Genomic DNA, 72089 nt, shown 5'->3' on the forward strand with positions numbered 1-72089 from the left:
ACACACACACACACACACACACACACACACACACACAATGTGTAAGCCTCTATTGGCAATACCATGCTCAGACAAGTTCAATGTGCTATTATCATGAGTTACGATTGCACATGATAATTTTGAAACCTCACAGAAAACTTTTGTCTGTCGATATCGTCAGTATGTCGGTATGTGTCTGGGCTGCTATTCTTACTACACTCGTAATACATCAGGCATAAGGATATTGGGGGGGTATAAGGCAATTCTGATATGTGCATCCAATCCCAACCTAGTTGACAGCTGGAGAGGTCACCCAGGGTCTCTAAGACCAGACCTGCGCCCTAAAGATGTCACCCAGACCACCCCTGCACTCTACTGCTGGGCTGAGGAAGGCCTGAACAGTCACCCGCTGCATGCCTGCATGGATAGCTGGGCTATGTCACTAATCATATCATTATGGCATAATGTCACAATCCAGGCCTCGGCTCCACTGACTTATTGTTCTGAGCTAGAAGAAAGCCTTGGAGAGGTGGCTAGGTGGAGCGACGCGTAAAGGTGTCACGTTTACTCCGCAATCAATCGTAGAGGATAAATAAAGTCGATGATGTTACCAGGCCCATCACACCGACCGCCGTATGCCCTGGTAGCCACAGACCCTCCGTCAGTTCTGGGTTACATCTGGTTAACCTGACTCGTTTTTTACCATATAGGGTGACATTTATTCCCGTTCCGATCCTTATTTAAAAACGAGGCCAAAGCATGACATTCTGCGGGTCATACTCACAATAGTCGGGCTCTTCTGGAGTTGTATGTGGCGTTAGGGTCTGGCGTGGATGAGCCGAGGGTTGTTTCAGCCCATTTCCACCGCGACTACAGTACAGACCGACCCAGAGGAGATGAGGGCGGGGAGAGGCTTTCACTTCCTTTCTCCGCAAAGGAACATGGGAAATGTAGTTGACTAGGCCCTGCTCATCTATTACTTAAACAAGCGACCTGCATGATCTGCCTGCACTACTTTTGTTTTTATTTAAGTCTTAGGTGACTTATCTTGTCTTTTTCTTGTAAATTGTATTAATTTATATTATTGCATTGTTGAAGGGAGCCTGAGACTCAAGCATTTCATTACTGTTGCTGTTATTGTTGTGAATATGACACAACCATCTTGAAATACAACCACATCCTTCTTAAAGAATTATGCATCTTAAAATTCTGCATTTAATGTACTACCGGTCCTCCAAATTGTTTTATGAATATGCCAGTTCTTGGAACATAAACGGTTTGGAACCCCTGACCTAAATCCAAAAAAATCCTTATTGATCATTGCTTGATGAAAATGCATATACAATATATATATATATATATATATATATATATATATATATATATATATATATATATATATATATAACTACCTTATAAAGGAAAAACAGGGGATGTTATATCTTATATCTATGTTATAATGCACTTATAGTTTCCTTCTACTTTGTGTGTGTGTGTGTGTGTGTGTGTCTATCAAGCCACCAGTACAATGGCTTTGTTGCTGTGTGAGAATGGATCTGAGAGTTTCCTTGGTGGCTCCCTGCCCATTACATTGAGCGCTGAGTAACTAGCCCACTTCCTGCTTCTGTTGGGGCCTATGGGGTCAGTTCCTTCTTGAACCTGAGAGCTCTGCCAAGCTGCTTTTGAAGGGTGGGAGGCGGTTACCTCTTATTGGCTCTGTCTGATTCTGTTTGTGCATACGGAAGAGGGATGGATGTTGGTTGCAAAAGTAAAGTCATCTTTTCATATGCTATTATAAACAATCATTATGAATGTTACTGTTACTAAAGGCTTCATTTAAACCCTATGACAAAAAAGTCTAGGATTAGGATTAGGTTAATTTAAACTCGTTATTTAAAACAAAATGTAAATATTGGAGCAGATGAAGCTTAAAGAACAGGATTTTAACCTTTTGGTGCAGTCTAATACCTAAAAGGGGTTGGATGATGGATGGTTGATGGAGGAATTGAAATGGCAAATGTTTCATTTTCAGGGCTCAACCATATTAAACTGCATTTAGCTTGACAGCCACTGCCATCTGGTGGTGTACCAGGAGAACTGCACCCCTCCACGCCCCCCTCGCCCTCCACCCCTCAAACCCTCCACCCCTCTCTTTCTCCCTCCACCCCCTCCTCAACCCCAACATCCCTCCACCCCCCCCTCCATCTGCCCTCTCCTGAGGTGCGTAGTGAATTGTCTCAGTGTGAGATATCTCTGTCTCTACAGGTGGCTGCAGCCTCAATGCATCCACATTGTCCTCCGCACAAAAGAAAACCCCCACGTTAAAGATCCCCTCCCTCCTATGACAGTCGAATATGGCAGCCGGCTCTGTGAGCCACTGTTCACATTGTTCAAACACACGCACATCCCTACGTGCACATTGGTCACACATGTGTGGACACAATAGCACCAACAGGCACCAAAGGAACACTATAATTTAAAAAGAGGGAAATAGCAAGCGCATGAATTCAGGCTCACACATAACCAAAGACAGGCACACACACACACACACGCACACGCACACTCGTCCGAATACATACAAAGAAATAAACAGAGACATACATAGACACATACACACACACACATACAAAACATATACATACACAGACACAGACACACGCACATCCACACACATTACACATGTGCAGACGTATTTGACTGCCACACACTACATGAGGTGGCGCAGGTCCCAGTGCATGCTGCTTGCATGCAGAGTCCATGTGGTTGGCTGCAGGCCTAGAGGGTGGGGGGAGGACTGTCCCCAACTGTCTTCCTGTCTATTGTTCACTATAGCCCTCTAACTTTAAAATCTTTTCTTGAATCCTGGCAACCTGTTAGCCTTCATTATCATCATCTCCAGCACCACCAGTATCATCTTCATCGTCACCATCGTGATGTCATCATTGCAATCTTCTTCATCTTCATTATGCTGATCCTCTTCTTCATCTTCACCACCACCATCAACATTCATTACACCACTCGTCTACGTTATCCTCAGACCCCTCATCATCATCAGCTGCAGAAACATTACAATGTTATTATTTAGTAACGTCTTATACACGTTCATACGTTTTAATCCATCTTGCCTTTATGTCTGGATTGCTGTGAGCTCAGCTACCATGCTTGTATCTCTGTGAAACTCAGTGGTCTATGTGGGGAGACTGTTAATATGTGTGATGGTTGAGGTCGGATAAGAATGATTCTTATGAACAGAGGGGAGAGCTGAATCTTTAGACAAGCAGTGTGTGCTAGACTGCTAGCAAATTATAGGAAAGATGTTTCAGGATCATTCTCATTGTGAACCCTGATATCATCTTTATTTACAAAACAAAACAATGAGCAAAAAAGTAAAAATGTACGTACCGTTTTTTTTTGGAAAATGGAAAAACATGATGGAGAAGTCATTTTTTTGTCTCTCTTGTTTGTCTGTGTAATATCGTCTGTTGCTGCAGGCGACCAGGCTGGAGGACATACTAAAGGGGTTCACCCCCTAGCTCCTCACGTCCAAGGACGCAGGGGGGGGGGGGGTGAGGTTGAACCCGACGGTTTAGCAAAATGATACAGATGGTGCAACATGCTGCCATGCAGGATATCTCTCCCTGAGTGTGTGTGGCGATGGCTGGTTTAACGGCTGTGCTAATAGGTGTGCAGCCTCAACCGGCCCCAGAGTCCAAGCAGTCTGACTCAGGCCAGGTGAGGCTGCTTGAACCAGCCATCAACCATACAGACTTACTATGGAAGATAAGCTCGGTTAAAGATGTAGGCCTACTTTTTTCATCACTGACACAAAACAATACAATTAGTAGACACTTTGATTCAAGGCGATGCCCAGTGAATTCCAATACAGGTAATTAAGGAGCAGGTAGGGCTAATCCTCTTGCTTCACGATCATATAGGATAAATATTAATCTCAGATGAATAGAGCAGAACTGCATCCTGAATCTTTCAAAATACAAAAAGATTCTTTCATGAATTCTATTTGTAACTCAAATAGTCATTAAATGTACAGTGCCAGAATAAACGTATCATTTTTCGTAACGTATAACATACAAAAGTATAATTATAATAATTGAAACTGCAGCATTAAAAATACCGAAAATATGGCATATATTTATATATTTTGACATGAAAAAACATAGTAATACTCCTCTTAAACTGATACTATCGACTATCTCTCTCTCTCTCTCTCTCTCTCTCTCTCTCTGTATCTGTCTTTATTCATATCTCTGAACATCTTCCAGAATCTTTTCCTGAATACTCCTGTGCCAGGGTTGATATATATGCTCACGTTCAAATACCTAATTGTTTTTTTGGGGGGGATCCAGCCATTGCCAAACAATCCCGTGCCAACCAACCTTCTGGAAGATTCCTGGCTTCGCCTCGTACCCTCCAGGTGCAACCAAGAGACCCCTTGCTGCCAGTGTCTCAATACCACATCGTGCGAGGGTTCTGGCACTCTGAAACCACCAGACCTCGAGAAAAACATTTTGTTTTGTACCCTGTCTGATGGATCCCCCCCACCCCCAATTCCAGGGGGCTTCCAAAGAGGAGATGAATCTCTTGGCGGAGGCTTTCTGCTTGATGTGCTTGTTGTTGTTGATGAACTTGGCATGGCCGAAAGCGGGCAGCTTAGCGCTCTGCGGTGTAGCTCTCTGGTGAACGCCTCCAGGTCAGGGTTTTGAGGAGGTCAGGCTCGGTGCCAGTCTGGCCCAAGCCGCCAACCGACCCACCAACCAACCGACGGCACAGACGCCCATCAACGCAGGGCCGCTTGTCAACAAGCTCTGGGATCAAGTCCTTCTGGCAGAGGAGGAGCGGCAGGGGGACGCTTCTCCTGTGGGTGCTACATGGTCCCATCTGGCTCAGGTTCACCTGAAGTATAATCTGTGTTGGAAAATCTTGTACCCGATAAAGAAAGAAATACGATTGACTTTGATTTGATGATGCTGTTCTCGAAAATGAATACCACAAACAGACAGCAAAGATAAAGACACATACATGCATACACACACACATGTATGCACACACACACACACACACACAAACGCACACACACACACACACACACACACACACACACACACACACTTTTTACTATGACTACTTCTAGCTACTTCTACTTCTTCATGGGTCCGTTCAGCACTGAATAGCACGAGAAGGAATTTTGAATGTTTTCTCACACAAACACTACGCAGTGGTCAGTGCACACACACATACTGTGACACACACGCACACACACACACACACACACACACACACACACACACACACACACACACACACACACACACACAATAAAATATGCTCACTGATAACAACTTAATACTGAGACAGCTCTGTTTGATGGTAAAACGGTAGGCTGCTACTAACTTTAACTTATCTTAAATGTCTGATAACATGATGTTTTTCCAATAACTATAGTCTGAAACGAAGTTTGACTTTCGGCAAACATAAATCTACATACAGGGCGCAGAGTCCTAAACTTTGCGTCCTCCATTATTTCATATAATTCTTCGTTGACAGTTGACAATGCATTATAATAATGCCCCTATCGTGCCTCACGATTAAAGTTTGTATTTATGATGGTTGGATCATACATGCATCGGTTGGATTATACTTTATGGGTTGGATCATACATGCATGGGATTGATCATACATGATGGGCTGGATGGATGCGGTCTTTAGCGGAGAGATGACAAGTGCCGTTATGCCGCATTCAGGTCAGCCCAAAAAATGGACAATGCCATTTCTATCGAAACTGAAACTGGCTCCTAACCACTGGCTTTTTTTATAAACAACCTACAAAGTAAGAATACATACATACTTTTCATACTAATCTTTATTGACAATTATTAACAATTAATTGAACAATGTGGGGCTTATTATGACAGATAAATTACTATCTTCGGTAGAGCTACAATCCTAAACAATAAGTATCAAAAACAGAGATAAGTTAATTAAAATCCTACTGATAATTTGTATTTCTAACAAGGGAAAAAACGGTAGGCTTTGGTTAAGTTAATAAAATAACCGTACCTAAACGAACAGAGCCCGTCAGTATGCGATTGTAGATTATCAAATTACCTAACGTGGTGGACTCGAACGCACTAGGGACCACTACAAGGAGGTGAGACCAATGAATGCTCTCGTCTGAACACAGGAGACAGTCTAAAAAGACAAGCGAGTCTAATCTTGATAAAAACACACATCACTGTCTGGGGGCACCGGGACAGAGTGTCACATTGATCCCAGTAAACAGAGACTACGTCAGTCGCGGTGCTGTTTTGGGACAGTCCGCCTTGTTGATATCCAGAGGAGCTGAAGGCCCGGGCTGTGGACAGCCTGCTCTTAGCCCCCACGGTCTTTAGGAGCCCATGTAAGTCCTTCTCTCTACTACCAGTAAACGTACTGGATCAGCCGTATGAACCGTACTGTGTCTACCATATATACTATGTATAGCTCTGTTCAGACCGTGACGGTCGGGGCTGTTGTTGTGGTGAGATGCTAACGCTTAGCTCCTGGCTAACTGTTCCCCGGTCACCATTCAGTGCGTTTACCGCTAAACGTTGACAAAATGAAAGACATCGCATTGGCTGAGGTTTAATTGCAATTCTTTGAGCTGAATGCCTTGCTTGGAAGGAGGTGCGAGCGAATTTCTTGGAGTTATGCTCTGCTTTGTTGTGCCCTAGCGGGCTAATTTAACGGGGTCGGTGTGGCCTTGTTATGCTAGGCTAACGAGACGCTTTGCTATGCTAACGTTATGCTATGCTAACCGGGCCAGTGGACGAGGCGCTATGCTAGGCCAACATGGTTCATAGACGAGACGTTGGGCCAGCCTAAAATTGTAAATGGACGAGACGAAGTGGATGAGATGTTATGCTAGGCTAAGAGGGAAAGAAGATGAGATGTTATGCTAGGCTAACGGGGAGAGAGGACGAGATGTTATGCTAGTCTAAGAGGGCAAGAGGATGAGATGTTATGCTAGGCTAAGAGGGCAAGTGGATGATACTTTATGCTAGGCTACGAGGGCAAGTGGATGAGACGTTATGCTATGCTAAGAGGGCAAGGGGATAAGACGGTTGGGTCGATCTCCACTCTATCCAGCAATATGCAGGCGGGGGATTTGCTTAACCTAGTAGAATACGGTGATTTCAGACAGATTTTGGTTTTTATTCTTCACTAGTGTGTTGGGGGGAAATAATCAATACGGACAAGAGAGTGAGTGAATCCATTACCTTGAATTTCTACTTAATTCTTGTTGTATTTATTTGTATTTCAGAAAATATGATTCATAGGCAACAACAATGACGTCCAGATTTGGTAAAACCTACAGTCGGAAGGGAGGGGAGGGAACGTCCAAGTTTGATGAGGTACTGTCCAACAAGAGAGCCACCCTCAGCACCAAATGGGGCGAGACCACCTACAAAGCCAAAGTGAGCTCCAAGCGAGTCGCCCCTGCCAGCAGTACTGCGAAAAGTGATGCTGTGCGGGATGGCCACAAGCGGCCCCGCATGACAGATGACAAATCAGAGGATCCGTATGGCTTCGACAGCGACGACGAGTCCAAACCGGTGTCATCCCGGTCAGGGAGCAAGCCGTCCCCGGCCAAGACCGCCTCCGCTGAGCCTCCCCAGGCCGAGAGGCCCGGCTTCTCGCTGGATACCTCCAGCAGGTCCTCCTCCGCCCTCCATGGCTGGTCCCTGTCCTCTACGCTCAGTAGGGGGGCCTCAGCCGCATTGAGCAGTGACCGGAGCCAGCCCAGGGTCTTGGAGAACACCGCAGTCTTCTTTAATACCACCACCACTGCCTCCACTACAGGTAAGATGATGGAGATTGGGAGAGCATAGTGGCTAAGGGGGTCATCTCTTAGGTACTGGGTTTAATCCCAGTGTTTCCCCTTGGATGGAGCAACAGGCCCGTTGGTGGCGTTCACATTTGGTAAATCTCTCTCTGACGTCACAGGTAGAAATCTTGTTCAGGGACGAGGTAATGCTTTTGTCAAGTTATGTTTAGTCGAGTTATGTCATAACATTGTAATCAACTTCCAGGGTAGGGATATGATGAGTGTTCTATGAGTGTTTTGAGGCCAATCTAATCCCAATTAGCAAAACCAGCTACCTTTTACAACATATTCACACAACATATTGCAATTTAGCTCAAAATAAGGTGATAATAAAATAAGCGGAATGTGAAAATAGGGCAGGGTTTGTATTGATTATTTAATTGTTTTTAGGCAAATCCATTACACTCAATAGCTGCTTTCACACATACGCGTAATTCCTGCCATTCTCCTGCTATTTTCCTGATAGGCCGTATGTGTGAACAACATATCCGGTTTTCTCTCTGTAGATAATGTAAATGATAGAGTAGAAAGTTGGTATTTCTCACACCACTTGTGTGCGTGTTGGTGACGGTTCTGCATGTCATTGAGTGGCCCCCTAAATGACAACAGCCTTTTGTTCGCTGAATGGTTAAAAAATATTTAAACGTTGGCACTGCTTTTAAGGAGTCATTCGTGGTGAACGCTAAAAGATAAGTCTTTTCAAAACCCTAAAAGTACACATCATACAATAAATTACAATCAATGAGTTCACAGCTGCACGTTTGTATAGAAAATTATTTTATAATTATTATTATCATTATTAATGACAACAGTTGGCTAAACATTAACAAGTCCCGTCCTTCTACTCCCTGTTTACTCAATAAACACAGAAATCAGCTACTAATTTGTCCCAGTGTTTGTTATATGTGAAGTGAAGCAATAAAATACACTCTCTTTCTCCGGTAACGCAGTCGTTCGCGATGACTTTCTTCTTTGTCATTTCTTCTATTTATCTCTTACTAATGCTCCAATCTGTCATCGATCGATGCTTCGGGTTGTGGATGCAACAGAATATATGATGCATCGTTGCAGCAACATTTAAAGGAGACATATTATGGCATTTTCACAACAAATAAACATAGTATTTGAGTTCCAGAAAACATGTTTTTGAAGCTGTTTGCTGGAAATAGCTTTTAGGGAAAAAAAATCTCACCTACCTCTATTCCCCTCTGTTTCAGTCCCTTCAGAATGCCCTGTTTCTAGTGTCTGTAGCTTTAATGCAAATGAGCTGCTGCCCATTGACCAATGAGCTGTCAGACTGAACCATAGTATGGAGGAGAAGGGATTGTTGCCGTTTGCGGACTCCTGGAGCTCTTTATCTATATAATAATAATATTATGTATGGGTATTTATATAATATATCTAATATCACAATCCCAATATGCGTCTGACGTCTCTGGCACTTTCACAACAAGTAAAGACTCGTAGTGGGGGATATCTCGGCCATGGTTGAGAAGATTTGGGGGAAAGGAACTTTGGCCTTGACTCTCTGAAGTCCATGAACCGCGACATGGAGGAGAAAGGGATTGTACTCCGGGAGCTGAGATGCTGAACGGCCGCCGAGCTCCCCGCGCCGGAGCTGCCGGACTGCCTCCGAAGCTTTCCAGCTGCTCCGGCGGGTGTCCTCCTGGAGCTGAAAAGTCCGGCGGTGGTAGCTCGGCGGCAGGCCGTCAGCTGAGCTCCGGGAGTACAATCCCTTTCTTCTCCGTGTCTCCTCCTCCGGACTGCGGCCGAAGCTTCGGTGACAGTCGGGCAGCTCCGGCGGTGCCGCCGGCAGAGAAAGGGATTGTACTCCCGGAGCTGAGCTGCCGCTGAGTTCCCCCCGCCAGAGCTGCTTGTCCGCTGGTCCACAAAATCTTTTTTGTGGACCCACTCCCCTCCAATCAGAGCTATGCTCTGCTTGGAGGGGAGTGTGGAAGTGGGAGGTAATATTCAACTGTGCCCCCCTCCTACGTAGGAGGGGGCACCAAAACTGACTTGCTCGTTAACTGTAGGCGGGATACTTTCAGAAATGCATATCTCCCGAATCCCAGGAAAAGTCTTGTTTTCATAATATGTCCCCTTTAAGATGATTGCGATGAGTTCTTCCTCTGTGCTGTTTGTGTTCAAACTGAAAGAAACTAGAGTGACAGCGGCTGCAGCTCGTCAATCAAGGCCGTTCATTTGTAATATCATCTCAACTACTAGTGAAAAATATCACCAATTGTCCAATCTTCACAACACTAATCTGTATGAATTCGGTCCTCCTTTAAAATGCTTTTGTTTATTGCAAAGGGTATAAAAGATGAATGAAGCAGTAAGGAAGAAAGTAATTAATTAGTATGTTAATTAGCTAACATACATTTAGGTGACTCGACTACCAAACAGCTGTAGAAAATGTTAGTTGGGGTAGCCAAGCGCTGATCAGTGGTCAAAACAAGCAAACTAAAAATCACTTTACGAGCATGTTGAATGTTGTAACTTTATAACGTTACCTCAAACATACATTTTTCCTACATGAATGGATTCTACTTGTGGTAGCTGACGATGATGACTGAGAGCTGATGCAAGTGTTTATAGTTTGAAAGATATTCGAGATATTTATGCTATGAATTACAGCCAGTGTAATGCGATGAACTGAAGACTACCTGAATAAGTCCTGTGTCTAGCAGTGTAGACCTGCCCAGGAGACGATCGGGACTAGCACCCCTCTCTATAGAGCCATAGATTGGTCGACTTTTACACAATAGGTAAATTACAATATACCCTCGACCAAACGATAGCCGAACCAAAATACAATTAAACCGTAGACTTCCTGCATTTCAGAATGTCCCCAGTGGATTGAAACCGCTGTTTAGAAGTGTTTCCCATTAGCTCTACAACAGTAAAAGGCATGTAAAGAACAGCTTAGCCAATGGAGGTCCGGTCTCAAAGACGGTATATATGTGTACACTTTTAACAGACTTGACATGGACAGTATAAACCACCATGACAGCTAGTTCATGTAGAGTGGTGTGACAAGAGCCCAAAGTTCAAAAGCAAAGCATACAATGCATTGTAAGAGGAACTGGAAGACGGGTATTCCACGTTTCACCTGGGACACCTGTACTCTCTGCAGTTCGCCGCCGTTTCAATGATTCTCTATGCCAGGCCAGTATTTAGCCACACTTCTTTTGTCGGTGTAAATAACATGTGGAGCACATTCTAAATCGAGGACTGTATACAGTCAAAAAAATAGACAAAAAATGTATTGTCATTTTGCTGAGCGTTTCCTTGCGGCTTGATGCCTCGCTTGCCTGCCCAGTCTAGCAGTGGGTGGCGGCACCAACAATCTTTGAATACATTTGATCGGAGAAGCCAAAGAGTGAAAGAAAGCGATGGAACCAGCATTTTAATATTTTGATATTTCAGAAAAGGAAACTCAGCCATGGAAATGAGTTGACTGAAGAGTGGTGGTGAAAGGTGCTCTTCCTTTTCAAGACGGGCCTCATAGTTTGAAAATCCAACGATGTTGCTAAAATAGACCCATCTAAAGTTGGCACCTCACTCCTGCACTCGCAAAGGTTACATATCACATGCTTCCACGCTAAGAATCAGATCAATGATTCTGCTATCATTTGACAATTGCTGTCCAGTGTGAGGAGGCCTTTAATCCCCCCCGACCGAGTCCAGAAGACACCACAAAGCTCTACCTGCTAAAGAGAATGGGTTGGTTATTGAGTGCACATTAATGGAAGAGGCAGCAATGTTTTTCCATTTATGGCGATCCGTACCTTATGATGCCTTTCATGATTCATCACCGGATAAATGGCACTAATTGGAAGTAGGTCTACTCTCATACTTTTGAAAGCAATTATTCAGAACTGGGACTGATGAGTGGATCCCAAAACCACAGACGTGATATTGTTGTTTGGCTTTTTGAAGTTAATCAAATGACACATTTGTTTAAACCAATTAAACCACGTCAGAAATAAAAAGGAAGATAGCGTCAATCAGTTGATAAACTTGACTATGCATCAGTGGTCCGCCTGCCACTTTACGCACTATGAATGGACTTTCTTCTTTCTTTGACTCGGTAACTCAAAACCCAGCGAATATTCAAAGCTTCAAATGATTTATTTGGGCCAACCCGAATATAAGCTTAACATCAATTGATTGAATATAATCAATATAATTAGTGCCCCTGATTGTTTTCAGTTGGCAGGTGTGACTAGCTACCATTACCAATCCCACTTCTGATTCTGAATAGTTGTGTATGATCCACACATATGAACTGCATAAAGAAGGTCTAGGACCATAAATACACAGCATCCAGATGGTCATTATGAATCACAGTAGGTGAGATAATGCTGCCAATTTTAACCTCTAGCGTTTAGTGGGATATCACTAATTCCTATTTAAAGTTGCAATGCCAAAACCTGTTAAACACCTAAGTCAACTGAAATGCACCAAGAATGAAGACGGATCTAGTGGGGATCTTCTGTCTCTAAGAGACGTGGTGTGCGTGTCCGCCTTCCCCAGTGCTAAAGGGGCTCTCTCACTTGTTATGTAAGGAGGTAAAGGTAACGTAACTTATCGATAAAGCCCAAAATACGCACCCCACGAACCGTGCTTGTCAAAACAGCTGTCTCTATTATTTTCTATCTACAACCCCCAAACCGGGGGCAGCTGGGCGTGTGTTTTTGTGTTTTTGTGACAAGTTTGCATGCCCAGGTTTTGGTTTTGACGCTGCAGCGCGGCACATCCTTTTGGGGCTAGGGGAGGGACTTGACGGGCATTACAGACGCGCCGTGGTGCTGCGTTGGCAGTATGTTTAACACTTAACGCACTTTAAAAAAAATAACATTTAGAGTCCCGTTGTTGGTGAAGTAAGCCTTTACCGCGATGCCTTCCTCCTAAACGTTTTAAATATCTAATCTAAATATCTTTCTATTGGGCGGAAAAAATATATAATTATATTCTCCTGTCGTGAATCATGAATACAATTATTTTATGATCCAAATGTTTTATAGGGGCTCTGAATGTTGGTTTAGATATATTGCAATTATATGTACGTTCCTTGACCACAGATAATTTCCTCTTCATTATTAATAACCAAACCAAAAGGTAATTTTGTGATGAATAAGTATCACAGAATTAACTTTTTAAAAGGTTGCATCAATTGTTTCTGTTGGGCTATTTTGGTTTCATTACCCCCACATATTTCAGAGGAGACATGATTTCTCTCAAAGCCCTTTCTAAAGCTGTCTTTCTCTGAAAATCCTTTTTCCTTGTTTTGGGGTTGACCAAAAGCTAAGATGGTGCAGAATAAAGAGAACTTGCTTGTGTGCTTCAGGAGAAAGCATCTTATTTATAGAGGGTTTTATGTTAAAAAGAAAAACATGCATTCAGTGTGTGATGGGCACTCATTATCCAATCTTTTCCGAAAATGGCTCTTTTATTTTCATTTTGTACATTTTATTTTGTAATGATAGAGGTACCACACGACACACACACGGCCTTGACCATAATATGTTGTCCTCTGTCTCTTTGTTGTTGGCCTGCAGGCGACAAGTCCAAGCTCAGCTCCTCTCCTGCCTCGTCTGAGAAGCAGCACAGCTACTCTTGGTACCGGAACGCCTCAGAGAGCGACAAAAAGCCCATGGCGTTGACCACCACGCTGAAGACAGAGTCCAAGGGGGACTCCTCCTCTTCCTACGACGCCTGGGACGCCATCATGGGCCTCCCCTCTCCTTTGCAAAGCCAAGCCCCCCGCAACCCCCCTTCAACGCAGTGGGCCTCCAGTGTTAGCCCCGCTGGCGGATACGCGTTCGGGCACAGCGGGGCGTCGGGCCTGGGCCTGGTGGCAGGCCGGACCAGGGAGCAGGAGAAGGTCCCTTCTCCCCCGCGACCACAGAGCCCCGGTGAGAGCGAGGATTTCGGGAGCGATTGGGACATCCCGGTCGAGCCGTCGTTGGACCAATCCCAGACCTCCTCTTCCTCGCTTCTCCGAAGCACCAATTGTCGGACGTACAGGAGACCCAACAAGCAGGGTGCCGGGAAGTCATCAGACCCTGGCGGTGTGCCCGCTGCTGGCCCCCCCAAGAACCCGTCCGACACCTGTAATAAGCCCAGCGGCAGTGGGAGGGGCCGGGCCAGGGACTTCACCGTGCTCCACCCTTCCTGCCTGTCGGTGTGCAACGTCACCATTCAGGAGCGAGGGGTGGAGGACTTTACCAGTGGCGGGCCGCCCTCTGGTGGTGGTGTCGCTGGTGGTGGTGTCGCTGGTGGTGGTGTCGCTGGTGGTGGTGGTGGTGGTGGTAGTAGCGGTGTAAGCGGTCTTAGCCTCGCTACCTCAGGAAGTGCTGTCGAACTCGCTGAGGCAGGATGGCAGCGTAAGAAGAGTGAAGCGGAGGTGACCAAACCCAGGTACAGCAAACACAAGCATGTTACACAAGCACATAGCAGGATCGTTGTTTTTGGTTTGACCAGTTGGTTTATTCCAAGTTTAATCTCAAGTGGCCATAGCTAAGCTCTGTTGTAAAAGGTCAAAAACATGACCAAGGGAAGAACTTATGGGCCAATGTCTCATCTGGGATCCAGCGGTCCTGCTGATGTTAAAGCAGAACGTTCCGGAGCAGTAGTTAAGTTTAAATGATGAAATAAACTCAATCGTGAGAAGCAAGAAGGAGCTTGTGTATTTTTACACAAGCTCTGTGGATATGATGTCGAACAGGATGTTTGAGTTTGTCTTCCCAACGGCTCCTTGATAAGTTAACTAGTGTCCTTGACTGTTAACAACATAATGGCTGGAAGGGATACCCCCCTTCGCCCAGATTTGATTTAGTCTGGTATCAGACTTTAAGGCCCGTCCACACGGAGCCGATTTTTAGGTGAAACCGCATAAGTCTGGTGCGTTTCGGCCGACCGCCCAGACGGAGCCGGCGAATCCGGTGCACGTAATCACACATTTCTGAAACCACCCTCGGAGGTGGTTTCAAATCTATCGGGACCTATGCTGTTTCATTAGGATTCGTGTGGACGCCTGAAACGCAAGCGATGACGTCATTAGCCCCCCACCAGCTGGGGGACGTTGAATTTTTTATTTATTATTCTTTTTGTAGCTTTAAATAAAGCCCCTTGACAAATTAAATTACTAACTGTACATTAAAAAGTATTTCTGCTCAATTTAAAACATTGAATCTCCTCTCGACTGAATGCTTGTTACAGCGCGCAGGCTTGATGCGCTCCACTTTTTTCTGTGGAGAACCAGCGCCTTGAATACTTACTACAGCGTTTCTACAGCTCGATGCGGTTTCGCAATGACTCCGTCTTTACGGAGATATTCCTGAACCGCATAAAACGAAACCGGATCTTTTCGGCTCCGTGTGGACGGGGCCTAAATCACCATATCACATGTCTCCAAACCTCTCCATCTGCCAACTGTTTGGTCACATATTATCTCCTCGAGGAGGGTCTTCTTTGGTGATCTCCTTGAGGAGGGTCTTCTTCTTGGACTATTTCTTGATTTGGTTTGTGCTCGACAACGCTCCACTGCCATTGTTTCTTTCAAGGCAGTCGTCGCCTTTGCCTTTGCCTTATCTTATTTTGAAGTGTCCCATCAGGTTCCTGGCAGCCGAAATGGTGCAACGTAATGGGTCCTGTTTCAGAGCAGTATTAATTCCCGGCTGTAGCATGTGTCCTCCCTACTAGCCTCCTTGAACGTTGCCCTTTTTCTCCGGGCCTTTCGCAGCGTCTCGGTGCACAGCTTCATGTTGTGTGTTCTTCACGGTCGTGAACAAGGGCTACTCACCTGTCAGTAGAATGGCGGAGGCGTGTGCTGTTCTCCAGGCTGTGGTTCGATGTGGACACCTGAACGGCTCGGCTCCATTCATCTGGTTTATAATACCAAGGCACAGAGGTCCCACTCCTGAGATATATTTTGATTAGTGACGGGTGACCACCATGTTCACCGAGGTCCAAAGCTCCGCTGTGAAACACAGAGTAGGGCTGCTCGATTATGGAAAAAAATCATAATCCTGATTATCTTAGTCAACATTGAAATCACGATTATTCATATGATTATTTTTGAGTTTGAAAACATGATGTATTTACTCATCATGTCTCTCCCAAAAAACACTTTGTAACTTCGAAACTTTGAAATTTCGCCTTAATAAAAATACACAAATGGTCAAAAAGAAAATGTTCAAATCAAAAATAATGTACAGATATGTATCCAGCTGTACTGCACTTTCTATAAAACATTTAATGAGAAAAATAAATAAAAATAGGGTGCCAAGCACAAAGTGCGAAGGCAACCTATTGTAATTGTTAGTTTTATTAGGGTGCCAAGCACAAAGTGCGATGGCAACCTATTGTAATTGTTATTGTTTTTATTATTAGGGTGCCAAGCACAAAGTGCAATGGCAACCTATTGTAATTGTTAATTTTATTAGGGGTCCTACGAAATCCGCAGGAACCCTATCGTATTCGTTAGTATTATTACTATTATTTTTTCTTTTCCTGACAAAATCAGCCATATCTCAAAAACGACATGGTCAAAAGTTCTGGCAGGCCTGTAGAACTCGTGAAATGAGTGAGGGATAACAAGGATGGGCCAGAATGAACTATAGGTGGCGCTATAACAAGCCTTTGAAGTGCAACATACTCAACAGGCTGCCATTTCCACTAGGCAAGTGCAATATGTATGAAACTTGTTATACATGCAACATTAGTCATGATGAACAACTTTCACACTGCAAGCCATACGGTCTGACCATTTGGATATAGTGCAGTGACCACAACTTGACCAAACACCCACACCTTAACTCCATTGGCGGCGAAAGTGGAAAAAGCTGCAAACTTGGCACACATGTACCCGGTGACTGTGGGACTATATGGTGTTAAATTCATAGCAATAAGGCCAAAGACGGCAGAGATATACATTTTAAAGTGAAATACATGCATATCTCCGATATTTAAACAGCTCTAACATTGCGTCGAAAACACGTAGGCTCGGCAGTCGAATATGGCTAAAAAGGGCAGATTCCATGCCAAATTTCAAGTCGATATCTGAAAATGGAACTTGGATGCATTTGTTTGAAGTTGTCTTCCTGAACCGCGGCCATTCTACAATGCAGGCTGGGCCTTAAAGCAGTACACACGTAATAAAAAAAACGTCCGTTTGACAGTGGATTTTGACACAGTATGCTTTAGAAACATGGTTGGTGATTGTTTTGATATCTTAACTTCCTTAACTTCCTGTCTTAACTTCTAAAGGGTTAGATCTTAGGTTTAGGGTTAGGATTAGGGTTAGGCCTTAGGGTTAGGGTTAGGCTTTAGGGTTAGGCCTTAGGGTTAGGGTTAGGCCTTAGGGTTATGTTGATATTATTGTTTGTTCAAAAAACTTTGAACAAACATATCTCATAACCGCTTTGACGTAGTCATCAAACTTTGTTCACACATGCATATCCTCAAGTTGACCAAATATGCCTCAAGAACCTATGACTTTATTTGGATAGATTTACGACTATCTTGAACTTGGTTAAAAACACTAAATTCCCTGAGGATCCTAGGTATTTTCACTTAGGCAATGATCCATTAGCACATAACAGCTTAGGACCAATGTCTTCAATCTGACATAATGGGAAGTCTGTACAATAAAGATTAAAGCAAACAGGAGCCATTGACTTCTAAAAAGGGTGTTGTTTAAAATGCGTAAAGACTTAAATGCTTATCAACATTAAAATGGACTCCTATGATCTTGAGTCCAATTGAAAACTTGTTCAGAATCAAATTCTGAACAAGGGAGGCTCAGCATATTTCCAATTAGGGCGTGGCATCTTAATGGGCGTGGCCTGTGACTAAAATCACCAAAGTGATTGTTTGACGCTAAAATCGCAATCAAAATTTGATGAATTGCCCAGCCCTACCTCAGAGGTGAGTTTCTAGCAAGTTATAATTAGTTCTCTATCGCTGTACTTCAGAGAGGGGGTGTGAAGTGCTGGAGCTTTTTGAGGCCGTCCATCTTTTTCAGAAATGGACTACTTTACTTTTTGAGTCTTATATCCATAGAGATGAACTCTACTATGGAGTGTGTTACAGGGTTTCCAACGGAACTTTACAGTTTAGGCAGCTGCCTGAGCAACACACGCCTGCCGCCATAACTACATATTTTTTTTGTTGTAAATATTATATAAACGTGTAAAGTTTTCTAAACTTCATGCACTCTCTGTGTATAGATCAAGAAAGACTTGCGGCCTGGCAGCCTGAATGAACGGAGGATGGCCTGTAGCAGTGCTAGACGCCAGCTCTGCCATAAGCACTGTGATCAATTCTTAAGGCGCGGTGTGGCAAGAATCCGATTCAAAATGGAAAACTGAATACGTGGGAATCTAGGGAATATCTGAATATTCTGGTACTCCCTACGGTCTGCTGACCATAGTTGCGAGCAAACTCTTTATCAAAACGTATGGAAGGTGTTAACCGAATGTTCTTAATCCCTAGTTGGAGGGAAGCAGAAGCCATCTTGTTTTGACGCCGTTTATCCCTCCCCAGGGTGAGGCCTGCCCAGAGCAAAGTGAAGAAGGACGCCAAGAAGGACCTGTTTGGGTTCGACGATCCGGACGCCGTGCAGGGAGCAGACCACAGCGACCAACCGGTGGGCAGCTCCAATTACAAGATTAAATACTTTGGCTTCGACGACATGAGCAACAGCGACAGCGAGCACGACGAGGCCCCTGGCGAGCCCGCCATGCTCTCCAAGAAGAGGAAGAAGGCCAAGAGCGTCATGGAGTTGGACATGGTGGAGTCCCCGGTCTCCATGGAAACACCCGTGGACAGCCCGCCCGACCCCTTCGACAGATGGAGGGCCCTGGAGGAACTGGAGGCTAAGGAGAAGAAAACCACAGAGGCCCGGCGGCCAGACAGAAGCATGGGAACAGGTTAGTACCAACACACTCGTACAGTGCTGAGGGGCCGGGAGGCTGAGCTGGGGTTAACTCTGTGGATGCAGAGTAGGCTTCAGAGGTATGTGATGGCGTTTCACGGTGGAGGTTGGCCGGTCCATTCAGTGTGTGTACCATACAAACACCCTTTGTGCTTCACACACTTCCATGAGCACCAAGTTGAGGAACCGACATTCCACTACAAACTAGTGTAATGCCATGTACTCACAATTACAGTATACACAAATGTCTATTTACACCACCTTTTCACTGTTGTCTACAATCACACACGAGTACACACAGACACGCACATTGACACAAGTTCCCGCACAGGCAAGCTAATCCAGTGTGTAGCGGGTAAACATTGTCCATGTTGAGGAAGGGAGCTGCTTTCTTCACTCCTTTTTAATTAACGTACTGTTAAGTCCCATTTAAGATGCCCAGTAGGGTTGTGCCGATGGACGACCGACATCACGAGTATTTTGTTTCCAAATATTTATTTAAAAAACGAAAATATCTGTTTGGGTCTATGTTAAATTAAACGGTTTTATATCTTAAACAAATTCCGTTGCAAAGAGCGCAGCATCAATATCCTAATTTAAAAAGGTTAGCCGGCCGACGCCAACACATTTTGCCTATTGTAAGTTGACATTGTAAACGTTCACAATCCTGCTCTATGCCCTGTGATAGTTTGTTTATCATCATTTCTATTAACTTCTGCGTAGCGCACACGCAAGTGGTCATGAAGAATGGTCGTCTGCCCATCTTTTGCGCGGATCACAGATGAGCAGATCTTGCCACTTTAGTCGTGTCCCTTGGCTGTCCACTCATCAGGTCTTAATCCCAAAAATGTCCATGTAGGCGAAGTAGTACCCTTTTTAGCAATCAACGCCATGTTTCAACTCTCAAGTGGAAGCTACTTTTTTTTTTTTTTCCTAACGTGCAAAAGCCTGGATGAATAATTAGTTAGCTTATTCAAATAACACAATTATAGTTTTGAAGTAGAAAAAATATTTATGTAAAGAGATAGTAAAAGGTGCTAACACCAACACACCACCAACGTATCGTATAAGTCAATGAAATGTCCTTCGATATCACCCCTGCTATACTGCCAATCCCCTTCAATACGACTCAAAATGTTCCACGTGTTCCCAGAACTGAATGAGGGATCCCATTACGTGAATGTTGAGCTGACTCAACACTCAGTTTACCTCATACTGTGAGGAGTGCTCATCTCTACCCTCTGAACAAATGCCATGCCTGCCTCACCATGCAGCCGCCTTGCAACACGTGGACAACCAGTGTCTCTCATGTATTGCTGTTAATATATATATATATATATATATATATATATGACTCATACTTGTATAGAAAATAAAACATGTGTAACCCATTATACATCAGCTGTTACATCACCAGTGTCCTTCTTCCTGTTCTTTAGCTGATGCACAAAATCCATATCATATTGTAAACCAGGTAGAAAAAAGTTCTGTGCTGGGTTGTATTTGCATGGCAGAATGTCAGATATTTTAAACATAACTGCTCAAGGGAGTATTTTATGATCATCAGAAGTTACCATTTCCTTGATGTCTGATTTCCTCAACGTACCACACCTGTGGGACTGGTCTTTTGTGTATTGCTGAGTGCATTCTGACCTCATGTTCCGTGTGTTGTCAGACTCCCTGGCAGAGAGCCTCAGGGTGGCCCAGGCCCTGCTATCCCCAAGGAGGCCAGCCAGCAGCAAGCAGGCTGACAAGAACCAGGAGAGCCACCGACGCATCTTCAAGAAGGTCAGTAGCCTCTTCCTCTCTGTCCATCCCAGTGCCATGATCCCCCTATTCAAGAACACGGCTCACCAACTCAAATATACTTTATTCCCCCTCCATCGTCTGGATCAGATGTTAAAGTCCGAATCTAATGTCTGGACTAAAATATGTAGTTGGGACTGATGTTATACTCAAAATCAAAATCACATCTTTATTTTCATCTTTAACCTCGACTCCTATCAGGTCACATTAAATAACGACACCTTCACTGTCGTTTTTGAAATAAGTTTGAAATCCAAGTTGGATGGCTGGTTCACTTGCTGTTTACAGCAGAACTAATCTGCAGAGTCTAGTACGGCATCGTGGCTCTTTGTTTTAGCCCTTTCCCAAACTGTAGGAAAGTGTCACAGCCACGCACAGACATGCACGCACACTGACTCGCCAAACCCCTACCTCTCTTCTGCTTTACTCAAAACGTACTGTACCGAACCGTGACACTTATATGAACCAACCTGTGAATTTTGCGAACTGTTCCTGTACCCTATAGTGCACGGATACTGCATTTTTTTAAAGAGTTTTTCGAGCTTGGGTGTTTCGTCTCTCAGTTGGAAATGACAGTGTTGACCAACACTGTCATTTTTTTTCAGCACTTGTCATTCATTAATGTGCACTGGGGAGCAGTGGTGCTCCCCAGTGCCCATGAATGAATGACATGACCTGCATCTGAATGAACTCTTATGTCACCTTTTGGTTTTAAGAGACGGTGAATCCCCAATGCTGTAATTTTCCTTGTTGCTCTAAACATGGTGATATGTCTTTTTGGATCCTCAACAATAACCTATCTAGTAAACGATGCCATTATCTCACTGGAAAGGCTGTGATTGGGCGAAGACGGGATGAAGATCCTTTGTTTTTGCCAGTCTCCCCAAAACAGTATGTGACTGTTCCCCTCTGCTTCGATGCAGGACACCCCCTTTTCGTCAAGCTGAAGTGCCTGCTCTTTGGAGCGTCTGATAAAATGACTAATTGCTCGACGCTTCTCTGTGTCTTTCCCTACCTTACTCAGTGAGGTGGTAAGGGACAGCTCCCAGATGAGATAACCTCTGTATTGAGGCTTAGGTACTGGTGGCTGGGGTCTCTTTGCTCAGCATTGCATGTTCCTAAAAGGAGACAGATTATAGTGTTTTATCAACTAGTAAACATAGTATATGAGTAACAGGAAACATGTTTTTGAAGCTGTTTGCTGGAAATGGCTTTTAGGAAAGAAAATTTCGCCTACCGCTATTACCCTTTGTTTCAGTCCCTTCAGAATGGGCCGTTTCTGGTGTCTGAAGCTTTAATGTAAATGAGCTGCCGTCCATTGACCAATGAGCTGTCGGAGTGAACCACAGCATGGAGGAAAAGTGGTTGTTGCCATTTGCTGACTCCCGGATCTCTATATCTATATAATATTATACAATAATAATAAATATAACCGCAAGCGATGATTAACGGGGTCCGAGCAAAATGAAAAGTCAAGAACACACTAATGGAAGATATATATGGATATTTTTCTGGCATTTAGAGAGGTGGAAATGTTCCCCAGATCATGTAAATTAAACTCCCTGATGGGATGAGTGCACTGTGGAGCTGTTTTTGGGAAACAAACATAGTACCCGCAAGGTATTTCTGGTCAACGGCGAAAGCTTGGTTATGTTGCGCAAAAGTTTGCCGTCCTTCTTGGACGTCCTACATTGTTTCTCTTTGTTCATTGTGACGCTGTCGTCTTTTTCCTGGGATTTATTAGCAGGCTACACTGTGTCGGGCTGCTATGAGGTCATGATGCTAACGTAGCTACCGCTACGTTAGCATCTGTCGCCATCCGGCTTTAACTCGGCCCTACCCAAAGGGGGATGTCGGCGGTGGAAACGTGAGCCGTAGCTGAGCTGGGCCGAACCGCACCTTCACTACTTCACCGGGCCGCACCCGCCGGTAGAAATGCGGCATAAGCTGATGTTTTGCTACTTATTTTTTATTTGTTATTTTCTTCAGATCACCTTCTACAGAAATTACTTCAACTTAGAAACAATATCCTTAACAAGGGGTCATAAGATTCATACGCTCCTATGTATCTAATCAAGTCAACAGGAGAATACGTCCAGAAAAAAAAGAACATTGAAAATAAACATGTAAACAGAACAAACATCTACTTAAAACCAAACATGGGATGTAGACAAGTTCACCTGGCAGATATAATCAAGGTTAATTCCATAAATCACATGGTTGCTTGAATGTAATTTGAATTTGACCAATGGGATTTTAAATTTCAACTTATCGAGATGCCTCTTACTTGGAAACAATAACCGTTAATTTTTAGGGTTAGCATGTAAATGCTGTAATAGGCCATATAGTCTGCAGGGCTATAGCCTGTAATGTTCCCGTTGATTGTATTCCTCTGGTTACCTATTCTCCATTTTATAAAGACTCATCCCAACACTATCAAAACCTTTTCAACAGAGACCGAGGACTGCTCTCTTTCTCTCTCCCTCACTCTTAGTCTCTTCCTTTCTCCCTGTTCCTCTATCCTCTCCCTGCCTTTGGGATTAAGACTATTAAGTTAATGTCCTTGTGGTGTGGAGGCGTCGCAGACTCCGGCAGAGAGTTTTAGTGGGCTCCGGTCTGGGCGTGTTGCCCGTACGGCCGAAAGCATCCCACCATGCTCCTCCTCCTCCTCCTCCTCCTCACCCTCTGTCTACCCTATGCCTCCTCCTCCCTAGTGTCCTCATTTCCTCTCACCCTCTTAGTCCATCCTTCCTCTCTCTCATCTTCTCTTGCCCTTTCCTCCGCCTCCCCCTCTTCCTTTCCTCTTCCTCCCATTCTCACTTTTCTGCTCACCCTCTCCACCTTCCTTGTTCTCTTTTGATTTTCTCTGACATTCCCTTTGTCTCTCCTACTTGAATTATAGAAAAAAATTATCTCATACCATTCATCACAGCTTTCTCTGTTTATAAAATCTCATATCCTCTCTGCTCTCACCCCGCTCTCCCTGAAATAGCCATTGTCTCTGGGCCGGACTCGGTCCGTCTTTGGGCTGAATGGGGCAGGCGGTTGAGCTCATTATAGAAACCATAGCTGTGGGAAGGGACCACTCTGCTTGAAGAGTCCTGAGGTAGCTACACTGCATGTATAGCTACCTCAGTTTTAAACAGGAAAAGTGTTGGGAGAGACAGGATAGTGCTGGGAGAACAGAAGTGTTTTCAGATGTTTTTTAAAAGAGTCCAGACTGGTGGCTGAGCGAATGGTATTTGGCATCTTGTTCCAACATTGAGGCTGTAGAAACGAGAGCAGTCTGGATTGAGATCTGGTGGTGATGTTGGCTCAGCACAAAAATCGCTAATTTGATGAACGCAGAGGTCTAGAGGGGATATATGGCTGGATTAACTCAGAGGTAAGAGGGTGCTGAACCAGTGAGAACCCTATGGGCCAAAGTCAGGATTTTACATTTGATTCTTGCTTCAATGGGGAGCCAGTGTTGTGATACCAACAGACGTGTTACATGTGCCCTATTAGGCTCTAGAAAATAAGGTGGGCTGCTGTGTTCTGGATCATCTGCAATGGCTTTATAGATCATGCAGGGTGACCAATTAGAGCGGAGATACAATAGTCTAGTTTAAACAAGACCATAGTTTGGACAAGGAGTTGAGTTGAGTACTGTGTAAGGTAAGGTCTGATCCTCCTAATATTGTAAAGTGTGAATCTGCAGTTCACAAGTACAATAGTAGCATTGAATAGTAGTTCAAAAAGTTACCCCTAAGGGTAATGCTTGGCTTGGAATATCAGCAGCTAATTTTTTCTAGGTTTAGCTGCAGGTGTCGTTTTTTCATCCATACCGAAATGTCATGCAGACAAGCAGAAATCCTGGGGATTGTGAAATCTTCTGGGGGGAAAGACAGATACAATTGGGTGTCGTCTGCATAGCAGTAATAACTGAACCCATTGGAAGTAATTGTCTTGCCTAGTGAGGTGATATAAATGGAGAAAAAAGGTGGCTGAGAACTGACCCCTGGGGTACACCAGTCATCAGCTTGTGAGTCTTTGACCGCCAACTTTGTAAATTAATGTACCACGTTGGACTGAGCTAGATTCTCTTCTGTTGGTTTACAGAATTTAGTACACATTTTCTCAGAATAGAAAGTTGCAAAGTCATCAGCGCCCAATGAAGTAGCAGGAGGTCGTGGCGGCGGGTGAAGAAGAGAGTTAAAGGTAGAGAACAGCTGACGGCTGTCTGTAGCACTATCAATTTTCATCAGATAATTATCATGTTTTGCTATAGTGATGCCGGAGTTCTCTAGCAGTACCCAAACGATACCATGTTCTAGTTTTTATACAGGGGCCCACACTTTCTCTCCAGCTCTCTTTCCGTCTCTTTCTTACTCTCTCGATTTGGCTCTCACTCTATTGCTCCCTTTCTCTCGCTCTCTTATTGATGCACTTTCGTTCTCCCTATTTCCCCTTCCATAACCATTATCAATGCCATCGCTCCATGCTACTGCAAAACAAGGTGACAGGTCCCACTGAGCTGCTAATATACGCCTGAAGTCCTCTTGGTCAATGTTTTGGTTTATTCTTGAGAAGTAATTGTAAGCGGACGCTGAAGTTCTACCTATGGTTGAGCTACCTGCCCTTCCACACGCAGGCTAGCAGGCAGAGAGACAGACAGACAGACAAGACTGTGTTCCAGTGCTTCCAGCTCACTCCCTCTGGTTAAAGTAGTAAAGGTTAGGGTTAACCCTAACCACAACCTGCTGTTAGCTGCTGACACAGGCAATGTCAGCATTCTTATCCTCCTCAACCTCACAGCTGCCTTTGAAACACAGCTGCCTTTGATACAGCCATCTACTAACCAGACTAGAAATTCTGCTTGGTATCACTGGTGCTCCACTGTCCTGGTTCCAATCATACCTGAATGAGAGAAGACTTCAAATCTCCTGAGTCCCCCCCCCCTCCACATGGTGTCCCCCAGTGCTCGGTCCTTGGCCTTCTGCTGTTCATAATCGACATCCTTCCTCCCGGCTGTATAAAAGGAAACAAAGGGCTGAATTTCCACTGCTATCCGGATGACGCTCAGATTTACATTCACACCAAGCCTGCTCGCACGTTATCATTATCCAAGCTGGTCTGCTGCTTAAATGCCATTAACAACTGGATGACTCAAAACTTCCTCAAACTCAATCAAGATAAGACAAAAGCTTTTCTAATTTCTACCTCTAACATTCTGAAAAAAAATGGAACATCTTCAGATATCTATCCCCAGCTATTTCGCTACCACCTCTGCTGAAGTAAGACATCTGGGCATAATACTGAATTATACTCTCTCATTTGATACACACATCAAAAATATCAACAAAACATATTTTTTCCATCTAAAAAAACATCTCCAAACTCCGGCCTTCCCTTAATTCATCTGCAGCAGAAACATTTATTCATGCATTCATAACGTCAAGGCTCGACTACTGCAATGCTCTACTGTATGGCATCTTAACTAAGACCTTAAATAGGCTGCAGTATGTCCAAAACTCTGCAAGGCTACTCACCCGCACCAGGCCCTGGGATCACAACGCTCCTATCCTCCAACAGTTGCATTGGCTCCCTGTTCATTTCCGCATTCAATACGAAATCCTTCTGCTTGTCTATGCATCTCTAAAAGAGCAGTCTCTATCCTATCTATCGCTTTACCCCTTACCAGCAAACCAGCACCCTTCGTTCCTCAGATGCTTGTCTTTTAGCAGTCCCCTCATCCCAGCTTCGCTCTATGGGTGACAGGGCTTTCAGTGTGGCAGGCCCCAAACTCTCTGCTTCAGATGCACCAAAGCACAACAATATCCACTTTTGAGACATGATTAAAAAGTCATATTTTTATTTCAGCTTTCCTTTCCACCTCCTGATTCCACTTGCACTCCCTCTTTTTATTTTTTCTCCATTGTACTTGTTCTAATCTCTACATCTTTAATTTTACCCAGCCTGTGTCCATTGCTGTGTTCTGATATCCATACTTCCATGAGTAAACTTAAACGTAGTACACTATTCGCACTCACTAAGTGCGCTGATTTTCAGATGTCAGTGTCGTTCTAAATCGAACACTCCGTGGTGCACTAACCGGAAATTACGATCGCGTCTGCTGCCGATGCTCATCCCACGCAATAAACTTTCAGATTTGAACTGTGAACTCTTTACGCAAAGTAGCTATAAAAAGCTATAAAAACGACAAAATGACTCCATTAATGCACGCTATGTGGAAAATGCGCCGACGTCGGCTCAGAAAACAGCTATTTGTTGATCTTTTTTCGAAGGCTTACATTTATTGTCACGTTGTCTTTGGGATTGCTGTGCTGTGGGATCGGGCAGCCCGTCAACGAGATCTCTTTAACGCTTGCATTTTATTGGTAACCCTTGTTGATATTGTTGTGTTGACCAATGAAGTACATGTACTAACATTATGTTGCTGGGGCAGACTTGACAGGAGAGGGCAGGAAAGAAATCGCAAAACGGGCCGAGCGTGGGGCAACCAGGCGACAGCGGCCGATGGGCGTACGATTTTCAGAAGGGCATAACGACCAGATAGCGGGGAAACGACGGCCATGGCCATCGTGGCTGTAGTGAAATTCCCACCCTGGTCCTTTGGGACCTTGAAAGGCGCTTTTAAAATACAATTTATATTTAAATACTCCCTCTTTAGGCTTATTAGGCCCTCTCTGCTCTCCTGGCAGCTCCTCTGGCCACCGGGTCCCCTCCTCAGCCAGCTCTCCCCTCCGCCTATCCCCAGCCATCAGTCTGTCTGTGGGTTGGTCTATCTCAGCGCTCCGCGTTTTAGTCTTTCATTGTGAGACCACTGACCTCAGGTTTGGAAACAGCCAAATAGACAGGGAGCCATTAGGGCAGGGGTCACAACACAGTGCCCGTGGGCACCATTTCGCCCTCAAGGACCATATGAGCTAAAAATAGCACAACTCACCAGTGAGCTGCGTCTAAAAAGGTTTTTTAATCACACTTATCACATTTATATAGATAAAAATAAAATAATTAAAAATATTTGTATAATACATGAAGTTTCGATATGTTTAGTCGAACTCTGACCTATTCCAGTTCAAAGGTGAGCGGGAAGCAGCGAAGATGGAGAGCTGAATGCGCCTTCTTACCCCAAAAACATGGCAGATAAAAGAAAGATCTTATAATTTTCCCAGTGAATGGGAGGAAGAGTTCTTTTTTACTACTGTGAAAGAAACCTGCGTTTGTCTCATTTGCGGGGCGACTTTCCACCGGGAAGCACGTTTTGGGCAGAAAAAGCCTGTGAGCTAAAGGCAGCTTTGGGAAAGCAGCAGTCTTTTTCAGGAGGCCGGCGAAAAACTCCCAAAAAGCAACCGAAGCCTCGTTTAGAGCTACACATTTTCTGACAAAGAAGAAGAAGGCCTTTTCAGACGGAGAAGTTTTCAAAGAAGCAATGATGATAATAAAACACTGTACTTAAGACGGGAAAAATGGAACCGATCTAATCGCCACTCTCTCCGATGTCTAACTGGGGGACTAGACGGGCGTCGGCTATGTCCGTTAACCTGGCTGAGCAGCTGGACCGGGATCTGACGAGGTGGAGGTGGTTTAGCATCCAGTGCGACGAGTCCGTGGACAACAGCGGTACAGCGCAGCTCTCGGTCTTTATCCGGATGGTGTTTGAAGATTTCTCCACAAAAGAAGACCTCTTGACACTACTGCCCTTAAAGACGTTGACAACGAGGTGAAGGAGTTTTTCGCACAGAAAAAGGTAGCAATGGAAAAGCTGGTAGCGGTGACTACAGACGGGGCTTCTGCTATGATTGGCCAACATGCAGGTTCCATCGCTCACTGTAAAGGTGACCCAGACTTCCCAAAACTTCTGCATTCCCACTGCGTCATTCACCAGCAGGCGTTATGTTCAAAAGTGATCGGCTTTGAGTATGTGATGACTCCCGTTGTGAAAATCATCAACAGCATCCGCTCCAAAGCGAAACAGCTCAGGATATTCAAGGTGCTATTGGAGGAGATGTCAGCAGAATACGGCTGACATCTCCTCCAACGGTTTATTAGGTAGGCCTACCTAATAAATCGCTGTCTAATCAATACTTCATCCACTGCCTCTTCCGTGGTCATTACAATATTATGAATAGACTGCGTCGGGTTCTCTGACGTCTCTCCCTCTTCCACAACAGGTAAAGACATGCAATGTTGGTTATCTAGGCCATGGTTGAGACTTAATTGGCATGAAGCACCGTTGGCGGGCAAAAGATGTGGCGTGACAAATTCGCCTGACAAAACTTGCACAGCAACAGGTTATGATTTGTCACGCGACAAAACTTGGGCTGCGTTCACACCAAAATACACATTTGTCACCCCGTCCTTTGAGCGGTCTGTTTTTCCCTCCTTAAATCATTCTTTCATCCTTTCCCTTTGTCTCCCTCTCTTGTCCATTCCCTCTGTCTCCCTCTCTCCCATTCTGTCTCCCTCTCGCTCTCCCCCTTTCTCTTTTCCTCTCCCTGTCTGTCTCCCTCTCTCCCTTTTATCTTGTCCACTCCCTTTCTGTCTCCCTCTCTCTTGTCCATTCCCTCTGTCTTTCTTTCTCTCCCGTTCTCTTCTCCTTTCCATTAAGATTTGGGGCATTTAACAGATGCTTTAATCCAAAGCGACTTACATTTGTCATAAGAAGAAAAAATACATATCGCTGTCGGTACAGTAAGGATGTTCATAGAACAAAGTGCAAAGTGCTAACAATCGCCAGGTTAACCCTGTATGCAACAAAGATAGCTAGGATAAGATGCTACACACACACAATTTAGTACTATAGCTTAAGACGACGTACAATAAGTGCCAGGACGTACAACATACAGCAAGTAGGAGGGGTGGGACAGGGTGGCTATGCAGAGTCTAGGTGAAATATGAGCTGGTGAGGCTTGAGTCTTGCAGAAGCTGTTGAGCGACTCTGCGGTCTTAACATGAGCAGGGAGCTCGTTCCCGCACTGCGCTGCCAAAACAGATAAGTTGTGACTTTGATCGACTTTGACTTGCTCTTAGCGATGGCCTCTCTGTCTCCCTCTCTCCCCTGCTCTTGTCAAGCCCCCCTCTTTCCCTCTCTCTCACTCCCGTTCTTTTCCATTCCCTCTGTTTCCCTCTCTCTCCCCGTCTCTTGTCAAGTCCCTCTCTCACTTTCTCTTGTTCATTCTGTCTCTTTCTCTTGTCAAGTCCCTCTCTCTCCAGTTCTCTTATCCATGCCCTCTGTCTCCCTCTCTCCCGTTCTCTTCTCCATCCCCTCTCTGTCAAGGAGCTTTATTGGCATGGAAATAAAACTGATAACTTAACTTGTAAATATATGTACATTGCCAAAGCATATATAATGACTATGTATTATTAAATGTTAATGGGGAAATATAAATTCCAAGAACAATAGAAAAAAACGAAGGTAATGATCAGGGTAAGAGTCAGTTACTCAAACTTTTCAAGAATGCAAAACTTCTCCAACATGCCAGTTGATGCTCAAATTTATATTGCGTGGTTCAAATTTCAAGTTGAAACCCGTTTTTTTTGTATGTGGAAACAAGGATACCAAATGCGTTACTTGGCGGACTCTCTAGGGGGCGCGTGACTAAGGCTGAGTGAACGCAGTGCAGAGTGCATGGTGAGGCATGAGGAACCCTGGGCATCAAGAGAGGGAACACCCAGCAGCACAACTGAAGCCATTGTCCTTCAGAAGGAAGTGATTGTTTAATTGTTGTTCTGCCAGTATTGACATGAAGTACTTCTCATGTCCAACACAACCTTGGCAAAGTCCTCCAGGTCAAATTAGGATTTATACGTAACAAAACAAAGTTGGTATTTTCCTAACCTCTTACTCAGGATATGCTTAAAAAAGTACTGGTATATACTGTCATTGCCTTGGTCGATTTTGAGTTATTAGTCTGTATGTTGGTTATCACAATATTATTCCCTCTGCTCTTATCTCTAAACATTTACAAGTTGCTCTCTGTCAACGATGCCCAATGTATTTTTATTTTGCTTGTATAGATGTGATATATATTCATATAAACAAGGTACACTTAAAGCGAGGGTAGGCAATTTAATGAAACCAGCCTAAGTAAGCTAGATTTTGAAAGTATCCATGCTAAAACATCCGTTCAGCCCTCCCTCTAAATCCAAAAACTCATGAATAGCTCTAACAATAGGTATGCCTTGCCTTGTGTAGGACTTGGCTCACACTCATTATTAATGAGTGCTGGGTAGATGGGGAGTAGGGCTGCACCATGAGAGGAAAACATACCATATGCAAATACGTTGAGTAGTACGATGGCGATATGTCTTACGGTAATTAATTTAATATTCAGTGCTAATGTATTTAGTTTATTATAAGTGTAATATTAACATTCATATTGTCAATTTATTTAGTCATGAAGACTTGAAAAAACATAAATACCTAATAATTGAATCCTTGAAAATAGTGTCCAACCTTTTTTCTAAAATAAGCAGTTCATAAAGAACAAAACGGTAAATCTACAGACCCTTACAATGTGTTTATGATACGGTGATTGGAAAAGGACAACATTAGAATATATGGAACATTATTCGTAGTTTAATATTAATAGAGGTCCTGAAAATGGGCATATAAAAAAATCAATAGATGTTCATAATCAATAGTATGAGATTAACCCCACAGTGGCAGTAGAACTACCATTGAGCATAAAACAATACTAATTATTGCATTTCAGATAGATTTTTGTGATATGTTCATGCCACATGTTCACGTCGCCATGACAATGAGAACCTGATTTCTAGGTCAGCACTAGTAGGTAGGCAGACAAGCCCATTGGTTAATTTCGGGCCAAGTTCAATGATTGGACGGTCACAGATACTGGATTTCTTTATTTTATTGTCAGAGTTTATTTTGATCAATTGCTGTTGGGATATAAAGAGAATTTCAACAAATATGACAAAGTTGTCAACACTAGTTTTAATTTTCATCAGCCATGACTAATGGTGGTTAATGTCCAGGACCAGTAAGGGGAGCTATTATCCCAGTGATAAAAAAAACACTCTATTCCAAATGACGATTAAAATAACTCAGTGGTCCTACTCTGCCATCCATGTCAAATAAGGAGACCACATGGAGAGTGGACTGTCTGTCCTTGAAGTCCTTGTTAACAAAACAGGATGCGTCTACATGTAGGACTAGGGCTGCAACAATGAATCGATAAAATCGACAAATCTATTACTAAAAGCGTTGGCAACGAATTTGGTCATCGATTCGTTGAGTCGCGCGATTAATACGTCACTCGTAGGCGCGGCACTGTTTACAGCCAGCCGCCGGCAGGTTGGCTCTTGGTTCATGCATGCCCACAGCGAGCTTTAGTGTGAGCGACCAGAGCTTGTATTTGGTCATATCTTAACACTGGACTGTAGGCCTATATAAAAGTGTTTTACCTTCACTGTCTTTGGGTAAAAAGAAACTCATTCAACTCAGTATCCGTCTAGTCCAACCAAAAACTCTGTCAGCTGCTGCTGCTTCAGACGGTGTGCAGACGGGCTCGAGCCGGCACCGCGTGCATCAACAGTCATTCAGAGCAGCGGCAGTAATCACACAACCGGGCGGTGTAGAAAGTCCCGTCAGTTAAAAATAGTAATCCATGTTAAAATCGGCAGGATATAGAGCTAGCTATCTTAAAAAAAAAGTAGCAAACAGTGTCAAATTTGACCTGTTCAGGTCGGCTCAGTAATATGATCGATGTGTTCAAATGCAACACAAAAAAATTAAATAATTGAGATTTTGGCCAAAACTTGTTTTCCCAGCAATATAAAATAGATAGTAAAGATGGAATTATGACCTGTTTAACGTCCTTGAGTTATGATCATCTTATCAGCAGTTAAAGCAATAATACAAGTTATATTTCAACAAAATAATAGAAAAGTATCAATAGTGGTATCAATAAAGACTTGGATCGTTAAGGAGTCTCAAATTGTATCAATATCAATAAAAATTAACGATCTGTCATCTGAGAGAAATTAAGATGATTTAATTCATTTTTAACAAATAGTATTTACCAGTTAAAGATCTTATCGGTTAACTGGTTAACCATGGACATCCCTTTATATACTGTGTATTTATAAATGTATATCATACATTTTATGTTTTTTTTGTGTTATCCCAGTTATGTTTATTTTTATTTTTTATCATTTAATGTTACTTTCAATAGTTCCGGGATGTTGGAGCAATAACCTGGTGTTTTTACACTTCAGTCTGCACTGTGAATTTGAAGTAATGTTCAGTTTTTGAATAATGAAGCGGCAATTACAAATGTTTCTTTTTTTCGATTAATCGAAAAAATAATCGACCGATCGATTATTAAAATAATCGTTAGTTACAGCCCTATGTAGGACTCACATTATCTCTGCCGTCGCTTTCTCTTTGGCCTTCCCTGGAATGATTGAGTACAAATGGAGTGTTTTTCTAGATAAGAGTATTGTGTAATTGACTTTTTGTGTGTTTTAGTCTCCTACCAAGGCGGTCTACAACGCCAGACACTGGGCCGTGGACAGTGAAGAGGACGCCCCCCCAGTGGTGTCTTTGCCCCGATCACAGACCAACACCGTAAGTACACACGTGCTGCACACATTCAGACATATGTTCATTGTCACAGTGAGCAGGGGCTGTTACCGCTTAAAGACCCGAGAGCGATCTGCAGAAAAAAGAATGATTTATTCATATCAACCATAGTTTCCGTTGTCCGGTCATTGACCGGGAAAAAAATGAGTAGGACCGAAAATTCTAAATGTCTCCGGTCAGAATGACCAATGGAAATAATTCTCTCTGCCCAATTTGAATTGTGTTTAAATATGCTACAGTGGTCATTTGTTTAGCCAATTCATGTAAAACAATGCGCGTCGGGCCGATATTTCCCACCACTATCCTCGAGCTGGGTCGGGCCGGGCCTTTTTTTTAATCATTGCTTTATTGGCCTAATCTGAGGAGAAATCTATGCCGTAAACAGAAATATTATAGGCCTTTATTACTCGAGTCTACTCAATGCCGTGGAACGCTCCGTTCACTTGCATGGGTAATAGTCCGGTAACTTGTCAACCCCAGCGTCTTCGTTTGCTAAGCGACGCCAACGTCTTTGGCGGACTATTTCACTGCTGATCAACACTACGAATGCTGCTAACGATTAAATTGTAAAAAGACACACCATGTGAAGTGATTTTTTCGTTTTGGCAAGTAGCCGTGTAATAAGCGGGATAATGTATAGAACGTCGCCGGTCATTATCGAAAATAAGCCCCTTCAGGGCGAAGCAAGACACCTCCGCTGCGCGTCGACGTCCTGTTCGCCCTGTCGGGGCTTATTTTCCCGATAATTACCGGCGTTGTATACATTATCCCTTACATATATATTTAGCAGAGTAGGCCTAAGTAACAAATGTGTACAATGTTACACATGTATCAAAAAAATTGTCGGGTTGAAATCGGGGTCGGGCTCATCATTACAGTTAATGTGCTGGGCTGGGCTCGGACAGAACGTGCACGGGTCGGGCTTGATTTTTCTGGGCCCGATCTAAGCTCTGATAAAGACTGCTCAGCGAAGCCGCCTTGGGGAAGGAAGAGGCACGAGGCTTATGCGCATTGCAAGCAGCAGAGACACTCTCGATACATTTGACTCTAAGTCAGCAGCGGCACGCTTCACAGATGGCAAATATCGAAAGTAAGTAACGAAAGTAAAGAAAAAAAAAACTTTGAAATGAAACCTTCCAGGTCACATGATGACCGGCACCAATATTTTCTAGCGGAAACACTGATATCAACTCTAAAACATCACATACTTGCTTTAGGATAGAGGGTCGGCTAGGGGATCTGCTTAGCTCAGGAGGTAGAGCAGTTGTCTTGTAACCGCAAGGTTGCTAGTTCGATCCCCAGCTCAGAGTGTTGATGTGTCCCTGAGCAAGACACTTAACCCTAACTGCTCCTGACGAGCTGGCTGCTGCCTTGCATGGTTGACCCTGCCGTCGGTGTGTCGATGTGTGTATTAACCGTTGCTTTGGATAATGGCGTCTGCTAAATGCCCTAATTGTAATTGTAGGATAGGAAGCCCTACACAGGACTGAGGCGTCAGTTCTAAACAAGATCTGCTAACACCTTGGTACACAACCTGCTCCTAAGGGTAAAATGGACCTGCAAGGTTAGGGGATTTGATAGTTGGTGGAAAGAAAGTGTACTGGAAAGAGGCCTGGACCCAAAACACCATGGGGAGAATGCAGCGTTCAACCCACTGTATACATACGTGTGTGTGTGTGTGTGTGTGTGTGTGTGTGTGTGTGTGTGTGTGTGTGTGTGTGGAATAATGAACCGACAATTCTTCGATTGACATGAGCTGTTTATTTTATCGAGTTTGAGAAGTGGTGTATCTGTTATGAATTTAAAGTGTTTGTGGCAGCCAGGATTGGTGAAAGGCTGCTTGGATAAGAGCAAGTGATTCTCACCGAACTTGACGAGAAGGGGAGAGAGAGGAAGACAGAAGGAACAGACAAGAGGAAGTGAGAGAGAGGGAAAGAGGGGGGCTTGACAAGTGCAGGGGAGAGAGAGTGAGACAGAGAGGCCATCGCTAAGAGCAAGTGGCCCAGTGTAAAACGTTCGTTTTAAACTGGGCCACTTGCAGTTTAAAACGTTCGTTTTAAACTGCAAGTGGCCCAGTTTAAAACGTTCGTTTTAAACTGTAAACAAACAAATGGCGTCAAGAAAGGCCATTTTATTAGCTGCAGCCTCCATGATAATTGACAAGTTTACAGAAGAATGTCTAAAAGTTGTGGATCTCGTAGAAAGTATACTGCAGACAAGGAATTCGCACGATTCAAGAATAGAGGGCTACGTCACTGAAGTTGTGCCCACTTACTGCGACGTCACGTTCAGACCACATTTTAGGATGCACAAGACATCAGTTGAAGTAAGGGTGTAGATAGGCTATATTAAACGATTTATCTATTGCTTTAGGTTTAGGAAAGGAATTAATGTTAATCTCCATCTGGGAGCACATCTCTTGCAGTCCGTGATCCATGTCTGCTTGCGGAGAACTACCTCTTCTGACAGTTTGCCTATGTTCGCGAACGTTTAAAGACATCGGCACGCTTGCAGAACATGTTTGAAATCGTTTGCGAGCGTTCGCCTATGTTTGCGACTTTGAACGCACCTCTGTTTACAGCTCTTTGCTTAGGGTGAAACCCATGTCGGGATGCTTACCCATGTTGTGTCAAACTGGAAAGCTGTGAGCAATCCTGTTTAAAGAACATAATTACATATTTAGAGCTCTTTCTTGCCTTGAGATCGCCGTTCTGATGACGGACCATGTCATCACTAATGTGCATATTGGGACTACATGTTTGCCGGTAGCCGTAGACAGCCGCAGAATGCCTTCGCTTATGGTTGTGTTTTCTAGCGGGAATATCATCAGCAACTCTGCCGAGAGAACGCTGGTGGGGAGTGCCAAGTGTCAAAGTAATGACGCAAAACATCTTCTGCATCAGCTGATGGGAGATGGACCAGATGAATATTAAAATGTTGCTGTGACCCCCCTCCAAAACGAGTCTTTACACTTAGGCCAGCTGTGTGGCGACCTCGTTGTGAGTGCACTTCCGGTCGACGCGACGTTCCCGAGGCTGAAGGTTTAAGGGCTGTGTTCCTGCAGGTGGTGGCCTCGGGCTCCACCAAGGACTCCAGCTCCCAGAAGGACGACGGGCTCTTCAAAGCTCCCCCGCCGCCCCCCAGGGTCACCAAGTCCACCACCATCCCTACAGAGCCCTACCAGGACATGGTCACTGCACTCAAGTGTCGCAAGGAGCACAAAGAGGTACACACGGACACACACGGACACACACACACGGACACACACACACGGACACACACACACGGACACACACACACACACACACGGACACACACACGGACACACACACCCGGACACACGTACACACACACACACACACACACACACACACACACACACACACACACACACACACACACACACACACGGACACACACACACACACACACCCGGACACACGTACACACACACTCGGACACACACCCGGACACACACACGGACACACGGACAAGTATACACACGGACACACACACACCCGGACACACGTACACACACACTCGGACAGACACACACACACACACCCACTTGAACACACGGACACAAACACACACCCGGACACACACTCGGACACACACACACACACACACACTCGGACACACACCCAGACTCACACTCGAACACACGGACACAAACACACAGACACACACACACTGCGCTAGAATGTTTTTGTTGTTGAATAAATGATGTTACAGGACAAGTGTTATACAGCATGGTTCCAGAATGTTCGGACTGAGCGGTTTTGTTCTGTTTTCCTGCGGTGATGTACAACATATACTTTGTTTTTCATATGGACATAAACATGATTTTGTTCTCGCTCTCTCTCTTGCTCTCCGCATCCTGTCTTCCGCTCATTATTTAGTAGATTCTCATCTTGCCATCCATTATCCATATCCCTTCATCCCGAGCCGTGCCTTGGTCTCGCTCTCTCGGTTGCCATGGAGTTAACGGAACATTTCATAAATTCCCTCTCACTCTCTGGCTTTCTCTCCCCCGTTGAGTGAATCCTTGGTAGTAGGCGGCCAATCTGAGCTCACTTATACTCTGTTAATAAGTGGCTTAGCAATCGATACGTCTACTACTGGATTATTTGTCTTGCATCTCAATTGCTTATATGCATTTTTTGATGAGGGAATGTATTTTGATGAGGGATGTAGAAGTTTACACACACACACACACACACACACACACACACACACACACACACACACACACACACACACACACACACACACACACACACACACACACACACACACACACACACACACACACACGTATGTATTAGGGCTGTCAAGGGATTCAAAAAAATTATCTAATTAATTACAAGCTCTGTGATTAATTAATCTAAATTAATCGCAAACTTACATTTTTCCGAGAAAGTATTTAAAAATTATTTAATTCAAGTAAATTATGGCAGATGAGTGACTCAATGAATAATAGACATAATAGACTTTAAACTTCAATGCCTCTTTTATTTAAAACATGTCTTTCATTAAAATACGGGGCATTTTAAGATCAAATTAATAACATTTCCATCTCACTCAGGATTCAATGCATCTCAGTCGAGTGTGGCTTGACGAGGCTGGCTGCTAGCGCCAGCTTTAGGGGCGGTGGCAGCTCGTACCTGCCAGCTTGCTACCAAACGTTTTGCGTTGAGGTGATATTCAAGGGTTGATGAACTCCGGTGATAGGAAAATTCCTTACTACAGAGATTGCAGATAACGGTCTTCCTATCTACAGTTCCGTCTGGGAGCTGTTTAAACTTGAACTTTTACGTTCACGGAGCTGAGCAGCGTCTTCTCGTCCGCCTCCATTTTGTTTCAACGCAAATGACGCACCGGGTCACAGGGCACTATAGAAGCGCAATTAATCTGCGTTAATTTTTTTAACGTGTTATTTTTTCTGTGATTAATTAATCCCAATTAACGCGTTAATTTGACAGCCCTAATATATGTATTTATATATATATATATATATATATATATTCACTCACTCCTCTCATGTCTTTCCCTGTTTATCTCCTCCTCTGGGTCTCTTTGTTTATCCACCTGTCTTTCCCTCCATCCCTCTGCTTCTCTCCCCCCTCTCTGCCTCTCTTGATTCAAAATACCTTGAATGGCATTGTAAAATCAAGGTATTTCCCTTCTTCCCCTCTAGCTCTTCACGGTGGTGCAGCACGTGAAGCACTTCAATGATGTGGTGGAGTTTGGGGAGAACCAGGAGTTCACGGATGACTTTGAGTACCTGGCCACAGGTCTCAAGAGCGGACAGCCCTTGAACACACGCTGCCTTAGGTCAGTCCACCAGCAGACTTTCCCTCCCTCATCTAACCAGTACACCCCAGTCCACTGGGGAACCTTCCCTGGTCCCACCATAGGGCCCGGTCCACTGGGGAACCTTCCCTGGTCCCACCATAGGGCCCGGTCCACTGGGGAACCTTCCCTGGTCCCACCATAGGGCCCGGTCCACTGGAGAACCTTCCCTGGTCCCACCATAGGGCCCGGTCCACTGGGGAACCTTCCCTGGTCCCACCATAGGGCCCGGTCCACTGGGGAACCTTCCCTGGTCCCACCATAGGGCCTGGTCCACTGGGGAACCTTCCCTGGTCCCACCACAGGGCCCGGTCCACTGGAGAACCTTCCCTGGTCCCACCATAGGGCCCGGTCCACTGGGGAACCTTCCCTGGTCCCACCACAGGGCCCAGTCCACTGGGGAACCTTCCCTGGTCCCACCACAGGGCCCAGTTGAACTGTGTTCCTGGGGTTCAGGGGAGCATGGTCCTGGGTTTGGGGGATAGTGTAGTGGTGAGGGTGATTGGACTCCTACCCTAGAAGGTTCTTGCTTTGATCCAGAGGGAACATATGCATACCTTTTAGGCCTCTACTGAAAATGTAGGTGATACGCTCTGGATTGAAGGGCCTGCCAAGTTGAAAGGAGAACCGTATGTGACTGTAGGGCGCCGTGGCTGGTCCATCATTTAACGCTATCCTATTAGAATGATAATGTTGTTGTACCTTTAGTAGTTTCTAATTCCGCATTGATGAGATGTTTTTATGTTATCCATATTTGTTGTTGGAAGGGCCTAAACAGAAAATATAGTTTTAGAACTCTTTCCGCTCAAAGCACAGGCCCGCTTCGGGACCGAAGCCTCCAAAGGGCCAAACGGATGTGAGCCCCTTGTTCCAAGCGTGCGTTTGTGTGTTCCTGTCCAGTGTCATCAGCCTGGCCATGCGCTGCGCCATGCCCAGCTTCAGGATGCACCTCAGGGCTCGGGGCAAGGTGGCCCAGGTCTTCAACACCCTCAACGACGCTCCACAGCAGCCGGTAAAGGACCCTCCTCTTCCCCACAGCCGGCCCACCGTGCTAACCAGCTGCTGCCGCTGCTGCTGTTAGGCTAACATTAGCATGGGCGCTGCGTGAGAACGGCTGTTAGAGGGCCAGTTGATGGCCCAGCTGATTCATGCCCTATAGCATGAGTCAGAATGTGTTTGGTTGCCAGTTATGAATGGTTGCACACTGCTTTTTCTGGAATGGTGCGATTAAGGTAACCAAACTCAAACCGTACAGGACATTGCATGAAGTCGTTGTTTCCATCCAATATATCACTAATTGAAACTGCAACGATTGTGCTTGTAAATGTTAGCTCTCCTCTCAACACTGTGCTCTGTCTCCCTCTCCACTAGAACCTGGCTCTGTGCACGGCGTCCCTCATGTACATCCTGAGCAGGGACCGTCTCAACATGGACCTGGACCGCTCCTGCCTGGACCTGATGATCCGCCTGCTGGAGCTGGACCTGGACCAGGGGGGCGGGGCTGCCACAGACTCCGCCTCCCAGCTCAGCGCCAGGGAGATGGCCAAGGTGAAGGAGAAGATCCGCAAGCTGTGCGACATGGTGCACAACAAGCATCTGGACCTGGAGAACATCACCGTGAGTCATGGAGGTCTGGGGTTCTCCTGAGGGTTCTCCTGTGGGACCAGAGCTTCATACAGAGGGGAACCAGTACAACAGGCTAGAAGGTCTGGAGCCAGAGCTTCATACAGAGGGGAACCAGTACAACAGGCTAGAAGGTCTGGAGCCAGAGCTTTATACAGAGGGGAACCAGTACAACAGACTAGAAGGTCTGGAACCAGAGCTTCATACAGAACCAGTACAACAGGCTAGAAGGTCTGGAACCAGAGCTTCATACAGAACCAGTACAACAGGCTAGAAGGTCTGGAACCAGAGCTTCATACAAAACCAGTACAACAGGCTAGAAGGTGTGAAACCAGAGCTTCATACAGAACCAGTACAACAGGCTAGAAGGTCTGGAACCAGAGCTTCATACAGAGGGAAACCAGTACAACAGGCTAGAAGGTCTGGAGCCAGAGCTTCATACAGAACCAGTACAACAGGCTAGAAGGTCTGGAACCAGAGCTTCATACAGAACCAGTACAACAGGCTAGAAGGTCTGGAACCAGAGCTTCATACAGAACCAGTACAACCATAAGGTCCCATAGCAGGGTTAGAAAGTTGCTTCAATACCATTTAGTCCTTTTAGGTGTTGTCTCTATCCAAAACAAATTTTACTTCTGTTTATCGGAAGTCTGCTTTTCGTTCTGCTTTTCTGTTACAAACCACATGCTGGCATAATGTATTCACGGCTACAGAGGAACAACAATTATTCCACGCCCTCCCATGAGCATTTTAATAGTTATTTATAAATGAGTAAATTATATCATAGCGGAATGCTTTCTGAGTCATTTGATGGTTTTTGCCTTTTCAACATACTGCTGCTAGTTATTAACAAAATGAATGACTGAATATGCATAACTATGTTACTCTCTCTGTCCTGTTGGTTTTCTTTTCTCAGCTCACAAATTTTGTCTACCTCCCCTGCGTCTCTCCTTCTCATCCCTCCCCCTCTCTCTACCTTCTGTCTTTACCCCTGTTCCTCCTCATCTCTGCTGCGTACCAGCGTGCTGTTCCTCTGTGGGTGGGGGTTCTCACTCTGCCTCTCTCTCTCCACGCAGACCGGGCATCTGGCCATGGAGACTCTGCTGTCCCTCACCTCCAAGAGGGCAGGGGACTGGTTCAAAGAGGAGCTACGGCTTCTGGGTGGACTGGACCATATAGTGGACAAAGGTAGTTGGCATTGGCCACATTCAATGACCCTGTAGACTCCAATGTACTTTCCATTGGATTTCAACTCCTAGTTTCTATTTAGAGTAATCTCTATATCTCTCTGTCTCTCTCCCTCCCAGTGAAAGAGTGTGTGAACAACCTGAGTCAGGAGGATGACAAGGAGCAGCTGGTGTCTTCTCTCTGGGGGGCTGAGCGCTGTCTTCGGGTGCTGGACAGTGTAAGGCTCACACCAGTCACAACGCGCATGCATACTCATTTTATACTCGTGGAAAACAAAACCATAAACGGCCAATATTCAGACCCATGCAAACAAACAGACGCAGAAACGACCCCTGGAGGTCCAGCCTCTTAACGTCAACCATACGGTGTTGATCTAAAACTTCTCGTCAATGTGAAGTAGCTAGAGACGGCTTTCTGGACAGATGAGGTGGATTGGCATCAAACGATGGTGGGATCATATGAGTTAGAAACCCATGAACATTGCCCAGTGTGTCTGGCCTCGTATTTATGTGTTTGTTGATCAGAAACATGCGACATGCAGCAATTTAATGTTTTTCTTCTAATGGTGGGAGTTCTCAAGGAAAACAAGTGTGTGTTCCTTTCACATACACAGTGTGGTAGGCGTTTCTTGTTGTTAAAACCCAGACTTCTATCTTGTGTTGTCCAAATGTACCTAAAGGGGCGTGTCCCTACCAACCCATATCACTTCTGTCTTTTTAAAGCTGTGGGCTCATTGTCTTCTTGGCAGCCATTTTGATCTTCTGTGATGTCTTCCTTTGCAGGTGACGGTGCAAAACCCAGAGAATCAGAGCTATCTGATAGCCTACAAGGACTCATCGCTCATCATTTCTTCTGCCAAGTAAGCGATTACGCATCGCACAAACGCATATCCATATGTTTTCTGAACTTGTCTCCTCTAATCAACCTTCAGCCTTGCCGGCTCTTGTGCGCAAACAGTGTCTTTGAATGTGCTGGGGGGAGGAGTTAGGCATGGACTGGTCTCCGGAGGTCCCCCATCCTCTGATTCGAGAGGGCGGGTTGTCCCACGTTCCTCAGTGTTTGAACTCAAAGGATGACCTCTCTTAGTTCAAGCTTTCCCACTCCGCGGCCCAAAACTCCTAGGGAGAGGTTAGTGTCAAACCTCTGCAGGGGCCCCATTGAGAGTGTCTCACTGGACCCCTCAGAACAAAGACGTGAGAAGACTCTGGGCCCCCCCCCAGGTTACAGTCTGGTCCGCAACACCTGGGGATGGACTGCTAGCGCCTTGCCTCAGGCTACCAGTCTGTTGTATGATCTCCTTCACTGTGTAGAGGATGTTATTCCTATCACACTGGCACCTCACATTATTTTATCTTCTGATGGCGTCGCTGGATTTGATGATGGAGCCGGTATTGCTGCGGCTGTGTGAGCGATTACATCTTGAATTATCGTCTGGTGTGTTCTATTTTATGTTTCGTAGTTGGCCTCAGCCTCGTCCCTTACGATATCATAGGCTAGGAAGACTTGCTAAGATATTGCTCATGTAATGAATAAAAACAAATGTTTACAACGACAAAGTAATATCTGCTTCTTGGAATGAATCCCCATCCCTTCACCTGCCGTCTACCACCGTGACACCCCCCTTGTGCTCCCCTTAAGCCCCACATTAAGCTCCTCCTTCCCCCTTCCTCTCTCCAAGGGCACTGGGGAGCTGCGAGGCTATGGTCCAGCGCTACAGCCGGCAGGTGAACCGGGCACGCTGCTCCGACGGCACCTCGCTGCCCTTCTGCTCCAACAGCAACGTGGGCAAGGCAGTGGAGGACTGCATGAGGGCCATCATCGGGGTGCTGGTCAACCTCACGCACGACAATGGTGGGTCGAGGAGCCTGGGGCCGCTGGGAGGGGGCGGAACCGTACCGGGCCAGCCCAGTCTGGGTGGTCGGGCCATCGGACCCTTGTCCTGGCGTCTCTTAAACAGCCGTATCCTAGGGCTGGGCGATGTATCGATATTTAAAATAAATATCGATATTTTTTCGAAAGCGATGTGGAACGAGACCCTATCGTCAACATCAATATAATTAAATTTGCGTTGAAATTACAGCACATTTGTTCCAAATAACAGCAGTTTTGAACCACGCCTGCCGCCTGCTATTTCGTAACTCTGCTTATGTCTCTCCCGCTCTGCCTCCGGCTCTCACACACAGTCTCTGCCCCCCCCTTCCACTCACGTCACTTTTTGAAATTGCGAAACATGGAGTCCGCCGGCACAAGCAGCTCCGAGGAGCTTGTTTGTAAGCGAAAGACCATCGGCTCCATAGTCTGGAAATGGTTTGGATATAAGGTGTCTGACGTATTACAAAATCACGTAATTTGTAGAGAGTGCTGAAAAACTGTCGCGACCAAAGGGTTGCAATTCTGTGCATAATATTCCGGAGGCGCACACAGCTTTTGGACGTGATATTAAATATTATAATGTTCTCAAATACGAGGCGGAGGCAGTGTCTAGTCCACGGTTTATTCAACCATCAAACTGTATTCAATTCCGAACGGTAGGAATAGCAATGGTAAATCGGCGCCCCCCCGTCGACAAATATCGATATTTATCTTATATCGATATTCTGCTTGAAGATACCGAGATATGACTTTAGGTCCACATCGCCCCGCCCTACCGTACCCTATATCATTTGTCTGAATACTTTGTGCAGCTGATCCTCCCAAAAAGCATCTACCGTACGCACACTCTTGCCGTGAATGTAAGCTGATAATGTCTCTCTTTGTGTCTTGTTCCCCCCCCCCCACAGAATGGGGCAGCACTAAGACAGGGGAGCAGCAGGACCTGATGATCACTGCTCTGAACTGTGTTCTCAGAGTCCCTCCGCTCCTGCCTCAGGAAAAGAGGTTTGACATCAGAGTGCTGGTATGTACACACCGATGAACACACCACCTCAGGCCTACACGCACACACACATCTGAGGCTATAAAAACACATCCACACTAAGGATCTTCCTGACGGCTAGTTGACCTGATTGGTTAGCCAGACGTTTTTTTGAATGACAGAAAATGCCTGGAAGTCTTCATCAGCATTGAGCACCCTACAATGCAGAGGCCTGACCTGGTCGGACAGACCATGGTGTTTATCAAACCATGTCACCACAAGACACATACTGAGTGAGCAGGCCACTCTCACTCATTAAAGTATTAAGTAGCAAGGATCCAGTGGATCTGTTTGTTTTCTGTTAAACGGACTGAACTGATTGACATTCCAACCCAGTGCCTCTGTAGCGACTAGGACAGCCATGTTTGTTATATTCTAATTAAAACCCCTTAAACAGGTCCGCTAACTGCAGTTACTGCCGGGCGAATAGCGCTGCTGACACGTTGTTTAATGCTGGTTAATTAGCCCTATTAACAGCATGCCCTGATTCATGAATATTCCCACCATTAGTTCATAATGTGTGCTCGCGATTTATATTGCAATGCTTTTCTCAGAGAGACAAGAACGTGTGCGACTAGTCAGAACATCCCTGGACCGTGTGGTCTAAGACCAGCTGGTGTCTCTAGTCAGAACATCCCTGGACCGTGTGGTCTAAGACCAGCTGGTGTCTCTAGTCAGAACATCCCTGGACCGTGTGGTCTAAGACCAGCTGGTCTCTCTAGTCAGAACATCCCTGGACCGTGTGGTCTAAGACCAGCTGGTGTCTCTAGTCAGAAAGTCCTGGACCGTGTGGTCTAAGACCAGCTGGTGTCTCTAGTCAGGAACATCCTGGACCGTCTGGGTCTAGGACCAGCTGGTGTCTCTAGTCAGAACATCCCTGGACCGTGTGGTCTAAGACCAGCTGGTGTCTCTAGTCAGAACATCCCTGGACCGTGTGGTCTAAGACCAGCTGGTGTCTCTAGTCAGAACATCCTGGACCGTGTAGTCTAAGACCAGCTGGTGTCTCTAGTCAGAACATCCCTGGACCGTGTGGTCTAGGACCAGCTGGTGTCTCTAGTCAGAACATCCCTGGACCGTGTGGTCTAAGACCAGCTGGTGTCTCTAGTCAGAACATCCCTGGACCGTGTGGTCTAAGACCAGCTGGTTTCTCTAGTCAGAACATCCCTGGACCGTGTGGTCTAGGACCAGCTGGTCTCTCTAGTCAGAACATCCCTGGACCGTGTGGTCTAAGACCAGCTGGTGTCTAGTCAGGAACATCCCTGGACCGTGTGGTCTAAGACCAGCTGGTGTCTCTAGTCAAGAACATCCCTGGACCGTGTGGTCTAAGACCAGCTGGTGTCTCTAGTCAGAACATCCCTAGGCCGTCTGGGTCTAGGACCAGCTGGTGTCTCTAGTCAGGAACATCCTGGACCGTGTGGTCTAAGACCAGCTGGTGTCTCTAGTCAGAACATCCTGGACCGTGTGGTCTAAGACCAGCTGGTCTCTCTAGTCAGAACATCCTAGGCCGTGTGGTCTAAGACCAGCTGGTCTCTCTAGTCAGGAACATCCCTAGACCGTCTGGGTCTAGGACCAGCTGGTCTCTCTGGTCAGGAACATCCCTGGACCGTCTGGGTCTAAGACCAGCTGGTGTCTCTAATCAGAACATCCCTAGACCGTCTGGGTCTAGGACCAGCTGGTCTCTCTAGTCAGGAACATCCTGGACCGTGTGGTCTAAGACCAGCTGGTCTCTAGTCAGGAACATCCTGGACCGTCTGGGTCTAGGACCAGCTGGTGTCTCTAGTCAGAACATCCCTGGACCGTGTGGTCTAACACCAGCTGGTGTCTCTAGTCAGAACATCCCTGGACCGTCTGGGTCTAGGACCAGCTGGTCTCTCTAGTCAGGAACATCCCTAGACCTTGTGGTCTAAGACCAGCTGGTGTCTCTAGTCAGGAACATCCCTAGGCCGTCTGGGTCTAAGACCAGCTGGTGTCTCTAGTCAGGAACATCCCTAGGCCGTCTGGGTCTAAGACCAGCTGGTGTCTCTAGTCAGAACATCCTAGGCCGTGTGGACAGTGTGTCTCTGGTCAGGGTTAGGGTGTTTTCTGCACCTTAGTTCCCCTAACTCGTTTCCTATGCTTGATAGGACATGGCCCTGGCATCTTTTTCAGTGGAATAAATTATTTAGCTCTTTAAACTCTTTTTAATGAAATATGAAATGAAATGTGTGTTTTTAAACGCATATCTGAATTACACGAATGTTGTTCTTGCATGGCTTTAAGCGTGGAGTGATTAGCATCTCCCTGGCTCGGCCGGCCTCGAGCCATTGTGTTTCTATCCAGTACGCCCACACTCAGAGATGGACCGCTACTGTTCTGTTATGCAATGCAATCGTGTGTTGCTATATGCTATGCTAAATTGTACTTTGTCCGGTATGGTATTGTTCTATGCCGTCTCATGGTCAGTTTGTTCATGCTATTTCTATGTGTCCTTCACGTATGCTATCTGGCACAATAACATGCAACGGTATGCTATAACATGCAAATCCCGTCCTGTGTAGCTCTGTGGAACTGTGTCCTCACACTCCTCCGTCCCCCCTCCAGGGTCTGGGCCTGCTGATCAACCTGGTGGAGTACAGCGCCAGGAACAAGCACTGTCTGATGGAGATGGAGGTGGAGGTGGAGGTCAGCCCGGGGCTCGCAGACCCCTCCGTCCCCCCCAAAGCTCAGCCCCCCGACACCGTGGCTCTCTGCTCCCTCAACGCAATCGCCGCCCTAGTGCAGGTGGGTGTGTGCGTCGGTCGGTTCGCGGCTGTTGCTTGGTGTGTGTGTGGTTGTGTGTGTGTGTGTGTGTGTGTGTAACAAAAGGGTGGTTTTAAGAAAGCGAACGTGTCTGGGGAGAAGACATTAAGTACATTATGGTGTAGCTCCAGTAAGCCTGGGGGTTCGCTCTTAAGACCGCCGTAGATATGTTAACCGTTTGTCAGATGCTACCGTGAGTTGGTTTGCTCAAGGGACACAGAGGGGGTGATGGCACTTGGGAAACCGGAAGTGGCTTTGGGAAACGGCGTTATTAGAACAACCGAGAAATGACCTCATCTCCTCCCCCAGCTGTTCCTCGAGCGGGAGCGCGCCGCCCTCTTGGCCGAGTCGCAGACTGATGACCTCATCAAGGAGCCCCCAAAGCCGGCGCTGGACCAGAGCGGGGAGTGGCAGGAGGAGGGCGGCGAGATCCAGTGGGTCGCCAACGACAACGCCATCCAACCCGCCACCGAGACCAGCAAGAAGGAGGAAGAGGAGAAGAAGAAGAAGGAGGAGGAGGAGGGGGAACTGGACCTCAACAAAGGTTAGCGCAGTTCCTTATGAACACAGCCAGTCATGTGACGCAAACATGAGGTGGTCCTCTGCAAACAGGAAGCTGGCTTCTGCAAACAGGAAGGCCAGGATTAGCCAGGCCGGAGCGTAGTGGCTAGCATGTTGGACCTGGATTCTCTGGATTCAGGGGTCTGCTCCCTGAATGTGTACAGCATGTGGACTGACTCTCTCCCTCTGGTCCTCAGCTCTGTTGCACGCAGGGAAGCACATGGAGGACAGCTTCGTGGCCTCCTACACCGCCTTGCTGCTCGGCTGCCTCTGCCAGGGCAGCCCGGTAAGACCTAACCTTTCTACACGCACCTTTCGAAGGCCCCCGCCTTACACTCCAGTCGGGTTCAAATGTCTTGACAGTCAAACGCCTGGACTGAACACCTGGAGTCTAAACCAAGCAATCTGAGCCTAGTGGGTGCCAGGTGTCTGATCAGAGTGGATCCTGACTCCTCTTCATTGAGACCTTATAGTGATCTGTGGTGACCTTAGACCATCCGATCTATCCTCCACATGATCGACAACCCCAGGACGATACTGAGCGGTTGGATTTCGTTAAGATTCTCTCCACGTTCTGGACAGCGTTGTCCTCGTTTATTAATGTTTGTTAGTCGTCAGGGAGCCCTGAGGGACAGATGTCCCATCAGGAGTCAGGATAAATACCAGCAATGCCTTTCTCTCTTTACCTTTTCCCTCCATATTAACTTCCTCTCGTTTGTTTGCGTCTCTCCCTCCATTTCCCTTTCCCCTCCAGATGAATGTGACTACTGTGAGAGAGAACCTGCCTAAAGGTGACTTTTCCATCTTGACGGAGATGCTCAAAAAGTTCCTCAACTTCATGAACCTCACAGTAAGTTCCCTTATTCTCCAAGCGTCCATCTTGGTTCCTCAATGAAACTCAATGGATCATTCTGCATCCGATTCCTTACTGGAACATTCAGCGTGCTGGTTAAACCCAAGGCCCGAGTTACACTGACTGAGACATTTCCCTTGGTATCAATGCATCTTTTAAGCTTTTAAATTGATTGTTCAAGAAGCATTATCTCATTCATTGAATCAAGACTTCCTGGTTATGTGGGTCTGTGTGTGTGGTTGTGTTGTAACTGACTTATTGTGTCTTCTCTCTCCCCATCTCCCCTGTGTTCATTTTCTCTCTCCTCTCCTTATCTATCTCTCTCGCCCCCATTTGCTCTGCCTCTTTTATCCATGTCTCTTGCCCTCCCTCTCTCCAGTGTGATATCGGCACAGCAGGACACAAGTCCATCTCCAAAGTTATCGATTACCTAGAGCACTGCTAGGTTGAAGCCGTCTCTCTCTCTCTCGCACGGACACCCATCTTCATCATCACTGTAGAGCTGTTAAAGCACTGACACATACACGTACACATACACACACACACGCCATAATCAATGATGGAGTCACATATTGTTGTACGACTTGCAGCTCAGTTGTATTCTGTTCAGTTTGATTGAGTTGTGTTCAGCCGGCCATGTTTTAAGGGTGACAGAACCATTTCAACATCAAGCTTTGGCTTCAGATTGAAGGTGAACTCCCTGTGCTGTTGTGTCCCCCACGCTAAGCTGGCCACATCTCCTTTAATCAGACGGACGGTAGTGGCCCTTTACTCGGCCATCATCAGACGCCCCACGTCTCCCCTCTCCCAACAGACATAGCGTGACACATGTTTTGGATTCTAGCAACTCTGCTGGAGCTGCCGTCCGTGACCCCTGACCCCTATCTTGCTTTCCATTGATTGATTGGTTTAAGCTTTTTGTTCCCTCTGTTGATCTGTTAACAGGGAGGTTTTTCATTAAGAGGTCCCCCCCCTCCTGAGGTTTGGGTTTTGTGGGTTTGACTGTAGAATCTGGGCAGGTTGGAGGGGAAGGAATTTTTAATCACTTAAAAAATGATTTGAAAAAGATAACGACTAACAAGCTTAATTAGTAAAAGACGTATCACATCCAAATGAATAAAGCGTCAGTAATTGTAGACATTTTTTCACGATACTTACTCTTCCAGTGGTAATTAACCCCCTTAATCTCGATCTACCTCTGCTATATGTTGTTTTTTTATATATATTATTTATTTCTTGGTTGGTCATTCGTTCCATGTTGTAAAATGATTCCTTTAAGAAGTAAAGTCCTTCTGATTTGTTGTCGTCTCCTCAAGACATTAAAACAGCCAACATGTGGTCCCAGAATGTCACTGCATGGCCATTTAAAACATTTTTACCAAAAACTGATTAATTTTGGAATTTAGAAATGTTGAATATCAGATGAGGTACCATCCAAACGACAGACTGTGTTTCCATGGTTACAATAGCCCATTCCCTGTTGGTTTCCTAAGCGGTTTGATGTTTTTTATAGTAGTTTGGCCCCTACATTTATTTTACAAATGTTTCTCATTTCTCCTATACTGTCCAACTCCCACACAGGTATTGTGTTGACCCCTGACCCGTCACCCTAATTTATTTGATTTCTGACTCCTGTCGTCCACTTCCAAACATGAGACCTCAGAGCCTCTCTTTGGTCCAATCCAAACCCAACAAACTCCTTGTAATCCTTTAACATTAAAGAGCTTTATTCACATCTGGAGGAATGGAACAAGTTTGTACATACATGTAAATAGGTTGCTTATGGAAAGAAAACAAAATCTAGACTAGTAGACTCTACTTTTCAGAATGGGACTCTATTTTTTATTTTATACAGCTGTTTTTCCCACGTGTCGTTTCAATAGACGGACAAGGTTCGCTGAACCAACTGCAGAAAACATGTTCTTTGTATCGATTTCCAGAAAGATGTCTTTGGTTACCTGTAAATCATTTTAAAAACAAATAAAAAATTGCTACTTTCAGTACATCCGCTTCTTGTATTGTCTATTTTTGTGCTGTTCTCGTTCTTATAGCCGGAGTCTAATGATCAAAGTAATCTGAGCAAATTGAGCTTCCTTTAATTTTCAAGTGAACTTTCGAAATACTTAAGTTATATTTCCATATTTTTCTCTGCTCTGCTTTTGCCGAATCCTGTTGGAAGTAAAGAAAAAACATTTTTCTAAGAAAAGCCTTTGTGCAGATTTCTATTCATATTTTTATTTTATCTATGAAATTCAGTCCATTATGGACAAAGTCAAGGTTTATGCGCATGTAGCGTGGCACAGAATGCAAACCCAAAGGCTCAGTCTGGTGCTACACATTTATTATTTGGGTTCCTGCAAAATGCAAGAAAATGAACTTGTAAGTGACAATGACGACACACTATTCTCCAATTGTACTCATCTGCAGGGAATCTCATTGTCTGACGTAATCACGCGAGATTTTCACCCTGTTACTTTCCAGCAACTGCTGCTAATGTAGCGCATTTGCCACCTATTGGCGATTTATGGGTAGTACACCTTCACAATTACACTAACAAATATGAATACTGTACACTGTATTTGAACTCAAAATAATGACTCTATCCGTAAACACATATGAACAGGTAGAAAATTTATACACACATTGAATTAAAGAGATACTCATTTAATGAGCGTCAACAGACTTATTGCGCCACACGCACACTTTCCTTGGGCCCAATGCTCCAGCATGTTTTAATAGGCGACTTTCAGATGAGGCATGGGGCTTCGTTTGCCATGGGTCAGAATGCAGTCAGGGGTAAAAAAACATCAGAAATACCTGTGACCACTTCCGATGCGACGAGTCAGATTGATGGATATAACGGAGTGGCGACACTTCCATTGGACTCCGTTGTAGCGTTTTTTGCCGCCTACTTCCGGGGTAATGAGCCTCGCATAGTTCCAAAACATCCATTTACGGCGTAGGAGATCATTCATTTAGTAACTTCTGAGGTAAGTGCATTAAATAGCAACCTCTTTTGAATTCTCAAATATCTATATTGTATCAGAGGCCCTTTATGATGCATATACTGATATTTATTTGTATATGCACAGCGTAATTATATATATTTGTATCTTTGTAGACGACTGATGTTAGTCGCTAGTTTGTTAGCACGACTTCGCCATCTGTGAAGGTATCTCCGGGGGTAAATTGATTAAATTGCTACCTCTTTTGAATTGTCAACTCTCTATATTATATCAGAGGGGTTTCAATGGAGAGAAAGTAATTATTTTCAGGTCCCAGTCTTTATATGCCCTGGATAACACATGTTTTTGGATTGAAATGATCATTTTTCATGCAAAGAAAACGAACGATTTGCGAAGAAGTTTGATAATGTTAGGTTTCGTGTGAGGCCGCTTTGTGAACTACAGCCCCTCGCTGCTCTCGACGCGAATGATATACGTCACCACCACTCCGGTACAGACATGGCGATCTCTCTGCTCCACTTCACCGCTTTTTTCCAAGGGGAGGATAACAGCATCGAAAGAGGTGAAAACCATTATAAGTCGGGGCATGTTGAGAGTTTCACTTATGCCGATGGGGAGATTGTCGGTCTTGTCCAGGCCAGTCGCAGGGAGCGTGATGTCACATACGAGACGTGAAGTCTTTCTCATTTGTTTTCTCTACAGCCTTTAACTGAAAAATTGAACTCTTGAAATGGAAAATTATCCTTTAAATCCACAAACAACATATGTGTAATCCGGGTCATATAAAGACCGGGACCAGAAAATAATTACTTTCTCTCCATTGAATCCCATGCGTATTTTTCGATCTCATAAGTGCCATGGGCTCTACCGGAAAGGGCGTGACTTCGCCACTCTATTTGCAAAGCATATTCACCTTATTCCGCCACGCCCCATTTTAAATGTTATTGTCTTCCGCTCTGTGTTGAAACTTCCGGTCGGCTAGCTACGGCTAGATAGCTACATTGAAATACCCAGCGAATTAAGATGGAGAGGCTAACATGGGTAGAGACAAAAAACATGTCAAAAGTTCGGATGGAGGGATTGTACTTCGCCACCCGAGGTTAATGAACTCCGCCGAGTGGGTGGATGACATGAGGCGGTGACCTCAGGCGACATATGGGGATATTTTTAATTATTACCCGCGGCTTCTACATGAGAGTACAAATTGGCTTGTTCTGCACAAAGCTAAAGGCATGCAAGTTACTGATTTGGTCTCATTCAAATCAGGTAATGGTTCACATCCCATATGATGAGGCTTTCTGTGCAAAGACTAGACTAAGAGCATTCTATTTCATTTGTTTTTAATGTAATTAGTTTTTAGTATTATGTCAAAGCATTAACTCAATCATTAAAGGATTTAGCAAATGCCTCAAATGTGTCAAGTTTATTTTATTAACCCTCTCGGAAAAATACATCATGTTTGTGTATAAAAATACAGATATCAGTTAAAGTTTGTTATAGATTTGTAAAAATGAACAATATAAACAAGAGAAACAACATTTTAACCATGTAACCATTACAACTGATTTAACTTATAACTGATTGAACATCTTATTCCACAACTTCTTGTATAATGTCCCCACGAAGATTACATAGACCTGCACAGACTCTCAGAATCTTGTCAAATTTCGGGGCAAGGTTAATGGGCACTGTTTGAGAGACTATTCTGTAGTTCTTTAGGCGGCGTATGACCCTCTCAACGTGCGCTCGGACGTTGGCTATGCGCCTCATGTTGGTGGTGTCTTCTTCGGACAAGGGAAGGCCTCTTCTGGTGAAAGCTGGCAAGAAAAGCTTGACTTTGCGTTCAAACAGAAGATCTTGGATAACAACTCCTCGGTCAGCCATCACCTCATCACCTGGACGCAGATACTCCAGAAACCCTGAGTTGGCTGTGATGAACTTGTCACTGCGTCTCCCACCATATGCTGGAGAGATGAACATAATCAAACCACATGGTGCAATAGCTATCTAGCAATTGCATAGCTATACAATTGCTAGCTGGCTAACAACTAGCGATATTGATAGCTGTTAGTGCTAAAATGTTATCTTACCTTGGAGCCTCACAAGCATCCGACAAGCCTTTTTCGCCGGAGGAATAACATATCCCAACCATTTGTCGGGTATGGGTGTTGGTCTGATGGTCTGCCATCCATAAAATGAAAAGAACAGACGTAGGGTTTTTTTGGAGGGTTCTTCAAATTTAGCGCCTTTAGCCACATGCGCCAGTCCTCATTGCTGGATGGCGGAGGATGAAGATTGAAGGTTGCCCCACAACCTTCTGCCCCGGTTTTCCCGTGTACAACACAGCATTGTTGCAAGGACACCCGTCTTTTATTCTAGTTGTTATGGCAGCCCTGCACGGAACAAATAATGCTGGTCATCTTGACAAAAATTTCGAATGTATTGTGCCACTGTACGATAACGGACAGAGTTGCTCAACCGGAAGATAGAACACAAAACAGAACCAATATGGCACCCCCCTTGTTTACGCGCGGAATAAGGTGAATAGTTACATGAAGCCTTGAGTTAATAGAGCAGGATTTCATGCTTTTTAGCGATCCCTCTCAGACATCGTCAGAAATTCCCATGTTTAAGTCTTTTTCCCAGGTCTGCTTTATTTTTAAAGTAGATTTGTCCTGCTGATTTAAAAATATTCCTACAAAAGATGAAATCAGGTTTTTAGCTTCTGGTGAGCCCAGCAAAATTTTGGACAATGAATCATCTTCGAGCAAGGACTCAAAGAATGGTATATTTTGTCGGACATAATTTCTCAGCTGTAGGTACCTGAAGAATTGAGCTTTCGAAAGTGAAAACTTTGATACTTTCTGCTCAAATTAAGCAAAGGTATATAAAGGTCTTCTACTGTTATTATTCCCTTCCGACTCCAATCTCCGAATGCTGAATCTGTGAACTATGGGGGGAAGGTATGATTATGCCAGATTTGGGCATGGATGGATGTGCTTGGTAGTTCTCAGGCCTTCCTAATTTGGTTTCAAATTCTCTGACCATTGGACAGAATGAAGTGGTCTCCTCTGAATGAGGCAAGCGGTCTGGGAGAAGAGAAAAGGAGCGCAGTAAGATATGTTTTGGGGGCCAAGCTTTTTTCAATGGCCAACCAGGGGGGGCAGATCAGATCTAACGTCTTTTTCATATGCAAATTGCCAGTACACAATCACTCTAGCATTAGCAGCCCAGTAGTAATGTAAGATACACGGTAACCCCAGTCAGCCATGCTCCCTGGGTTTCTGAAGATGGGCCTTCGAGGTCCTTTGTGTTTTATATCCCCAAATGAAAGGCATTATAATAGAACCAATTGACTTAAAGTAGGATTTAGGAATATAAATTGGCACATTCTGAAATAGATACAGAAATCTCGGCAGGGAGACCATCTTTACTGTGTTCACACGGCCAATAAGGGAGATCGGTAACGTTCTCCATTTCTCTATGTTCTCCTTTAGTTTGTTCAACCTTTCCATGACATTTATCTTAAAAAGAGTCTTTGGATTTTTAGATAATTTAATGCCCAGGTACTTTACACTGACCAAATTTGTTTTAAACTGCGTATTGGCTAGGAACATTGGGTCCAGATCTGCTGTCAAAGACAAGAGTTCACTTTTTTGCCAGTTTATGGTGTAACACGAGACTTCGCCAAAATAATGAATTAGCTGTAGGTGAGGGACGGAACTCTCGGGGTCGGATACAAAGATGGCGATGTCATCTGCGTACAGAGAAATCTTATGGTCCATCCCACCTAGTGTTATTGACTTTATAAGTGTGTGCCCTCTTATGCTAATAGCCAAGGGCTTGATGGCCAACGCAAAGAGGAGCGGCGAGAGGGGGCAGCCCCTCTGAAGGGCGAAGGGTGTGGACCTGTCCTGGTGCGTTAGAATGGAGGCGGTGGGATGGGCATATGTTAAACGCACCCAGGAAATAAGAGGCCCCAAGACCGAGCTCCTCCAGTACCTTGAGCAGCTACCCCCACTCAACCGGGTCGAAAGCCTTTTCCGCGTCCAGGCACAAAACGGCTTGTTTGGAAGAGCTGTCAAATTTGTTATACATAATATTTAGGAGTCTTCTAACATTAAAAAATGAGAACCTATTGGGGATGAAGCTGGTCTGATCTGTGTGAATAATGGATCCTATAAACTCGTTTAGTCTATTTGCCAGAATTTTTGTGAAAATTTGGAAATCCAAGTTATAAATTGGTCGATATGAGGACGGGTTAGTTTCCTCCCTGTCTTGTTTCAACAAGAGAGAAATGTTTGCGTTATACAGTGTTGGTGGGAGACTTTTCACTTCGGTTGAGTGGGAGAACATTCTATGCAGGATCGGGGTTACTTGGGCCGCAAACTTCTTATAAAATTAGACTACGAAGCCGGGAAAGTTCAGAGTTTAAGGCCTCACGGGAGGAACTGTCTAGTTTTGGTATGTCTAGCTTTTTTAACCATTCATCAATATCAACCATTAGCAAAGTATGTGGTTCGTCCCCTAAATCAAAAATTGTTGTTTAAGTCTGAGAAGCTGATCACTGACTCGACTCGTTAAAATGGTGTTATACTTGTATTTAAGACTAAGAATATTTTGCAGAGCTCCAAGTCAATATCCTTTAAACGTCTTTCTCTAGATTTCTTTAAAGACCCTTCATATGAAATTATATAACCTCTCATGACCACTTTAAAAGTTTCCCACAAGGTGGAGTCAGAGACATCCGAGGTATCATTGGTCTCTAAATATTCAGTGATTTTTCCCGACATGTATTTACAAAAGCTTCCGTCATTGAGCAGTGAAGGGCTAAGCTGCCAATTAGCTCGCTGCTTGGATCTCTTAAAGTCAAGAATAATAGCTGCTGGGGCATGATTCGAGATCAGGTTGTTGTGATATTAGGTGTCTTACATTGGGTTCGAGTTTCGAGTCTAATAAAAAATAATCAATACGAGAATATGAATTGTGCATTTTCGAAAAAAAGGAATAGTCTGTGTGGGGTGCTGTATTCTCCAAATGGCAACTAAATTAGTAGTTGAAATCAAGTTTTCAGAACTGTAGAAGCGTTCGAAGGGTAGCTCGTTTTCTTTGGCGACATATCCAAATGCCAATCAAGGATTACATTGTGGTCCCCCGCCGCAATCACATTTGTGCCCGAAAGGTCGGGCAACATATCAAAGGTTTTGCGGAAAAAGGCAGCGTCATCAATATTCGGACCGTAAATGTTAAGAAGTGTTACATGAACAGAGCAAAGGTACCCAGTTACTATAAGAAAACGACCATTCGGGTCACTTAGAGACATCTATGTGTTATATAGTGCTATATGTTTTTCTATATGTGCTATATGTTTTTCTTAATAATAATTGCCACACCGCAGGCTTTGTGGATTGAAAGATCTGGTCTGCCCATCTGCAGCGCAGCCGGTTCCGCTCTGATGGCCTAATGTGAGTTTCCTGGAGGAACACAATATCGGCAGATAGGGATTTAAGATGTGAAAACACTTTAACTTGTTTAATTGGATGACACATGCCTCGCACGTTCCAGCTCACCATGGTAACCCGCCCCCCCCCCCGCGTGTATCATCACCCCCGGGCACCATACAAAGTTATAAACCGTAATACACACGCAGTGACACAATAATTTGCCCCAAACAAAGAGACAGTTAGACAACTAGTACAAAAACACATACAGCCCTCAAACATGCCCTCCCACCCTCCCCACTTTCCCAAACAAAGTGAGGAAAAATACCCTAACATACTGTAAACAGGGGTTACTCCAGCCATCTAGCCTATTTAGCCCAGCTAAATGCTACGCTGTAAAACAGCTAGCTAACTTAGCTGCCCCCCCCCCCCCCCCGATGTACAAATAAAAGTGTCAAACATAGTAACTTTTCCCTTTGACAAGCGAACAGGAACCCATCTTGTACAATCCACCTGCACCCGGAACATATTAAGGCACATTTAACACCAACAAGTTACCTGTATTAATGGCACCTGTTTGAACTCCTTATCAGTATAAAAGACACCTGTCCACAACCTCAAACAGTCACACTCCAAACTCCACTATGGCCAAGACCAAAGAGCTGTCATAGGACACCAGAAACACAATTGTAGACCTGCACCAGGCTGGGAAGTCTGAATCTGCAATAGGTAAGCAGCTTGGAGTGAAGAAATCCACTGTGGGAGCAATTATTAGGAAATGGAATACATACATGACCACTGATAATCTCCCTCGATCTGGGGCTCCATGCAAGATCTCACCCTGTGGGGTCAAAATGATCACAAGAACGGTGAACAAAAATCCCAGAACCACATGGGGGGACCTAGTGAATGACCTCCAGAGAGCTGGGACCAAAGTAACAAAGGCTACCATCACTAACACACTACGCCGCCAGGGACTCAAATCCTGCAGTGCCAGACGTGTCCCCCTGCTAAAGCCAGTGCATGTCCGGGCCCGTTTGAAGTTTGCTAGAGAGCATTTGGATGATCCAGAACAGGATTTGGAGAATGTCATATGGTCAGATGAAACCAAAATAGAACTTTTTGGTAAAAACTCAACTTGTCATGTTTAGAGGAGAAAGAATGCTGAGTTGCATCCAAAGACCATACCTACAGTGAAGCATGGGGGTGGAAACATCATGCTTTGGGGCTGTTTTTCTGCCAAGGGACCAGGACGTCTGATCCGTGTGACGGAAAGAATGAATGGGGCCATGTATTGTGAGATTTTGAGTGAAAACCTCCTTCCATCAGCAAGGGCACTGAAGATGAAACGTGGCTGGGTCTTTCAGCATGACAATGACCCCAAACACACCACCCGGGCAACGAAGGAGTGGCTTCGTGAGAAGCATTTCAAGGTCCTGGAGTGGCCTAGCCAGTCTCCAGATCTCAACCCCATAGAAAATCTTTGGAGGGAGTTGAAAGTCTGTGTTGCCCAGCGAAGGCCCAAAAACATCACTGCTCTAGAGGAGATCTGCATGGAGGAATGGGCCAAAATACCAGCAGCAGTGTGTGAAAACCTTGTAAAGACTTACAGAAAACGTTTGACCTCTGTCATTACCAACAAAGGGCATGTAACAAAGTATTGAGATGACCTTTTGTTATTGACCAAATACTTATTTTCCACCATAATTTGCAAATAAATTCTTTAAAAATCAGACAATGTGATTTTCTAGATTTTTTCTTTTTTCATTTTGTCCCTCATAGCTGAGGTTTACGTATGATGAAAATTGCAGGCCTCATCTTTTTAAGTGGGAGAACTTGCACAATTGGTGGCTGACTAAATACTTTTTTGCCCCACTGTATGTATATTTTATATATATATATATATATATATATATATATATATATATATATTTTAGTAGGCCATATATATTAGTAGGCCAATGCTGTGGTAGAGTGTGTAAAGTATGACCAAGTGTTTCTTTCTGTTCAATAGATAGAACTTTATCAATCCCCTGTGGGAGACATTTGTTATTGTTTGTCCCCATAAAACAATAATGGTAAAAAAATTAATGCAAAACATGACGGTAACTAAGTAAGTCAAACCGTCCAATCTGAAGGCTCTACTTAACCACCCCCCCTTCTCACTTCCACCAATGCAAACCAAACAGAGCTGAGTAGGGGAGGGCGTAGCCGAACTAGTTTGTGACCGACCCAGAGAAACGCAACGCAAATTCAATGTGAACATGTATGAGGCTTTAATAAAATCCCAGACGATTTTGAAATGCCACACATTTTTTTAAAAGTGTGTCAAAAAGAGGGCATGTCCGGGCAAAAGAGGACGTCTGGTTACCCTACGTACGGGAAACCCATTTGATTCCTACCCGTTCCACTGTTAATCCTATCCTGGTAATTTCGTGAGAAATAAGAAGTGTGGCGTGTGTGTGCATGGGTTGAATTGCGTGTGTCTCACGCCGAATGCGTGAGACCTGAGAGCCCTGCAACTGTTAATTACAAAAAAACTACCGCACAGAAGATTTTACTTGCCGCACTCAAAAACAGGTTCGCAGGGATAACATTTGAACGGTACAACGTCATTACACAAAATTTCCCGGGGTTGGTCAGTCTTGCGTGCTAAACGTAGTGACGAAATTTGACTTGATAGACTTGCGTGGTTTTCGAGGAAATCGCTGTGTTTCAATCAACCCGGCTCTCCCCTAACCCTAACACACAATAAATGACAATACATGAGCTCACAGCTGCACGCGTATATAGAATTTTTTATTTATTTATTATTATGTTACACCTTTCCTGCTGCCGAGCCTACAGCAAGAAAGGTCCGTAGTCGAGGAGAACAGGGGAGACGTTTCCTCCAGGGCTAATGTTCTCTCGGGGGTAACACCCTTCACTTTGACCCGCAGTGGGTCTACTTATAGGTCGGAATATGGTCGGAATAAAGTGGCTATCGATTCTTGATAGGCTGGGTACTTTATTCTTAGTTTCACTAACTTTACAGTACACGTTTGCCTGACTCGTTCATTACTTAACTAAACTGACACACATTATTGCTCGCTCTCCTCGCTCGTCCACTCACTCGCTGACGTCTATCTCATGCTCCAATTTTTCATCAATCGATGCAGATGTTGTGGATGCAGCGGAATATATGATGCATCGTTGCAGAAACATTTAAGATGATCGCAATGAGTTTTGCCCGTTCTGCCTCCGTGCTGTCTGCGGTCAAACCAAAACAAACCAGAGTGACAGCGGCTGCACTGATCCCGCCTCTTGCGAACCTCGACCCTACGTCATATCCCGCCCCTTGCAAGCCCGCCCCCCTAAACCCCCCGTTGATTCTACTGATGTCCATCATGTGTGAATAAGTGTGAATGGACCTGACGGTCGAACCTCCTGATATACAAATGCAAATATAAGTCGGAGGACGTGTGAAAAGGGCTATTGGTTTCTCATCCAGGGTGATCCGCCATCAGTGTCTTTACACTTGACCGGGTGGAGGACATGGCAGCGCTGCTGGGGGACCTGGAGAGGTTGACCTGGAGGGCATTCTTCTTCACCGTCTTGAGCACTATGTTGGGTCGGGGGTACGTCTCTTTGCAGGCTTGATTATTACCTCACAGATAGAACACAATTTGTGCTCTATAAGGGTTCAGAATCTAAGCACTGCAAACTACGCTTTGGTGTCCAACAACGGTCGGTCCTTGGTCCATTGCTTTTTTGCAATCTACATGCTTCTCTAACGTTATTCGCAGCTTTTGAATTTGCTTCCATTGCTTTGGGGATGAAACCCAACTCTTTTTTCAATCAATGGACTCAGCACACATCCAGAAGGTTGAGTACTGTCTGGCTGCAGTGAAGGGTTGGATGTCACAGAACTTCGTGCAGCTTAATACTGGGAAGACAGAGCTGATAAATATCGGCTGAAAATGGCACCAGAGAAAATTTGAGACGGTCTCACTGTTTTTGGATGGCTTGGCCGTCCCGCAGAGTGCATGGCTCAGAAATCTTGGTGTTTTGTTTGACCCTCTGCTGTGCTTTGACCAACATGTTAGAAATATAACTAGAATTAAAATTTTCTATCTTAGAAACATTGCAAAAATCGGACCAATGTTATCTACAGCAGATGCAGAGACACTGAATCACACATTTATATCATATGTAATTCATTGTTCATTCATAACTTTATCACGAGAAGTCCTCAGCTTGTACGGAATGCTGCAGCTAGACTACTGAAAGTTTGATCATATCACCCCTATTCTCCCCTCTTTGCACTGGATATCAATAACTGCCAGATCGGATTTTAAGATGCTACTGCTAACCTATAAAGCCTTGCATGGATTAGCTCCATCCTACCTGAAGGACCTCATCATTCCTTATAGTCCTTCATGGCCTCTCCGGTCTTCGGGAGCTGGCCTTCTTTCGCTACCAAAGGTTACAAAGAAATCCGCTGGACAGAGAGCGTTTGCCTGTCGAGCCCTCTTCATATGGAATAGTCTGCCACCTGTAGTCAGGGAAGCTGACTCTGTTGAGCTATTAAAGCAAAGCTTAAAACGCACCTCGTTTGAAACATGCAGCACAGGCAGCCATGTTTCTGTGGAGCAATGGCTGGTTATGGCACAGCCGCACACAACCACATCATGAACATATGCCTCTTACCTGCTGTGATTTGATGAAGGGGCCCCTGCTGATCCATGCAGTCAGGGCCACCGCTCCCCATACACAGAGTATGCAGAGCACGTAGGGCCCCCAAATTTAAAGTTGTTAAAGTCATGATTATTACATTATTAAATTACAAAATATATAAATTAGTTATGAACAGGCCCACCGTTGTTTTTCCTTAATTGTTTACTCTATCACTCAATTCGGGCAAATTACATGTTTTTAACCTTATATATAAAAAGAGTCCCCAGCTCTCGTCTTTTCGCATCGGAGGTGTAGCAGCCTTTCTCAGCGCAGTTTTTCTAAACTGAAACTCATTAAAACATATCTACGGTCAACAATGGGACTAGAACGCTTAAATGTACTTTGTTAAACACCTCCTTTAAGTCAAAGTACTCGAATGGAACACCTGAGAGCTTATTAGAGGAAGAGGTGTTGAAGGCAGATAACAAAGCAGATTTCAGACAGACCGCATGGCAATGTTCACTCCATTGTAGACTGGAACCAGTCCTCCAGTCAATATGTGGATTATGTTTTACTAACCAAGGAAACCCCAGTATGACTGGCTGCTGAGGAGCATTTATCAGGTGAAAGGTAAGTGATTCAGAGTGGTTTCCTGATATGCCCAGATGAAGAGGAACAGTGCGGTGGGTAACTGTGCAGTTAGTGCCCATCCAGAGCAGTAGCCTCGATAGGCTTGACCAAGGGTTCCTGGTTAATACCCAGCTGCATGGCAAGACCACGATCCAAAAGGTTGGTGTTGGCCCCGGAGTCAATGAGGACGGAGACAGTGTTTGATTGTCCATTACAGTTGAGCTGGGTGTGAAGTAGTGCACGAGAGAGCATTTCAGAGTTCATGATACGGCTCATCAGCGCCCTCTGGATTCCTGGTGAGCCCTGTCTTTTACTCGACAGGAAGACACGTAATGACCTCCCTGCCCGCAGTACATGCAGCAGTTCTCCCTTTGGCGCCGCTGTCGTTCAGCAGCTGACAGCCTGGTCCGGCCAAGTTGCATGGGCTCAACCGGGTCTCTAGGGGCACTGACGGGAGGAGAAAACATTGAAGTCGTAGGTGACGCTGGAGGACGTGGAAAGCTCCGGGGAGTACTGGTCAGCGCTCTCTCTCGTCTCCTTTCTTGGAGACGTCCATCGATGCGGCAGTTCATCCTTGATATCATCAGAAAGGCCGTTGTAGAAAGCGTCAGTCAGGGAGGAAGTGTTCCAGTCACTCTCCGCAGCAAGTGTCCGGAACTCAATGGAATAATCGGTCACTCTCCGGCTCCCCTGAACCAGGTTCAACAGTCCACGAGCAGCCTCTCGACCAGGGGTAGCATGGTCAAACACCTTCCGAATACCCTCAGAGAAGGCCGTCACAGAAGAACAGAAAGCCGACTGCTTCTCCCACTCAGCAGTGCCCCAGTCCCGAGCCTGCCCCGTAAGCTGGGTGATCATGAAAGCCACTCTTCACCTCTCAGTGGGATATGTGAGAGGCTGAAGTTCAAAGGTCAACTTGCACAAAGTCAGAAAAGAGCAGCAGGTATCTGGAGCTCCAGATAAGTGCTCCAGAGCATTTAAGCGGGGTTCTGGACCCGGGGCAGTGGGAGGGGAAACCGCTGGCGGTCGACTGGCCTGCATGAGCTGCTGGAGCTGACCTCTGAGTCTCCAAATGTTGGTTGTGGCGTGCAGAAGCCTCCCGGAAAGCCACCTCCATAGCGGTGAATTGCTTCTCATGATGGTGTAGAGCAGCAGCTTTAGCTGCCATTTCTTGATTCATTTTATCCATGTCGGCTGGGTTCATTTTTGGCCAGATTGTACTGTCAGGTTTCACCAAATGGCAGACGAGAACCCAATTACACGACAAGAGGAACAGTTCAGGTGAAGAAACAGTGTTTATTCCAAGCAGAGGTCAAACCAGGTAGTCAATCCGTGTAGCAAACAAATCCAGTAGAAGCAGGCAACAGGGAAGGTCCAAAGTCCAAACAGGCAGGTCATTCCAGTAGGAACAGGCAAAAAGGAAGGTCCAAAGTCCAAAAAGGCAGGTCAATACACGAGCAGGCAGGTTCAGGATCAGAATGAGGAGACGCGGGAAAGCTAGGTAAACACGCTAGACAATCTGGCAAAGAACTGAGGGAAATGGACCGGTACATATACTGAGGGGCTGATTAGCTGATGAGGAGCAGGCGAGTATGGGGGTGGGGCAGGCCAGGTGAATGAAAACAGCAGGTAATGCAGAAAGGAGGGAGTGGCAGAGTCTGAAATGACATGAGTTAGTGTGGCAAAACAGGAAACCGACAAATGAAAAACTAAAGCCTTGCTGAAGTTGTGACACATAGGGTGTATTATGATGACTTCATTAGCAATTTAATTGTCAGGAAAAGTTGTTGTTCACGTTTGTAAAGCCGCCTGCAGCGGCTGAGAATGCAGAAGCACTGCATAGTGTAGGGAAAATATTTTGATAAGTACAATACTGCACTTTGAGGTAGTTTTTGGGTCTGTGGAAAATAGTTGTGTGTGAGTATGTTTGTTTGCTTTGATGACTTTTATACCTTATTCATGTGAATAATTATTGTCATTCATCTTAATGATATTCGAAGAGAACAGTCAGAACTTCTGAAGAGGGATAAAACTGACCTATTGGACACACTGGACAAAATACACATTAAGTCATTCATCAGTGGACTCTGAATACATGGCTTTCCAGAGTCTGCAGTGAAAGAGGAAGGAGCTTTATTGAAAATTTTAAATTGTTCTGGGGGCGTAAATATCTTTCCAGAGCAGATGGCCTACAACCAAACAGGTTAGGCTCAAAACGCCATCGACACCATGCCTTCCCCCATCGCTGATGCTGGCTTGGAGAGGAACGGCCCCCCTCCTCTGCCCTCCATCGATGATGACCTCCAGCCTCATCTCTCCCATAGCTCCCAGCTCCTTTGGCTCCTCCCTTTGTGATTTTCCAGCTAAATTTAAGAAACTGAAATATGTCGGCATCAAACTTGCATCTGTGTCAATGATAGCATCGCCACGTCATGGCCACAGGCTGATAACACCCAAGCGGAGGGAGCCCCCCCCTGTACTGATAGTAGTCCTGAGTATTACTGAGACAAAAAAGGGTTCAGCCGTAGACACAGTATAAAGGAAGTTTCACATAATCTGCTGAACCCAAGGTTGCCTACATCAAAACATGGCAACTTTTGCATTCCTGCTGTAAACACTAAGAGAGTAAACAAAGGGAAACATAGACACACTGCTAAGCTCACAAATCTCATACCTATTGCCTCCAAATACAACCTTAAAGCCTATCAACAACACCATCCGGATGGGTCTAATCAATGTTAGGTCTCTTAATAACAAATCATTTTTAGTTAATGATTTTATTACCACTTCTAAACTGGATTTTATGTTTTTAGCTGAAACATGGCTGTAACAAATTAACAGTGCAACCACAGTGCAATCTAATAGAGACAGCTCCTCCCAACCAAAACTTTTTTGATGTATGTAGATCTGGAAAAAGAGGTGGAGGGGTCGCTGCTATATTTAAAAATGTATTTCAGGGAAAACATGTTATTTGGTGATTTCCCACCATTCCTTTGTGCTCTATTGAAATGCTCCCCCAGAGTTCTCATATAAATCATTTACAGGCCACCCACATACTCAGCAGTTTTTTTCGATGACTTAACAGAATTATTCTTTAGCATCTCTACATTTTTTTTCTAGTTATAATTGACTTTTTTTTGTGTGCAAAAAAACCTTTTACCATTTTGGACACTTTGAACTGTCTCAACATTTGAAAGAGGCTACTCATTGTAAGGGGCACACTCTAGACCTGGATATCACAAAGGGCCTCAATCTTTCTGATATCTCTGTGACTGATCCTTCACTGTCTGACCACCTTTTTGTTTTCTTTAATTTATATTTTACTACCGACATACAGACAAAATCAAATACAGTCAAAAAGCGGTAAATCAATGAACATTCTAATGTACTTTTTAAAAAGGCCATCTACTTGCTACCACCTCTCAACACAAGTTCTGCTGATGATCTTGTCGAAAACTTTAATTTGAAAATTTGGCACCCTGGAGAAAAGCTACTTTTGTAACAGCCCAGAAAAAGAATGCCAGAAGGTTGAACGCATCTGGCATAAAACAAAACTTCATATTCACCATGACATCTATAAAGAGAGCCTCCGTGCCTACAATTTAGACTTAAAAAGTGCTGGAGAAACATTTTTCTCCAATATCATTAAAACCAATACTAATAATGCAAAAACACTATTTGCAACTGTTGACAGGCTGACCAACCCCCCAACACAAATTCCACCTGATCTCCATTCCATGCAGAAATGCAATGTTTGCAGCATTTTATACTGATAGAATTGAAGGCATCAGACATGCCATCCATATCTCCACTTCAAACAAAAGTGTTGGACTACCACCCTGTTCAGGCAAAAGTAATGTGGCAATGATGACATGCTTTAATGTCAAAGAAATGTCTAAAACTCTTGTGGAAACATTGAAACAACTAAAGCCATCCACCTGTTGCCTTGATGCTTTACCTACCAACCTCTTTAAGAATGTTTTCGACTGCCTAGCAATAGACATATTGCAAATAGTTAACAACTCTCTCCAATCAGCCAATTGCCCAAAAGTCTTAAACTGCAGTTATTAAACCCCTTTTAAAAAAGCGGAGCCTAGATGCCTCTATTATTAACAACTACAGACCAATATGAAATCTACCCTTCATATTTTTAATCATTGAGAAAGTTGTCCTCCAGCAACTTAATCACTTCTTGGCATCAACTGGTTGCTATGACACCTTCCAATCCAAGGATTTCGACCCCTGCACAGCACTGAGACCGCCCTTATTAAAGTTGTAAACGACATCCGTCTTAACACAGACTCTGGCAAAACGTCAATACTAATGCTACTAGACCTCAGTGCTGCATTCGACACTGTAGACCATACAATACTTTTGGACAGATTAGAAAACTGGGTGGGGCTTTCAGGCACAGTCTTAAATTGGTTCAGGTCCTACCTACAAAATAGGAACTTCTTGTTTCTATTGGCGACTTTGTATCAGAATCAACCAACGTTACATGTTGAGTCCCACAAGGGTCCTCTTTATTCAACATCTACATGCTCCCACTAAGAGTGGGAGTTCATGTAAGAGTTCACTTAGAGTTCATATAAGGTTAAGGGCAAAGGTAAAGTTAGTTAGATTACAGTACATTCCAAGGTAGATCCAAAGCATAGTCAAGGGCACAGTCCAGGTCAAAGCACAGAGTTCAATCAGCGTAGCAACGCAGCCAGACAGGGCAAGACAAAGGGAAGGTCAGGGACAAGCAGGGTTCAATAGGGTAATCCAAAGAGAGTCCACACGAACAGTCCAAAGCGCAATCCAAAATCCAAAGTCGAGGCGAGCAGGGTCAAGTGAAGAGTTAGCGTATCCAAAGTTCCAATGTAATTCCCAAGAGAAGTTCACAAGAGAAGTAGCACCTGTAGCATGCAAACCATGAATGAGCACTGACAAGCCATGTGGGGTAGAATTTAAACATGGCCGCTCACTTCATCACCAGCTCAGCTGAGCTGGCCTTGTGCCGACTCCTCAATGCCCTCTGCAGTCCTGGAGGGCTGTTGAGTCGTGACACCCAGAGTAAACACTAAACATGGGAAAGCAGGATTTAGTTAGTATGCAACAAATAGCTGGAATAAACTCCCTGAGGATTTAAGACTTGCCCCAACTCTGACCACTTTAAAACAAGACTGAAGACTTATGTTTGCTTTAGCTTTCTGCTAAATCTCAAATACATTGCACTTTCTAAAAATGCTTTCAAATTCCTTTTTAACTTTGCCTTTATTTTCTATTTTTACCAGAGAGATACATGATCTGAGAAAGTTCTGTCTGGGTTAGAGTCCTAGAATCTGGGTTGGAGTCCCAGAGAAAGGACCAAGTTCCTTTAGGTCGGGTTGGAGTCCCAGAGAAAGGACCAACCTTTAGGTCGGGTTGGAGTCCTGACGTGGGTAACTTTGAAGGGTTTGAGACCCGAGTTCTGTCTGGTTTAGAGTCCTAGAATCCGGGTTGGAGTCCCAGAAAAAGGACCAAGTTCCTTTAGGTCGGGTTGGAGTCCCGACGTGGGCACCAGAGAGACTGTTGATCTGATCTTAAACACATTACACTTGCTAAAATGCTTTTTTAACTTTACCTTTATTTTACAAATTTTTTGCATATGTTTTCTTTTCTATAATTTTTTTTTTATTTTACTTTATTGTATGACAATGTTTTTCTGTGAAGCACTTTGAGTCTGCCTTGTGTATGAAAAGTGCTATATAAATAAAGTTGCCGGTAAAACTTTATAATAAGGTGCCATAATAAATAGAAAACTAGTCATTACCTTACCCTTTGTTAATATTTGTTAATTGTTACTAAAATATCTGGCACAAGTTAATAGTTTTGTGTGTTAGGGTTAGGGTTAGGGTTGTGTGTTAGGGTTATGCAAACAACTAATATTTGATTGATGAAAATACTATTAACTTGAGCCAAATAGATATTTTAGTAACAAATAACAAATATTAACAAAGGGTTAGGTAATGACTAGTTTGCTATTTATTATGGCACCTTATTATAAAGTGTTTTCAAGTTGCCTTGCCTTGCCTTTGGAGCCTGCAGTTGTTATTATATGGTAAGGCTGCTGCTTAGAAAGTTTAATATATTACTTATATATTATTTATATATTACTTTACATATTACTAATGGTGCTGTTGTTGAGGCTGTTATTTTGATATTCTCAGATGACAAGTGTGGGGGCGGGGGGCTCCCTGACCAATTTATGACAAATTATGCTTAGGGCCTCCAAAAGCTTAGCAGCGGGCCTGCATGTGGTCGCTGGTTTCCCAAGAGCAGAGCGGGCAAACAGAGAACCAGGACATCGGCTGGCCTCGGTACTCCATTATCTGCTACAGTGCAAGCCTGTTAACTGGATGGCTCTCAAAGTAGTTGAAACTCCTAGAATCTGAAACTCTAGAACTCCTAGAACTTGAAACTCTGTGACTTCTGTAGTTCATACAGAAAGATAGATTATATATATATCATATATATCAGATTACATATAATCTGTTTTAGCTGCTACAAATCACTGTTTATTGTGCAACATATAAACAGTCTGAGGAGCAGAGTGAAGCTTCAGATGGGGAGCCATGGGGCCACACAGATGGTGGTAGGGGTGAAGAGTGACTAAGGAGCTCTTGGCCTGTCTCTGTTACTGCAGATCTACACATCTGTCCCTGAACAGCTTGCACCGTCTCCCATAACCTGACACAACATGAAAGCACAACACCAATCACCCACAGCCACAAGAAAGATGAAGTTGTAAAGTCACCTGTGAGTGCCAATCGCTGGAAACTTTCCAACGACTTTATTTTCCAAAGTCGTATCGGTTAGTTGCACTCACCCGAGTACTGACGCATATGTCCTCATGAAAACCCCACTGAATTATTTTTGATACGCTGCGAGAGACAACTTTGACATCCCCTTGTGTATGCATGTTTTATTTAATTTTATTTATTTAGTTATACAGGAAGGTCCCATTGAGATATAATAGCTCGTCTTCCAGGAAGCCCTGGCCATGTGTCCCTTGCCCGGTTCTGTCCATGGTTGTTTACCAGCCAGCCCTGCAGATATGACCACCACTGGCCCATACGGCCAAGCGTGTTCTACCCGACAGCAGTTAGAGACCAATGTATGGTGGTCTCCAGCGATCTGCTAGGGATTCATAATGTGACCTGTATGTAGGCTCATTTATTTAATGCCAACACACTGTCGTGGCAATTTCTTTAAGAGGTATTGCGCCTAGGACAGATGAGACTTCTAAATGCAAAAAACAGACAATAGTTGTAGACAATTAACCCATTTGATGTATGCATACACTAGACTGTGAGTCCAGAATACAGTTAGGCAGAGCTACTTAAAGGTCCAATGGCATGCTACTTTATGGATGCTTATATATAGGTGTTAGTGGGCCCTTAATACAGTATTTGAAGATGTTAAAGAAATTCAGCCTTGGTGCAGAATTACAGCCACTACGAGCCAGTCCCACAATGAGCTTTCCACAAACGTGCTGTTTTTTAGAGGCGGGTCAAGGTGGGGGGTGGGGGTGTGGCCCTGAGCAGGTTGCAGCCACGGTACCATGCGCTAGTGTTTACAGTAGATAAACATCCGAGCCAGTAGAAATGGCTCGGATTCATAATATCATCCGGAGGCGCACACAGCTTTTGGCCGTGTTCTGTAAATATTCTCGAACAATCTGGGTGCTCCGGCGGGATCCTGGAACTCTATAACTAAATAATATAATATAATATATAGATATCTATATAATATAATATATATTATCATGGCCAAAAGCTAATGATAACGGGGTAACGCCGCCACAGGGCACCACCCCCACCGACCGGCAGCGGGGCTCAGATGGGAGACAATCCCGGGCAACAATCCCTTTCTCCTCCATGTCACGGTTCAATCTTGACTTTAGGTAGTCAAAGCCAAAGTTCCTTTCCCCCAATTCCTTCTCAACCATGGCCGAGATAACCCCCACTACGAGTCTCGTTGTGGAAGTACCAGAGACCTCAGAGAACTCGACGCAGTCTGGTCTTTTCACCAAATGGGAGCTTTACGCAAACCTTACCTTATGTTGCGTGTTGTGTGCCATAACAATAACAGCAGAACGGTTATCCAAATAACAAAGAAGTGTACAAAACTTGCGTTACAGTGTGTGTATTCACACACACACACACATGTGGCGCTCATTAGGTCGTAGCTCATTGTCTCATTGGCGGGCCAAATTCTCTGGGCGGGCAGGGCAGAGAAAGGGGAGGTAACATGTCCCTGTATGACGGCATACAGGGAGAATTCCAATTGGCGCATCTGAGCTTTGTTTTTTCAAAGGCAGAGCAGGATCCTTAGTGCTCTTTTTACACCTAACGCCATTTCTAGCTACTGGGGGACCACGCAGGCCAGGGGAACTCATATTATTGTTAGAAAACCTCATAAAGTCACATTATGCCATGGGACCTTTAAACAATTTCACATCCTCCCCACAATGCATATGTAAATAATCAGATCAGGTAATGTTTACCCAAGACAGAGTTGCCTGTGTTCTCATCAAGCAGAAGAATGCATAAGGGGATGCCTTCTCCCTTGTGACCGGTTTACCCCAGGGTCTAAGGTTAGCATTTAGATGACACTAGGAACAGGTAGGATGGCTAGACAGTACAAGGAATAGGAAACAAAGCTTTTTATGACTAAACGGAAACAACATGGATATTTCTATCACAACACCAGGATGACAAAGAAACACAGTAACACTTTAGAATAACTTTTAAACATTAATAAAGAGGTAGTTAATAGGGAATCCCCCATTTATGAAGCATTGTTCATATAGTAATCAACTGATCATAATCAGTTATGATTATGACCAATGAAATTATTCAAGAGAATAATTATGAATTAGTATTTGAATTAGATAATGGTCTATCAGATCATTTATAAAAGTGTAAGTTACAATTTACAAACAATTTACAATGTGTTATTAATGCTTAATAAACACTTAATAATTCTAAAATTCAGGATTAGTTCAGGTAGATAAAAAGCCTTGGTTAAGTATTTGTGTGAGCGTGCATAAGGGAAGACTATGTCCCCATTAGCGGGTTGGATTGATCAGGTAGTGTGAAGGCATTATTTAAGTCTTTATGTGAGCTCATCTAAAGTCAGGACATACTGTACATGCCTCATGTAGCCTAACCATCTCAGCAGTACCAAATAATCCGTGTACAACCTAGTGATGCATATATAGTCCTCACATATATAGTCCTAACAGTTCACAACTAATTCCTGAAATAAGAGAATAATTACATAATTACTTATTTTTGTTCTTAATTACTCTTGCTACCAAACACACTGACATTTGTCACTACTTTCTGTCCATAATTGAGCCTATTCAGCAGTCAGTTCTAATGTGAGGGAGCTCTACGGTGTAGCTCTGTGACGTTCTCCAAGAAATGACGCCCAAGATGGCAGCAGATGCAGGGCCCGCCCCCGGAGTGGGAGGGTCAGTGTTAGGGTCAGGATCAGTGTTAGGGTCAGTGTTAGGGTCAGGGCTCAGTGTTAGGGTCAGGATCAGTGTAAGGGTCAGTGTTAGGGTCAGGGCTCAGTGTTAGGGTCAGGGTCAGTGTTAGGGTCAGTGTTAGGGTCAGGGCTCAATGTTAGGGTCAGTGTTAGGGTCAGGGTCAGTGTTAGGGTCAGGGCTCAATGTTAGGGTCAGTGTTAGGGTCAGGGTCAGTGTTAGGGTCAGGGCTCAATGTTAGGGTCAGGGTCGGTGTTAGGGTCAGGGTTAGGGTCAGGGTCAGTGTCAGGGTCGGTGTTAGGGTCAGGGTTAGGGTCAGAGTCAGTGTTAGGGTCAATATTAGGGTCAGGGTCAATATTAGGGTCAGTGTCAGGGTCAATAT

At 44.6% G+C, this 72089-nt stretch overlaps 2 protein-coding genes across 14 annotated transcripts in view; one reads left to right on the forward strand and one right to left on the reverse strand.

Moving 5' to 3' along the window:
- LOC307090623 (pleckstrin homology domain-containing family A member 1-like) overlaps positions 1–887 on the reverse strand; it is a 22411-nt gene extending 21524 nt beyond the window's left edge. For all 13 annotated transcript variants that reach the window (XR_013812663.1, XR_013812664.1, XR_013812665.1 and 10 more), the window contains exon 1: positions 764–887. The gene's annotated coding sequence lies outside the window, so the exon portion shown is untranslated. The remainder of the gene's footprint in view (positions 1–763) is intronic.
- Positions 888–6145: 5258 nt separating this feature from the next.
- LOC307090315 (wings apart-like protein homolog) lies at positions 6146–50494 on the forward strand. The gene is made up of 20 exons (XM_079756899.1): positions 6146–6394; positions 7298–7836; positions 13426–14287; positions 18416–18801; positions 20482–20594; positions 33112–33210; positions 36290–36451; positions 38426–38562; positions 39481–39592; positions 39952–40197; positions 41280–41391; positions 41511–41608; positions 42174–42250; positions 43070–43242; positions 44172–44287; positions 46886–47065; positions 47393–47627; positions 47842–47930; positions 48399–48494; positions 48877–50494. Exons 2-20 carry the CDS (start codon positions 7323–7325, stop codon positions 48940–48942), a joined length of 3873 nt encoding a protein of 1290 aa, XP_079613025.1. The 5' UTR covers positions 6146–6394; positions 7298–7322; the 3' UTR covers positions 48943–50494.
- The last annotated feature ends 21595 nt before the right edge of the window (positions 50495–72089 follow it).

This window comes from Pollachius pollachius (genome assembly GCF_949987615.1).
Source record: "Pollachius pollachius genome assembly, chromosome: 19".
Classification (NCBI taxonomy): Eukaryota; Metazoa; Chordata; class Actinopteri; order Gadiformes; family Gadidae; genus Pollachius; species Pollachius pollachius.

What these genes read in the sequence shown, in the direction of transcription:
- LOC307090315 (XM_079756899.1), top strand. Translation starts at nt 7,323, where the DNA reads ATGACGTCCAGATTTGGTAAAACCTACAGTCGGAAGGGAGGGGAGGGA. An exon ending in ACGACGCTCCACAGCAGCCG is followed by an intron (nt 39,593 to 39,951) that starts GTAAAGGACCCT and finishes CCTCTCCACTAG; the next exon opens with AACCTGGCTCTGTGCACGGC. An exon ending in GTCTTCGGGTGCTGGACAGT is followed by an intron (nt 41,609 to 42,173) that starts GTAAGGCTCACA and finishes CTTCCTTTGCAG; the next exon opens with GTGACGGTGCAAAACCCAGA.